General features: G+C 38.1%; 1 non-coding gene across 1 annotated transcript; it reads left to right on the forward strand.

The window, feature by feature from the left end:
• The first annotated feature begins 39,930 nt into the window (after positions 1-39,930).
• Positions 39,931-40,003, forward strand: TRNAR-CCU (transfer RNA arginine (anticodon CCU)). Its single transcript has one exon. It is a non-coding gene; the product is annotated as a tRNA-Arg (tRNA).
• The last annotated feature ends 32,086 nt before the right edge of the window (positions 40,004-72,089 follow it).

Genomic DNA, 72,089 nt, shown 5'->3' on the forward strand with positions numbered 1-72,089 from the left:
AGTTGTGGTACATATATACAATGGAATATTACTTAGCCATAAAGAGGAACAAAATTGGGTCATTTGTTGAGACGCGGATGGATCTAGAGACTGTCATATAGAGTGAAGTAAGTCAGAAAGAGAAAAACAAATATTGTATATTAACACATGTATGTGGGACCTAGAAAAATGGTACAGATGAACCAGTTTGCAGGCAGAAGTTGAGACACAGATGTATGGACACCAAGCGGGGAAAGCCATGGGGGTGGTGGTGTGCTGAATTGGGCGATTGGGATTGACATGTATACACTAATGTGTATAAAATTGATGACTAATAAGTACCTACTGTATAAAAAAGTAAATAAAATAAAATTCAAAAATTAAAACAAACAACCAAAACTAAAAAAAAAAAAAGAACTACCATACAATCCAGCAATCCCCTACTGGGCATATACCCTGAGAAAACCATAATTCAAAAAGAGTTATGTTATACTAACACATGTATATGGAATCTAAGGAAAATAAAAAAGGTCATGAAGAACCTAGGGGCAAGACGGGAATAAAGATGCAGACCTACTAGAGAATGCACTTGAGGACATGGGGAGGAGGAAGGGTGAGCTGGGACAAAATGAGAGAGTGGCATGGACATATATACACTACCAAACGTAAAATAGATAGCTAGTGGGAAGCAGCCGCATGGCACAGGGAGATCAGCTAGGTGGTTTGTGACCGCCTAGAGGGGTGCGATAGGGTGGGTGGGAGGGAGGGAGACGCAAGAGGGAAGAGATATGGGGACATATGTATATGTATAACTGATTCACTTTGTTATAAAGCAGAAACTAACACACCATTGTAAAGCAATTATACTCCAATAAAGATGTTACAAAAAAAGAATGGCTAAAGGGAGTTCTCTAAAAAGAAAGGAAATAAAGAAAGAATGAAACTTGTACATCAGGAAGGAAGGAAAAACATGGTCAGTAAAAATATGGATAAATACTTTAGAGTTTTGTTCTCCTCTTGGGTTTTCTAAAGTACGTTTGATGGTTGAAAGAAAAATTATGACTGCTGATTTGGTTCTAAATATATGTAGAGGAAATATTTAGACAAGTATATCATAAATGGGGGAGAGAACATTGACATAAAGAGACCTATAAGAAGTGGGCTTTGTACCAGGAAAGCAATCGTTTTTCCTGACCACCCCCATGCCCCCAGCAGATTTCTCATGGTATGTCACTGGTAAGGATTCTACCACCCTGGCCATAGAGGCAAAGGAATCTGGAAAGTAAGTGCTTTTAGCTGGGCACACGGATTTTATTAGAAAAGAAAAAAGGAAGAATAACTATTTCATGGGCCACAAGCAGTGTCTGATACTAACTCTGAGAGTCAATGAAAGAATTATATAAAGAATTTTAAAATGCTTAACACAGGGCTTAGCCCCTATTAACTGTTTTAATAAATGTTTCTTTCCCTTTCTCATGGAAATACACAAAAATAGCACAATATAATATTTCAGATACCTAGAGTTGTTATATAGTAGTAGATCTAGTTTTTCATTGCCAAGAATCATTTCTGATCTTTTCACAAAGACATCAACGGCTTTGATGTACTTTCTATCTTACTGGCTGCGCATGTGAAATAACAGTTGACAGTTCAACAGTAAACAGTGGGTAATGATTTAGAATCATAGGTTCAGTAAGTTTAGAAAACATACAGCAAATGGCCAATATCTATCTATCTATCTATCTATCTATCTATCTATCTATCTATCTATCTATCTACTGGACCTGGGAAAAGGCAGTGGTAGTGCAGCAGTGAATAATCCCTGATTTTTCAATTAGAAGAAAAATAAAGAGGCTTCCCTTCAATAAAGTAAAACATACCCACCTGTACCCCTCCCCTAGGTATACACTGTGGTTTCTTGTATCTACACTCTGGTCCCAAACCATACCGAAATATCTTACTTCAGGGAATGAAGGAAAATCATAACTGTTCTAAGCCTAATTCTGGAGCATGGAACCTAGGGCATTCTGTAGGTTTCTGTGTCTGTTCTCTGTCCTTCCCACATCACTTCCTAAAGGAATTCCTTCTTATAAAAACTGTGGCCAAGCCTACATTCCAGGTGTTCTGAATTACTACAGGAATACACCCCTGAAACTGTAGGGCCTCTACACTACATGGGTATTGGTTTGGAATATGCAAAACATTATTTATGTTTGTTTTGGGTGAGGTATCACGTTAAAATTCAACGAATCCTATAATATCAGACACTGTTGGATGTTCACCCAGTACACATTCCTTAATTTTTTTTCTCTTGACATAACTACAGCATTGTTCAGTTTGCCACATACTCAGTTTGGAGCCTGGTTAGTTTCAAGGTAATTCTCTGTCCCTCACCAGTTACTGGTTCAGAAACAGGTGTAGGACTCAACTTAGGCCAATGAGGCTTCAGAAGGTTTCTGTGAAAATCCTCTTGCTGCTAAGAAAGATAATCTCCCTTTGTCTTCTTGACATTGCCTTTCTGGGGATGGGCTCCCTGAAACCGCTTCAATCATCTTTTTTTTCTTTTTTTTTTTTTCTGCGGTACACGGGCCTCTCACTGTTGGGGCCTCTCCCGTGGCGGAGCACAGGCTCCGAACGCGCAGGCTCAGCGGTTGTGGCTCACGGGCCCAGCCGCTCCGCGGCAGGTGGGATCCTCCCGGACCGGGGCACGAACCCGTGTCCCCTGCATCAGCAGGCGGATTCTCAACCACTGCACCACCAGGGAAGCCCCTGCTTCAATCATCTTTTAATCAGTTAGGAGATCTAACCAACACAGGAAGATGGAAAAAAAAGAAGACTTTGATGGCAATGTTGAGTCATTCACTCCTCCAAACCTAAAGTCTGTCTTACCTTCAACTTCCAACTATATGAAAACATAACTTTTCTTATTTTTTATTCCTCTTTGAATTATCATTACAATCAGAAGATTCTTAATTGATACATCTAGAAAAACCAAAATGGTAAAAATTAAGTATTCAGGGAAAAAATAATTTGGGGTAACTGGAAATCAACCAGAAAATAAAACCAACTAAATAATTAATTTTCACCCTGGTTCTAAAAATTAGTTCCAAATTGTATTAGCTTCCTCATACTGGGAGGCACAGTGGAGTTATTATGGTTTACTCTCAATTTATCTATTTTATATATATATATAGATATATATATTTTGCCCAGATATTGCAGGGCCTTAGAGTATCATTTATAAATATGGAAATAGGTGATCCTGGTGACACTTGAGCCACCAGGGACTATATAATGTACTGTGGCTTTACCAATACCTGGGTGAACCTTTTCCTTTTAAATTATTTCCTTATATCTTTGATTTTTATTGTTATATGTTTTCTGTTCCTTAAAGCTTAAAATCCAAGGATTTCAGCTTAGTGAGAATTGTGTTGGCTGCATCTAGTTAACTCATACGTTCTCAGCGGCAAAGGAGCATAGCTAATGCTAAAAGCAAAAGCAACTATATATTTTTGCTAAGAAAGCTATTGATTAAAGGCCATTCACCTCATCACATACACAGAAACCAAGAGAAAGAGAGAGAGAAAAAAATGAAAAAATGTTTGGTATATGTACATCTGGCAGATCAAAGAGAAGAGTGGATTATTTAGCATGGCACAAGTGGAAATTAAGGTAAATTTTGACGAGAAATGAAGAAAATGCTTCCTGGTGGTAAAGTAATTGGATTATAAAATCACATCCCAAGAGAGATAGAAGGCACTTTATCTTGGATCATTTGCAAAGGTGTAAACACACAGTGAAAATATTTTGCAAAGTCCCCATTTTGGAAATCATTTCTTTCGTGGAGAATTGTTTTAATGTGGCTCAGTGATTCTGTCCTTTCTTTCTCTTTGAAATAAACTGGTGAAAACAGCAAAAGAAAAACAGTCTTAGTAAAGATATTAAGCAATAAGTATGTGCTGTGTAATTGTAGTGACCGTGCACATTTTCAAAAATGTTAAATCATTAACAGTGATCCATGGGATGAGAAATTTCTAGGGGCTGGAAAGAAGAACAAAAGTCATTCAGCCCCTCACTGGACAGATAGTAGCTATCATTTACTTAGCACCTACTCTATGCCAGACACTATACATTTTTTTTTTAAATCAATGCCACCCATACCTGTAAAGCAGGCCTTATTATCTTCCTCCAAAGAAGAGAAAATTGGACTCAGAGGGTTGAAATGTCCACCCGCAATCACACAGCTGTTGAGTCAGCATGTTAATCCAGTTGGTCTGGCTTACAGTTGGGAAGAAGCACAAAGCTTTCTTTCCACTAAAGCACATTTCTCAGGAGGCAAAGATCCTGAGGCCCAGAGGGCGAAGCATCTGGGGCCAAGCCTTGCAGCTGGTCGATGACAGGCAGTCACCCTCCTCGAGTCTCCACCCTCCTCCTTATTCCAGTGCTCTTCATTTGCACATTACCTGAACGAACCACCTTGGTTAACAGCTAGGTTCTAAGGGCTGGGTAATTAGGGGCAGGCCAAACCTGTGTCTGCTTCTCTGGTTAGTGACAATTAAATTGCTTTTCAAAAAATGTGCCTCGTTGTGAGTACCTTCTCTATACATCTTATTTTCCTCCTTCCTGTAATGTCCTTTTCTGATGGTTAAAGCCTTAGAAATAGAAAACCTTAGAAATTGTTGGTAAGGTTCTGCTCTTCCCAGCTACACATTTGGAAAAGGACAACATGTTACTTCTCCTGATAAAGTGCGATCCATTTGATTTCCTTAATCTGGCTTCTCATATTCCTCTACCTACCTCATATACGTAGCCCCCCCCCCCCAATAATCCCTTTCCCTACCTTCAAATTCCTCATATTCCTACCATTGGCATGCACTCTGCTTTCTCCCACGTTGAGTATTCCCGTCTCTGCCCAGAGCTCTGTTGGCAAAGTCTTTTATGTCACAACTAGTCTGATTTCTCTTTTGAGAAGCCGGACTTCCTTCCTGTGATCCGTGAAGTGTCAGTCCTCATACTTGCTCGGTGGGTAGGCTAGCGATATTCTTGCTTACAAATGTAAAACAGCCACTGGCTAAATACTGGGTTTAAGTGACCTGGTTTACAACTTTGACTTCCAGCCACCCAGTCATCAGCCAAGGGGTCCATGATATGCACTAAGCACAGTGTTTAAGAAACAATAGCAATCCAAGAATAATGCCACTCATAAAATCTACGCAAAGCTAAAGGGGACTCTTTCTTGAGTTTCCTTCCTTTCCAACTTTTGCCCTTTCCTTTCCCTTTCCCTGTGCTCTTTCCCGTCCCTTTAAAGACCACATTCAATGATAGAGTTGTCCCTTTCAATTGCAAATGAAACCCTGGCTCTCTAAACACAAGTTCCTTCTTGGCAGGCTTTGCAAAAGGACATTTAAAAGCCGGATTCAAAGTGGCAGAGGGTTTCAAATTCTGGAGACATCGCATAATGATTCCTTATTGGTAACAACTGGTAAAACCTGAGGCCGAAGAAGCCAGACCGCCCCCTTCCGGATGGTCCTGTGGAAAATGCTCTCTGAGCTTCTCTTTCAAAATGAAAATACCATGTGTTTACAAAGGTGGTGAAAATGGCTGCCTCTCTGAATCTTGTAATATCCTCTTGATTTTAATGGACACCCAACTTGAGGCTCTCTGGATGAAAAGAACAGAGAAGGAGAACTGGAAGGAAACCTGTCTTTAAAAGATATGGACGTTTTAAAAGCACAACAGCCTTTGACACATTTTGCCCATGAGCAATGAAACAGGTTACCCACTGAGGCTAAGTGACAAAAGTACATGAAGAACACAGCACCCCCCCCCCCCCCCCCCGCCACACACCATACATAGCAAAGTACAACCAAATACCCAGGGCAGGAATACTACACAGAAGGCTTCGTTTTACAGGGGTTGTTTTGAGAAGGAATGTTCTTCTCTTTCAGGAACTGGAATTCACTGCACAAGCACAATGATCTCTTCAAAGATTCTGGCACATAAACAGATAGCAGGAGCCGTCCAAAAATCCTTGATAAACATACACAGCCTTTCTCACAGTGGCTGGGGGCAAAGTGCTCTGCAGTATGAATGAATTTTTTTGACCTCAGAATAAATGCTTCCTTGCCCAGTGGTTAACTCCAGAAACTAGAGTCCATTATAGTCTCTGAAGTCTGACGGTATTTAGGTGGACAATATATGGTGGTTTGACAATGACCAACGTTCAATATTGATTTTTTGTCCCTTTTAAGTTACTGTTAATAACAGAATGACAAATCGAAACCAATACAACATTACAACCTCTAGAAAGTAATTCTTTGGAAGAGCTAAACTAAACCTAACTTTGGGGGGAAAAAAAGAAAAAAAGAGAGAGCCCAGATATAAACATAAAATACATGTGCCTTATTCAAGAAAATCAGGGCTCCATGCAGAAGGGCTATTCTCTTGATACAGCCACTTGAATCATTAATGTTGAAGATGTGTACATTTTTCAAAGTCACATTTCTGAGTGAAATTCAATATTGACAGTGCATCCAGAACTGTGGTGTCTTTGTCAGGCAACGATATTATAAGGGGGCTAGAGGAAATTCAGTGGCAGGTAATATAGAAGAAGTCTGTACCTATAAATCACCTCAGTACTCTGAAAATTGCTATGATCATCCTCACTTCATCTCTGTTGAAATCTATTCTCTATAGTTCCTCCTCTATCAAGTTGAAGGCTGATTTAGTAGGTATTCTGGCATTCGAAAGATGGTGAGGGCCATGTAGGAAGAAAACTAGAATTTCATGAATATTAAAACACTCCTGATACTTCCTCTTTCATTCAGCTTTGAACAAAGCTGAGAAAAGGGTTTTTTGTTTGTTTTCTTGATTACTGGTTTATTTGAAGAATTTCTGTAGAAATCCAGCCAACCGATATTTCTTCAATTACTTAAAAAGATATTTATTGAGTACAAAAACATATACCAGGCACATAGCATAGTAGAGGCTGGTAATATTAACATAAGGGTGGATAAGCTTTCAGTTATAAAATAAGCAATGAGGATGTACAGTATAGCAACTATAGTTAATACTACTGTATTCTATATTTGAAAGTTACTAAGAGAGTAAATCTTAAAAGTTCTTATCACAAGAAAAAAAATTTGTAACTGTGTATGGTGACTGACATTAACTAGACTTAATGTGGTGATCATTTCACGATACGTACAATTATTGAATCACGTTGTACACCTGAAGTTAATATGTTATATGTCAATTATACCTTGATAAAAAGAAAAAGACAGCTATAGGACCTGTCCTCATGGAGCTTGCATTCTAGTGGCAGAGACAAAAACAAGCATAAACACATGAATGAATGAGTGAATTCAAACTGTGATCACTGTTAGGAAGTCACTGATCCAGTTAGGGGCTGAGTTATAGAATGGGGAGGGGGAAAGGTGACATATGCTATAGGCAAGGAGGGGTTTTTAAAGAAGGCAATCCTTTAATGGCTATCAAAGAAAGAACATAGAGGTAGTCATGCAAAATGTTGGAGAGAATCATATACTAGACAGAGAAGAGATGTGAAAAGGTCCTAAAACAAGAAAAGAGTTCATAACAAAATACAAAAATGCAGGGAAAAAAAACCCCGAAACCCACAACCAACCAAACCAAAACCCACACAAATATGGCCAGCGCATAGCTGGCTAGGGATAAATAGCTTGAGAGGATAGAGACAAAAGTAGAGACCAGATTAGTCTATGCTGTAGGCTGTGATTCAATAGGATGGACATCTGGATGAGTATCAGCCTTGGAGTTTCAGAATGACATATGTGGGGGGCGGGGGGGGGGTTCCAATGAATCAGCAGGGCACACTCATGGGAGTAAGGGGATCAGTGACACTCTTATGGCTACACGGTCAAAATACTGGCATCTAGTCACATATATTAAGACAGTACTGAGTGGATTTGGTGACTTAAAAGCTACTGATCTTTTTATTGTACCTGTGCCTTTATAGAAAAATTTCAAAACAGCAAAGAGTAGAATGTTAGACTTGGGAGTGACCAAGACATCATCTGTTCCCTTAGGTTACAAGGGAAAAATTGAGGCTGAGTGATGTCAAACGACGGAGGCAGGACTGAAAATTAAATCAACCAGGCCTCTCCCCACCCCAGTAAAGTACTTTAGGGTGTGTGGCTAAGATATGTGGCTAAAATGGAATGTATGGAGGTGAACAGAGCAGAGGAAGTGGGAGGCTAAGGTTCAGGGTATTAGAAGAATCATTAATGGAAAGCTGATGGACAAATCTTCATGTAGCTTTGGTTACAAGAGAGTGAAAGGAAACAACCTACATTTCCATCAATAGAAGATGAATCAAGAAAAGTAGGTAAATTCTTAGGTTGGGATATTGTGTGGCCATTCAGTGTGTTATTTGTGAAGAGGTTTTGCTGATGGTTGAAACTGCTTATGATAAAAATGAGAAAAGCAGGATATAAAAATATAGATATAAATTATGAAACGTGTTGTCACCCATAACAATGAAAAAAAGACTTGGCATACATTTGTAAAATATAATATTTTACTATTCTACCTGTTTTGATACTCAATTATTATGTTCCAGCTGCTGTGTTAAGCCCTCGTATTATCTTATTAATCCCCATCAAAAACTAAGAAGAAGGCACTATGACTGAACACATGAGTAAACTGAGGCTTAAGAAGGTTTAATGAGTCACTTGAGGTCACAAGGATAGAAAGATGCTGAGCGAGGTGAAAATGTACTACTATATTCTAAATCATTTTTAAGATGAGAAATCATATAGTACTATCTTTTAACTTATCATTTTCTTTTCTGTGTTTTCCAATTTTACACTGTGGAAATAAACTGCATTGTAATTTTAAAAATAAATTGGTTATCAAGTCAACTAAAAAGATATAATTGCAACTTGTGCTTCACTGGTGGTCTGATTTTTCCCTCTCCTCTCTGGTTTTCAAATACTTCCTGATAGCTGGCTTTCTAGTCTGTTTTCACTTCATTAAGTGCTCATTTAGCACTTACTATGTTGCTAGTATTATTGATTCTATTTACCCTCAGAACCACTGGGCATGAGCTACTGAAAACACAAGTTCCCTTTCAGTACAATCACCCTTGTGCTAAGGAAATGACTTCCTCTGCTTTCACTTGCTCCTATTTGTTAAAGCTGGGTCGCCAGAGGATTTGCACAATTGGAATTCACTTTCTCCTTACTTGCCCTCAGCAAATTCCTTATATTTGTAAGAAAATAGTTCATAATTTCAATGCACTCTTACCCCATAATATTCTCATCTCTGCCCAGGAAATGAGAAGTATTTTGAGACCCAGAAGCTGCCAACCTGAGTTGTGTTAGAAACATTAAATGCCTCTTTTTTCTGCTCTTACCAACCTCTAGCTTTTCTCTAACTATCGATTGGGGAAGCAACAGTTTGCAAAGCTTTTTAATCTTTTTCCTTCTGTGTGATGGCTTTACCAATGTCTTCATAACAGTTTTCTACAAATGTTTTACTTCAATAAAATGTCTTAAAAATGTGACAATTTTTCTGAATTTATGGCACTACTTTGGCTTTGATTATTTTGTGGTGTTCTAACCTAAAAAGAAGAAACTAAAAACGACTGCTTTAATTTTATGTACTCTAAAAATCTCGTCAAACATAGAAGTTTATTAACCTAGAATATAAAAATTCTTAAATGGAAGACTTTTTAAAGACATTTTCTAAAGACATTTGCTAAGTATTTCAAAATCAGGGAATCATGTAAATAATAATAACCATAACAAAACTAACAATGCCTGAGGCATTACTACATGCCAGATAATGTGTTGATTTTTTTATTAAAAAATTTTTTTATAACATCTTTATTGGAGTATAATTGCTTTACAGTGGTGTGTTAGTTTCTGCTGTATAACAAAGTGAATCAGCTATACGTATACATATATACCCATATCCCCTCCCTCTTGCATCTCCCTTCCACCCTCCCTACCCTATCCCACCCCTCTAGGTGGTCACAAAGCACTGAGCTGATCTCCCTGTGCTATACGGCTGCTTCCCACTAGCTATCTATTCTACGTTTGGTAGTGTATATATTAGTCCATGCCACTCTCTCACTGTGTTAATTTTTTTTAATGAAAATATTATTTATTTCATTTAACCCTCCAAACAAGTTTTGAGTTAGGTGTTATTACTGACTGTTATACCGATGAGCAGGCTATAAGAGGCTATGTAACTTGTGTAGGGACACACAACCAGTAAAGAGCAAAACTAGGATTTAAGCCCAGATCATTCTCACTTGAAGGCATATCTTTCAATAACTATAATATCCTGCATGGTTAAATTATATGTGACAAATGAAGTGGTATTTATGTTCATTCATTTTTAAATAAAACCACAGCTTGGAAAGCCAGGAAAGTTTTATTAACATCCATGTCATTCAGTTCAGTTTATGCTGAGTGCCTGTGTGTTAAAGGAAAGCTGCTTCCGAATTATTGATCAAAGCCTATAAAACTAACAATGGAAGAGAAGAAACAGCGGATCTAATTTATTGACCACCGGTCCCTAAACACAAATTGACATTATCAAATCAATCGCCTAATTTTAATAAACCTTATCTCCACATCCCTAATCAATAGTATACATTTAGATTAGCTGTCGCATATTTTTACGAGAACAATCTGCAACATGTAAACCTTCGTCAGCATTATATGTGGTCACATGGGAAACACGCCTATATTGTAATAAATGCCAAAGTGAAATGTTTTAAATTAACCATCACTTGAAAACATGCAATTGAAAGATCTCCATGCAGAACTTCAAGTATTAATAAAAATGACTACTCTTAATTCAGAGACCACCACTTGCCATGCTCCATCAGCACTTCCCACACTTATTCCACTTAATCATCACCACAGTCGTATGACATAGGTATTATCTCCAGTTCAAGGCTGAAGAAACTGAGCCACATAAGAGCTAATCACTTGTTCAAAAACCCACAGATATTAAAGGGTGCACAGTCATTTAAATTAAGGTATGGGGACTGTAAGTGCTTATGTTTTTTCAACTAAATAAGACTGCCTACCTCTGCAAGCACTTGGCCTCTGTTTCATAAGGCTTCCAAATCTTATCATTCATATGCTGAGCTATCAAAAGGCAAGGTGGCCTTATTTAGAGTTAAGTGAAAGCTACAACTTAAGGTCTGTTTTTTCTATTTAAATTACTTTGATATTTTTACTAAGGCTTTAACCCTAGCCTTCATGTATTTGCTGTTTATGCAATCACTATAAAGTCCTAATGAATGTGTGGTTACCAGAAATCCAATTATAAATTTTCTTGCAAACATTTAGATAGCAATAACTCATGGGCCTTTAAAAACTTCCTCCCTGATTAAATAGTAAAGTTCTTCTCTGCACTGGGTAAGAGGAACGTTCTTAGAATCTACCCGAAAATAGGTCATGGAAAGAAATATGAATGCTTCATCAATCCTCTGTCCCCTTCTGCATAGGGTGTGATGTCGGGAATTTTTGTTTTGGCCATCAGTAGTTACTGGTCTGACCAGAGACAAGTTGGTTAAATTTGCTGAACTTCAGTTTCTCCATTTGAATAAAAGATAATGATAATAATGTGATTATTATATCACTTCTTTATATATTTTATTAATAACGAACGAGGTTATGTTAGTGAAAAGAGGGTTGTAAACACAAATGTGAATTAATGCTCCTAGGGGTTATCACAAAATTCACCTGATCCAATCTCTCGATTTTACATACACAGAGGCCCAGATAATTAAAATAATTATGCAAGGACACTAAGTGACGCTTCTAAACAACATGCTAGCTCTCTCATGCCAACTTTTATGGGACATCGCTCCCAAAGCAGCATATTTACAGGAGGCCTTATTGCACAACTCTAGAGGGCACCATTCATATTGTGAAATACAAACGAGGCATGTCCTGAAGCACAGCTTGAAACTCAAAATAAATGGGGCCCTCAGAGTTGTGTTGCCAAGTGACATTGTTTAATAGCTTCATCTCAACTGGCTTTTTCTTTCCTCTTTCACATACTTGTCAATAAGCTCATTGTCTGAGTATTTAGAAATTTCTGTTCATTTTAGTGATTACTCTTGCAACATCTTATTATTTTAAACTGAATAAAGGGGACTGTGCTACGTACCCTTTCCTCAAAACACACTGCCTTTGCATAGCTCTGCCTTGTGGGGGGAAGCGAGGGGCTTCAAAACCATAATGAAATCTACTGTTCTTCATATTAGCCTTGGCAAAAATAATGGATTTTTGACCATATATTGTCCTTCATTTTTCCCTGTTATTTGATATTGTCTATTTATGTGCTTTGGCTTTCAGAAATATTATACGACCTTGTATCATCTTGTCTTGCATTTCCTTGACATCCTGAAAAGCTGTTTGTTCTCCAACAGCTTTTCTTTACTCTTCCAACCCATCAGTGTCGGTATCTCCCAAAGTTCAGTTCTAGGCTCTCAGTTCTTGCCCATCTTAACCAATGAATATCTTCCACTGCCAAGGTGAAGTCCTTGGGAATCAGAAAGACCTATGTTTTGAATCCCAGCTCTGCTATTGATTATATATATCTTCTCTGAACAGACCTTGGACTCTCTGAGCTCTGTTCTGTCATTATCAGACAAGACTGATTATACTATCTCATAGAACTGATCTGAGGAATAAATATTATCATGTGTAAAAAGCACCATACGTCCTCACAAATTATAGTCCTATTGCAATAATTTCTATGTCATTGCCTTTTCACTGGAGTGTAAGTTCTTCGGGGCCTGGAGATTATTCCAGTCTTGATCACTATTGTATCCTCAGTGTCTAGAGTCTGCTGTCGCTATGTAGAAAGTGTCAAGTAATTGTAGACTGAATGCAAGCCGGCACCCACCTGGTACAGCTTCTGGGTAGTATTCTAATCAAACCTACCATGCTGGGAGCCAGCAGCAGTGCAAGCTATAGCATATCCATTAATTTCCATTTCTCAGAGAAGAAAAACTGTTAACTCAAAATTCAGATCAACACTTTATAAAATTCTCTTCCTCCTATTCTGTCATCATCTCATGGCTCCCATTTCTTTCTCAACACTGTACCTTAAACTTCTCTGTAAACACTCATTCTTTTTCACTGCCCCACCCCTCCTGCCTCTTTTTCTCTCATTACTCATATTGTGCAAAAGTAGAGGAACTAGCTCCAGAAGGCCAAGGGCAAGATTCTTTCTAGCTGGCAAGGGGAGAAGGGGAAGAATGACTGTGGGTGCATTAATGGATTTTGCCTCTATGTCACCTATGTTTTGAATGAATAAATGAATGAAAGCCACTGGCCTGGTCCCACCACCTCTTCTAGTCCTCTTTGCCTGTTAGTCCTCCTCACTCCCTATCCAGCAAGTCCTGGACCATGTTCATTTTGAAATGCATTCTTTCAACTTTCCTTAGTTGTAAATAACTGATTTATGACATTCACTCACATTCTGCATGTGCTAATGAAGAGAGGGTGCTACTGCAGCAGATAAAGAGAAATGAGCTGTTGCAACCCTAGGGGATGGATATTAGATGAGAAAATGTTCATGTTTATTCTCCAGATAGAGACAATGGACACGTTACAAAGCAATAGAAAGTGAGATCAGAATGAGGGACACCTCTGTCCCAAACTGAGTTTTGTGTGTTCTCCCTAATTATTTTATGAAGTGCTACTCTTTGCCTTTTGATTTATAAGCTCCTTGAGAACAGAGCTTTTTTTTTTTTTTTTTTTTTTTTTTTTTGGCGGTACGCCTCACTGTTGTGGCCTCTCCCGTTGCGGAGCACAGGCTCCGGACGCGCAGGCTCAGCGGCCACGGCTCACGGGCCCAGCCGCTCGGCAGCATGTGGGATCTTCCCCGACCGGGGCACGAACCCGTGTCCCTTGCATCGGCAGGTGGACTGTCAACAACTGCGCCACCAGGGAAGCCCGAGAACAGAGCTTTTATTTGTTCCTTTTGCAACCATCAAGGTATACGAGCAAAGAACTAAGCATATTGCAGGTTCTCAATAAATTGAAAAAGTGCCTTCAATTCATAAAATGTCACTTTCTTCAGACCTGTGCAAAACAGAATAATCCTCCTTAAAAAGCTGAAGGAGGTAACTAGATATAATATGTGCTGAGAGGATTGCTCTTAAAATATCGCATTGCCTTGCTTAATTAAATTGCTCTATTATTTTAGCCCACCTACATCTGAAAAGCATGCTGCTAAGAAGTCTCACGATGACACCTGTAACATTAAAGAGGGAGTGTTGGTTTTTGGTGAAGAGCAGAATTTAGAGAATTTGACTAAAGAGCCACTGGCAAATCTAATGGAAAGATGGTAGACCCGAAATCAACCTTAGCTTCAACAATTATGAGCTGTGTGATTTGAAGCAAATCTTTTACTATTTATTTTTCAATATCTACATCTGACTTCATTTTGTAGGATATTAGAAATGAATATAAAATATTAAGGCAGTACCTGGCATGGAGTACTTGCTAAAAATTTGGTAGTGTATCCTCCATAATAATATATCATTATCCAAGTCAAGTTGCCTGTCACTGCCATTCAGTCTCCTTTAAAATATGTTCTTAATATTTTGACTATTCACTTTGCATTCTGTCTATTCCTTGTCAGTTTTACCATTTACACCCTTCTAATTCATGCTGATGCTTTTCAAGTCTTGGCTTAGTCACCATTTGGATGCAATCTTTAGGTTACCTAATTGGGGCTCATAAATCAACTCCTCCTGGATTTCAATTTCTCAGCTTGGTTTTGGGTTACCCATTAAGGCTCATTCGGGGTCTTGGCACAAAGTCAGTCGAAGGCAACATGCCTGAGGTGGAGCAGCTCCCCAGACACAGTGTTTCACCAGGTATAGGAAGACGGCTCAGCTCCCCTGGTTATCTTGCAAAACTGGTTTGCTCCTGGCTGAGAGCAGACTGCCCTCCCCCGCCCCTTCACTTCATAACAGTGAGAACAAAGAAGCCTGCTCCTGTGAGAGATAAACTATTCAGCAGTGTTTGAGATGATTAAAAACAAGAAAAAGATTCCTTGTGGGTTTTGACAGGGCTTTCTCCTCCCCCTCCTGATGGAAGGCAAAGAGCTTCAGTCAACATTTTGCTACTAGGCAAGGGGTTTAGAACAATTCTGAACCAAGCCTAACCGAGCAAAACAAAGAATATTTTTCGTACCTTGAATAACCTGAGGTGTGTCGTGGGGGTTGGGTAATCTCTTTACCCGAAATGGAATGTAAAACTGGTGTTCGCCTTAACAAATTCACAGAATGACTTCAGGGAAATCTCATGTTTAATTTGTGTACTGATTTGTGTACATGTAAATATGTGGTTTTGAAAATGGTTCTTTGCTGCCCTATGAGCCATCGATCAAGTTGCATTTTTAAGCTTGCTTTTGGAGTATTGTTTACTTGAAATGAGTGTTTCAAAAAGAGTATTTGGGAAGAGTGTAACCTTTTGAAATGTGGCCTTTGAGACTATTTTGGAAAGGTGCATGAAACCTGTTTGCACATTTTGGGGATATTCATTTCAGTCAAAAAGAGCTTACTGAACATATACATTATCATCCGAAATGAATTATAAGGACATAAGGACATTATCAATAAGACTTTATGCTTATCTTGGGCTAATACCTTTTCCATTCTTTTTTGATTGCAAAGGAGTAAAAGAGTTGTATTTGTTTTCTAGGCTGATGTAACAAATTACCACAAACTTGATGGCTCAAAACAACACACATGTATTCTCTCACAATTCTGGAGGCCAGAAGTCTGAATTCAAGGTGTTGACAGGGCTAAACTCCCTCCAGAGGCTCTTGGGGAGAATCTATTGCAACCTATCTCCTAGCTTCTGGGAACTGCCATCAATGGACCCTCGACATTCCTTGGCTGGTAGTTGCATTTCTCCAGTTTCTGACTCCTTATTTACATGGCCTTCTTTTCTGAGTATATCTTCTTTCTGGTGTGTCTGTCTCCAACTCCCTTTTCCTTTCTTTTATGAGTATGTGTGATTGCATTTAAGTTCCACTGGGATAATCCAGGATAAGCTCCTCTTCTCGATATTTCTAACTTAATCACATCAATTACCCTATGAGGTAATATTCACTGTTTTGCCATAGAAAGTGATAAACTTAAGTTCTGCGGATTAGGATGTGGGCCTGTCACATCTTTTGGGGGGTTCATTTTTCAGCCTAGCAGAGTTATTATCTCTCTGGCCTCCGAAGATTAGTGTCCATCCACGTGCAAAATATCCTCTCCCCATCCCAACATTCCCAAAAGTCTCAGCTCATTCCAGCACCAGGTGAAGTCCAAAATGTCATCTAAACATCTAAACATATCACCCCCAAAGTTCCAAATCTCATCATTTAAATCATCTGAATCAGGTATGAATGCAACTCTGGGTTTGATTCATCCTGGGGCAAAATTCCTTTCCCTCTGTGGACCTGTGAAACCTAGGAAGAAAGTTGTCTGCCTCCAAAATACAATGGTGGGACAGGAATAGGATAACAGTCATAGATGTTCCCATTCTAGAAGGGAGAGAATGAAAGGAATAAAGGGATCATTGATCCCAAGAAAGTACAAAATCCAGCAGGCAAATTTCTTTGGGTTTCAAGGCCTGATAATAATTCTCTGTTGCTTGAAGCTATACCCTCTGGGCCTGCACCTCTGCATTCTGCACCCATTCTGCTCCCAACACTCTGTCCTTAGAATCATTACTCCTTTTTCTTGACGGGTTGTAGGTGTTTGCTCCTGTAAAATCCCAGTCTAATATTCTTCCTTCATGTTGTCTCATCTCTATCCGTTTCTTTCCAGTCAGTCTGTGTTTCTGCTTCTGCCAATATAATATTTTCAAAAACCCTGTGTGTCTTCCATGTATGTCATGGACTGTCAAACCATTAGGCAAGAATATCTTCCACAGATCTTTCTTGGATAACACTATCTCTATTCCCAGCTTCTACTGAGATGGTTGAGTGCATCCATGAATCACACACCTATAATGCCTTTATCAAATTGCTGTTCAATCACATCCCTGGCTTTCTTTCAAAATCATGATTTCCTAACAGTGAATCTCCCAATGTCAGCCTTTTTTTTTTTTTTTTTTTTTCAATTTGGATAGGCTATGAATTTCTGACATTATTAAATTCTGGTTCATTTCTACTTAACAGTTCCTTTCTCAACTTATTTCCTTCCTTTTGGATTTTTACGATCAACGGCAAGAAGAAATCAGGCTGCACCTTCAACATTTTGCTCAGAAATCTCCTCAGCTAACTATCCAAGCTTGTTGCTTGGAAGTCCTGCTTTTGACACAACTATTGGACACAATTCAGCCAAATTTTCTGTCACTACATAACAAGGCTACCCTTTCCTTCATTTTCCAATAACAAGTTCTTCATTTCCTTCTGAACCCATACCAGCAGTGCCTTTAGCATTCATGTTTCTGACAACCTGCTATTCATGACAATATATATGTAGTCTCTAAAACTATAGACGATTTCTCTACCATCCTCCTCACTTCCTTCTGAGCTCTCACAGGAATCTCCTTTAGTGTCCACAGTTCTGCGAACAGTTTGTTCAAGGAAATCCTGGCATTTGCTCTCAAGCTTCTCCAAATTCTTCTAGCCTCTATCCATTGTCCAATTTCAAAGTCATTTCCTCATTTTTAGGAATTTATTACAGCAGGTATATAAAAAAACCTGTTTTAGTTTCTTATTGCCACTGTAACAAATTACCACACATTTGGTGGCATAAAACAATAGAAATGTATTCTCTCCGAAATCCAAAATCAGTTTCACTGAGCTGAAATCAAGGTGTCAGCAGGGCTGAGCTCCTTCTGGTGGCTTTAGGGGATTATCTGTTTCTTGCCTCTTCAGCTCTGGTGGCTGCAGGGATTCCTTGGCTTGTGGACATATCACTCAAATCTCTGTCTCCACCTTCAAATCACCTTCTTTTCTTCTGTCTTTTTTTTTTGTTTTTTCTATGTGTCTGTGTCCAATCTGCCTCTCTCTTATAAGGATACATGTGATTACATTTAGACTTACCTGGATAATCTAGGGTAAATGCCTCCTTTCAAGATCCTTAATCATATCGTTTGCCCTATAAAATAATATTTACTCCTTTGCCATACAAGGTAATATTCAAAAGTTCTAGGGATTAGGGCATGGACATATCTTTTTTGGGGGGGAGCATATTTGGCATATACAACAGTTAACAATCCAATGATATCTTACTACGTGTCAGACACTGATAAACATTTTAAACTCTTATTTCATTTAGTCCTTAAAAATATGCTTTAAAGAATGTATTATTATCTCCATTTTAAAGATGAATACATTAAAATCAGACACAGTAAAATATTTCCAAAGTCTCACAGCGGATTTGTGTCACTGAAGGTGCAAAGACCTTATTCATACTGCTCTACCACCTCTGTGTGGCTACTGTGCTTCAGGAGTTTACATGTTAATGAGAAATTTTTTTAAAAAGATGTATCTACATAAAATAGTTACAGACTTCGTCACACTCCAAGCCTGCTCCCCTTTACTGTGAATCCAATACACTTTAAGAATAACCAGTAAATGGAATGACTCAACTGCTGGTGGACATATTATGGGGGTCGCAGTGATTCTTGGATTACAAATGTCCATTCATTCTCATTCTCTGCCCCACGTGAAACATTCATTGTTGCCTGATGGCTGTATTAAATTCAAGCAATGAGGAGGGTGCATACTGTGTGACTCAAAGCACTGCTTTGCTATATGTTTCCAATCTGGTGAAAGATTTAGAGCTAGGGATCTAGACAGATGAAGAAACGAGTGTGGTCAACTGTCAGCGTCCATGTCCATTAAACAAAAACAACTTGGTCTCAGTCTCTTTATGAGGGACCAGGGGGAGAGACAAAGGGCAGATGAGGCAGTCCTGTCCTAAAAGGAAACAGTGGAAGCTCACGTTCATTAAATGTACATGCTAGAAAAATTACGGTGCTGGAAAAGACACACTGGAAAGTAGAAGGTCAAGTATCAGCAATGATCTGAGATGGAAGAAGCTACTTTGAAAAGTCAACAAAGACAGAACCTTGCCTAGAAGCATGCAGCTGGGCAGACAGCAAAGAAGAAACAGATGTAGGTGATGGCAGTGCTGACAATGCTGTACATATTTGTGTGATTGGAGCAGAATCCAAGGACTGGACTGGAGAGGAAGGTAATTAGGAGATTTCCCCCAAAACTCTGAGTCATTTTTTACTTTATAAAGTAACACTGATCATTTTTAGTATTATTAAGACAAACATAATCTATGTTTATGTAAAGATTACATAAATCACACGAACACATTAGTGAACACACAGACAATAATGATCACAGGTAATGACACCTTGCATAAATAACCACTGTTAATATTTTATTCTGAGTCCCTCCTATTGTATACATTTTTCCATATCTGTATACTTTTTTCTATATTGAGATTTTGATGCACACTCTGCCCTGGTGACTGATTTCTTCACTTAGAAACCTGATATAAAGATTTTTCAGGTAATTAAATATTCCTCCAAAACATGATTTTAAGAGCTGTACATCGATCACATTGGTATATTGTTATTCATTTAATAATTCCCTAATTCTGAGTATTTAACTCATATCTTTTTTTTTTTTTTTTTTTTGCGGTATGCGGGCCTCTCACTGTTGTGGCCTCTCCCGTTGCGGAGCACAGGCTCCGGACGCGCAGGCCTAGCGGCCATGGCTCACGGGCTTAGTTGCTCCGCGGCATGTGGGATCTTCCCGGACCAGGGCACGAATAACTCATATCTTATTTTACCCTTTTATAACTACTGATCTGACCAACATATTTGTACCTATAACTTTTATGCATATCAGTAGGATTCATCAGTTTCAAATGAGAAGCAAGGGAGTCCCAGCAGTGATTCAACGTTAATATTCTCTCTCTCTCCTTTTTCCTCCCTCTTATGTATCTATCTGTGTGTGTTGTACACACTCCCCCAAACATATGTATATATCTACTATGTAGACATATACACATATACAAATATACATATTTGTTTTATAGGATTATTTTATATAGAGAATGTTATATTAATATGATACAAAGGGTTATTACATATAGCATTTTGTAAGATTATTACATATATAATAACATATACATTATATATTATATACAATGGCTTATATTATACATAGGGTTTTATATTGGTTTTGAAGGATTATTATATGTATAATACTCCATATATACATATGAAATAACCCTACAAAACAGATAACAATATACCAGCAAGGCTAGAGAGGTAGTTAAAATACATGCATGGCAAATCCAGCATTCAATCTCGGTCCTGTCTAGCATCAAGATTTAAATTCTTTCCTCTAAGACCATACTGCTACTGCTGCTACTACTAATTTACCTTAATTGAGCAATAACTATATGTTAGATAAGGTACTGAGTATTTTATATGACTCATACAACTCTTACACCGACAACTCTGTGAGGTAAACAACTGTTATAACTATTTTAGAGTTGAAGAAACAGAAATAGAGAGAATTGAGTAATTAGTGCAAGGTCACATAGCTAGTTACAATATTTGTCAAGAAGTCCCAATGTGTGGAAACATGATGTTGAAAGATGACTTTTATTTAAAGGTTTTGAGTTAGAACTCCCTGCCATTTCTCATAGTCCCACTGGCAAATATTTCAATGATGGCACTGCAGTGTATTGGGTAACAATATAAGCTCTACAACCACATGGCTCCAATTCAAATCTCAGCTCTGGCACATACTAGCTAGTTATTACCATATCTCTGCAAATTTTCTCTTCTGTAAATGTGAGATAATAATAGGTTAGTTACAAAAATTATATAAGTAAATAACAAAATTTAAATGTTTTCTTATAATAAGGCTTCAGTAACTGTTAACTAATATCCATAAAGGTAATAAAAATAATGACAAAATTATCAAATAAAAAATAACAGATAAATGGAGGCATTTTTCTCTTGGACTGAGTTGTAAGAAAGGAGGAGATTTTTGTTGAAAAATTCCAGTTAGGCCTTCTTCCATTAACATTTAGAAAACAGTGAAAATACTATAGAAACATAATAACCGTCTAACATTTGACTCTATCTAACATTTGACTCTTTTATACTTCATAAAATAATTAACTTATTTTAGTCTTCTACTCTGGTTGAAATCAACTGAGCTCTCAGCTCTGCTGGGTGAGCCTTAAAACAGAAGCTCAGGGCATGCAAAAGAACTGGAATCACTTTTCCAGCTTTTAGGAAACCAACACTAATGAGATGTAAAAAAGGCCATAGGCATGGCCCAGAGAAGGTCTGAAATGTGAATAGGGGCTAGTGAGTTGAGGGGAGCACCCTTCTCACTCCTCCAAATCAACACATATAAGTCTGCAAGCTTAATGACCTTGGCTCATCCTAAATACAATAAGACATCTGTACCACATCTGGTAAGACAGGACCTGGGGGATACAGAAGAAATAATTTTATAATTAAAAGGGCCATTGGCCCAAATACTAAGGTAATGGAGGCCCTAAAAGCAGAAGTGAATGACTCACACAAAGTGATTCCAATCCAGGTATTCAGACTCAAAGTTCAGTGCTCTTTCACTTACCTCATTTATGTATGTATGTGTGTGCAAGAATATATGCGTGTGTCTATGCATGAACATGCATATATATTCACGTATATGTATATATACATGAAAATGTATATGGATGTTTATGCAGAAATATGTATATATATGCATGGATATCTGTATATATACATCCATATACATATTTCATTCCATATATTCTTTCAAATACTGTCAGGCTCTGTTGCATAATTTAGGTCATGAATTATTGATAATATCCATAGAGAAAGTTTAGGTTAATTTACATCAAGAGGCTTCTTGAACACATTTAGCAATTTTTCACAGCTACACATAGAGCTGCATAGATATAGATTTAGTTTTTGCATTCTATGGATTTCCTTTTACGGATGTGGTGTCAAACCGCAGGGACATTTTCAAAAAAGGATATGACTAGAGCAAAATCAAATGACATTGCAACTGAAGTCCGCATTTTTGGTGAGAGCTTTCCTCTGCTTCTTTGTCACCGTGTATAAGACAAGCTGTACTGTGCTGTTTCAGACAAAGGAGCTGGCAAGGGAAAGGCTATGAGACTCTGCTCTTTCTTGTCTATCTAGTCACAACTAGTGTGCAAAACCATGTTTACTTTTGTAGTGATAGGCAGTCATAACTCACTTCTTTAATGAAAAATATGCTATGCTCTACCTTTCCCTGAAGCAAAAAGCCATTATAACTACCCCGTGTTTTGTTTTCCTTAGTAAAACTCACTCATTTCATCTACTATTGGGATAGCGTTTCATTTATCTTAACTCGTTCTTTTCCTCTAGATAGTAAACCAAGCTCAGTGGTGATAAAGATGATGAGGGTCCCCATGCTCAAATGCCATAATCTCCTAAAACTTCCCTTGTTCGGAAGTGAGATCTGCAGTTCTGGTACATTGACTGGATTCAATTTCTTTGTGTTGAAAAAACTCTGTATTTCCCCATCACACCAGGATGCAGAAAAGTGAGGAATAATTGGCACGTTCTCTCGTTTTGATCTTTATTAGCATGTGATGTTGGGAATCTTACTTACTGGCAATTTCAGCCTCATTACTAGGATGTGTGTTGTGGCAATAAAGTAAGCAGCTCAGCTTGAAGATCCAGGCAACCTCACGCCATGATGTTAAATCTCGTATGCAGTTGTGAGGTGCTAAGCATTATCATCAGGCAGGCAAGTCCTTGTTCCACAGCAATGGTACAGTGCTTAGCACATCACTGGCACTTAGGGCGATGGATGAGAGAATGAAAACAATTTACCATTACCCTGTACCACTGGAACCATTATTTCCTTAATATTTTTGTCCAGCATGACTCACCTCTTTCAGTTAATGTGTTACAAAAGAAAATTTGATAACACAGGTATCTTTTGAGAGTCATTATTCATAATATGTATGTACATAAATATGGCGCTATGAATATTTAGATTCACTGGCTGTTTCTTAACATATAAAAATGACAGCACATAGACTAGATTTTGGGAAATGCTGAAGTTTGAATATCCTCAATTAGTAGTCATAATAATAATATAAAGCAACTATCATTTAAGTACTTTGTATATACAGTTACCTCATTTAATTTGATCCTCATAATAACCTTAGGAGAACATAATTGTTTTTCTCACATTAGAGACAAGGAAATTGATACTAAGCAAAATCGAGATTCATGATACGATAAAACTTATAATAAAAATATACCAGGGCTTCCCTGGTGGCGCAGTGGTTGAGAGTCCTCCTGCCGATTCAGGGGACACGGGTTCGTGCCCCGGTCCGGGAAGATCCCACGTGCCGCGGAGCGGCTGGGCCCGTGAGCCATAGGCCTCTCGTTGTTGTGGCCTCTCCCGTTGCGGAGCGCAGGCTCCGGACGCGCAGGCTCAGCGGCCATGGCTCACGGGCCCAGCCGCTCCACGGCATGTGGGATGTTCCCGGACCACGGCACGAACCCGTGTCCCCTGAATCGGCAGGAGGACTCTCAACCACTGCGCCACCAGGGAAGCCCCAGCTGTATTTTTATGCTGAGATTTATCAATAATGTCTTACTTGATTCACACAACAATCCTGTAAGATGAGAATTTCTATCTTCATTAACAGATGAGGGAACTGAAGTTGCCCAGCCACACAGCTACTAGGTGGAAAAGTCAGGATTTGAGCTCCATTATCTTGCCTCCTAGTTGTGCAGCACATACCTCTATGTAGCACAGTTTGCTACATAATCACACCATATAAGTCAAAAGCATACCTTATTAAAGGAAGAGCTAGGAGGGCTTTAGAAATATTCTAGTTCTGCTGGCTCACATTTTACAAGTGAGGAAACTGAACCTGAAGTTGCAATGCTCATCAGTTGGGACTGTGATTTCAACTCAGTCCAAAGAACTGAGCTGTATTTTTCAAAAATTCTGTTCATTGGTGAAGGCGGCAGAGAATCATTCTGCATTAGTGAAATAACCAGGAAATTTTGTACTCATAACCACACCTTCAGAGCTTTGCGTATATAGCATGAGAGAGCTTGTATAAACACAAGAAAATCACTCAACCAAATAGCAGTAGAAGGTTAGCAGTTGACCTTTGCCTTCTTTCAGGAAGCACAGAAGAGCAAGGAACAGTTCAAGCTTGGTAGAAGATGATCCACAAAGTACTATTTTTTTTCTTTCATTTGATTTCTATATTAAGCTAAGCACTTCCTTGAAACTGATGCCCACAGCTGTCATTTAGCTACTTGCCATTATCACATCTGAATCCCGCAGGCCCACTTCAAATGCAGGGGATACACCAGAGGGTTGTGAATGGGTTTCCTCAACAATGCTGCCCAATTGACTCACATTTAAAAATACTTTGATCAACCCATCCCTTTGTCACATGAGATAGAAGCACTAGAGGAGGATGCTGGAAAAAAAAAATCTGCTGCCTCAGCCAAATATGTTGACTTTACCAAAAAGAGATATCGCCTGTCTCTATAGAAGAAGGATTATGTGCAATGGGAAGATTGATGTTCCTCTGTCAGAAAGCTACCTTGGAACAGGTGCTCCCAATTAATTTCCATGAGCCACATTCACCCTGTGGTTAGAAAATTAAAAAAATAACCTGGGTGAAACCTCTCATGTCAGTATAGCTAGCACATCTGATGTAATGAAATGCACTTAGGAATATTCCACGAAAAATGATTAATCTTTGCTCTGGAATACATTTTAATGAATAATATTACTGATATTCTAGATATTAAAATTAAATCAGAGCTATCCTATAAAACAAAAAGAATATAAGGTTATTCTGGAAAATGTACAAAATATAGAAAAGAAAGACAAATTTCAATGCACAGAGACATGAGTATGATTCACTTCCATTCTGTTTTTGCATATGTATTGATGTAAATGTAGTCAAACATTATATGGGAGACTTATTAAACAATAACACATTCATTAAAAAGTAATTAACCAAGTAATATACATAGTCATTGTAAACTAATTGGAAAACCACAATTAAGTAAAATACAAGCCTCACTTTTTTTTAGAGTAGCACAATATTTTATCTGATATGTTTTATTTGTTTGTTTTCTTAACAAACAATTCAAAGAATCATATTACTGTGGTAATTGATTTTTGTGGTTGTTAGGGAGCCCATGTGCCTTGGGGAGCTTTTAAATATCATGAAACTCAGTTCCTTGCAGTTTTCTTTCTCATTAGGAGGACTGGAGAGACCAGCCCCTTAGAAAAGATTGAACAGAGATATAAAAGAGACAATTATGTGGTCTATTACCAATTCTGATGGACCTTATGGTATTTAAATGAACAAAGCTCTCTTTGTCGTTTCATTAACATGACTCCTTTTCAGAGAATGAGCAGTTCTCATCTACTTCCTCCATTTTGGGAAAACAACCCAACTTTTCTCAAGCTCATTTGAAAGGGAAGAGTAATTGATTGAGAATGTGTATGGCCTCTGCATGTACCTAACTCTGTGGCTTCTCTCAACCTACACTAGTTCAAGAAGTGGTATGTTATATTCCAGTGGAATAAATAAAGGTTTAAAAGAACAGAACATAATAATGCTTATTTGATTTATAATTCCATGGCATTTGTTACTGTGTTGTTTTCATTCCTTCTCTTTTTCCCTCTTAGGAAAATGAGATGCATAACATCTGGCCAGAACATACTGTTCTGAAAGGGTTCAAACTTAATATGCTGGATTTCTTCATTTGAAGTTTATCCCATTACAAGGATTTTAGTATTTGCATATCATTTTTCCTTGTTCCCTTTAAAAAAGTAATTTTATACATTAGGTAGTCTACTGATTAAACTGTATGCATCCAAATTTCCCATATTTAAAAAGCCATGATGAGCGTAAATGAAAATAATGATCCATGTGAACAAAGGGCTTTTCTAATATTTCACTCTGGCCTATTTTAAGAACTACTGAGGCATAGAAATATTACTGTAGATATACTGCTGTATATTATGTACATAAATAGATCCTTTTATTACTTATCGTGGTGTTCAATATTAAAAGCTGGGGAAGATTTTTGATTCAACTGACATCTGAGGAGACACCACCTTATGATCTCTTTCTTTAAATTTCTGTGCTACTTATACAAGATACCACTTTATGTAAAACACGGAACCACATACCTTGAGCCTGTTCTTTCTGTCTGACTCTTCCAAAAGTGAAAGGAAAAAGATAAGGTGAATGAAGCATTAAATAAAGCAAGGATACAAATCTCTGTACAATTAAGTTCTTGAATAGGGATGGGAGCAACATTTAGATGTGCTATTGCAGACACATCTGCAGATTTCTTTAGGATTACCCAAGGTTCTAAGCTATTTCACCTCGGAACTTTGCCCAAGATGGTATCTCTTCCTGTAATGCTTGTTTACTAACTTTAACCCCTGGGACTCTCACCTAAACTAAACCCTATTTGTTTTTTGGGTAGAAGTAGATAGAGGTTTTGTGGTACCTGAAGCTTATATAGATTGGAGGGGCTTATTTTGTGAAAAAATATATATATAAAATTATAAATACAGGGACTTCCCTCTGGTGGCACAGTGGTTAATAATCTGTCTGTCAATGAAGGGGACACAAGTTCGATCACTGGTCCGGAAAGATCTCACATGCCATGGAGCAACTAAGCCTGCACACCACAACTACTGAGCCTGCGAGCCACAACTACTGAAGCCCGCGTGCCTAGAGCCCGTGCTCTGCAACAAGAGAAGCCAGCGCAATGAGAAGCCCACTCCCCGCAACTAGAGAAAGCCCACATGCAGCAACAAAGACCCAACACAGCCAAAAATAAATAAATAAATTTATTTAAAAATTATAAATACAAAAGGTATACTAGAAGTGACTATTGATTGAGAATAAGAAAATTCAGGAATTACTGCAGACTCGAGATTCAGGCCACTCTCCTCCAAGACCTCTTTAGACAAGTTACTAGAAATGATTAAGCACAAATGATACCTGATTGTCTCTTGGATTTTCCTCCCCAGCTGGTACACCCCCAGACCTCCTTGGGACCTTCCCAAGGGAGGAGACAAAAGCTGGTGTTTCCTTAGCATCATGGCAAATCTACCTTTAAGTCACACTCAGACAGTCCTTTCCTGTAAGTCTTCCCTAAAAGCGTGCTTTCAGCATCCCTATCCTGGGCTTCCATAGCATCCTGTATCCACCTTCATCATAGCATTTACCACCTTGTACTGTAAACGCTTCATTATAGTAGGAATCTTTAGGACAGGATATCTGAACCCCTCTCCATTTTATCCCCTGTTTCTAGCACAGTTCCTGGAACATACTATGCAGTGAGTTAATCTTTTACAATAACAGTAAATAATTGTGTACTGCTTCCTACGTGCCAGGCCCTGTTCTAAGCATTTTACATATATTCACTATGACATAGCTACGATGATTATCAACATGAAACAGATGAGAAAACTAAGAAGTAGAGTTTAAATAACTTGTCCGAAGCCAAACAACTAGTTCAAGTTGGAGCTAAGATTCAAACGCACACCGTGTGCTAATGAAGTCCACTTCCTTAACAGGAAGCTGTACTGCCTCTCAAAAGGCATGAATATACGGAGGATACTTTCTTCACTCCTCTTCTGAGTGGCATTTGAACTCTATGCCTCAAGGCATTGTTTGTACAATGACCAGCTCCTGATCCTTTAAGAATTGATAATCCAATTTGTGGATTTTTGAAGACTTTTCAACCCCCTACAGCTTCTTGCCTGCAGGGAGCATTTACAAGCTTGTTAGAACCTCCCCAGAGATGACGGCCAGAACAGGGAGGTTATTACTGCCATTATCCTGCACATTCTCCAGGTATCTATGCTACTGGGGACTGGGAAAGCTAAGGTTGCAGTAGCTTGTCAGTATGTGTGGATTCCAAATAGGACACAGCTCCTAATTATCTATACCTACCCTATTCACCCCTTCAGGGTTGATCATCCAGACCAATACTCTCGTTGGAAAGATGTGTTAAGTACACAAGTGGAAGCTCAGAATATGCACCTTAAGTAAAGTTGAAAGATTTTTAGTAGGAGAGTGACAGGATAAAAACTATATTTGAAGACGGCTAGGAGAGGGATTGCAGAAGAGGAAGAAATGGAAGACAAGGAGATCAGTCACAGGCTAGGTGGGATTCCACTGCAGCCAGCTTCCTATGTGGACACTTACACTGCAAACATGTCAACCATTCTCAGCATTTTACTTGAAATAATTATTTGCTAAAATTGATTTTATTTTAATTTTTCAGCTCCAATGAATCTCTTAACAATTTATTTTGAAAACTGTATGAAAAATTGTACTTTAGTTTTGAAGATAAAATGTGCATATGCAATTGGGTTCATCAAAATAGTAATTTATACTTATATTTCCTAGCCAGCAAACAAAGTTTACTAAAATTTCCCTATACCAAGGTTTACTTCTACTATGAAGAATTTTCTTTTTGTGAGAGTAAGAGATATCAGGCCCCAGGGAAATTTTTCTTGCGATTACAGGCATCGAAAGAGGGATGACTTTTCTATCCAAGAGACAGCTTTTGTGATTTTGTAATCCAGACCGTATATGCTTTATGCAACATTAATCTGCCTCGTTTTGCTCAGATGAGAAGTTTTATATGTCATTCCCAGGAAAAATTGGTGACCATAACTGCATAATGAGGTTGAGTTCTTAGCAGCTTATTAGGATTGGGTTTCTGAAATTTTTTAAAGCATTTGTGGAGCCTGGCAGAAATGAGCAGGAATATTCTGCAGTAAACTCTCATTCATTTGTAAGGCACTCATTGGGAGTTTACAATCATGTGGCAATAGCTGCAGTGACCTTTAACAGGGAGGGCACTGCCTACTCAATGGAGTTATATGAAACCAATTGAGGAAAGCAAACTCTTTTAAAGCATCTGTTATCACTTTAGAGGCACCATTTTAAATGCCGATAAATTAAAATACTTACTAGCTACCATTTAAGCAGGTCTTCTACAAAGTGTTATCAGTATTACTAGCTTAGTTTGAGTTAATTTATGCCTTAAAATACCATTTTGTTTTAATTCTTGTAATTCCAATCACCACCATGACTTTGTTTGATGCAATTGATTCCATATTGACTTAATAGAATAGATTTTGTCCACCTAAAAAAATAGAATGTTCTTTGGCAAATATCCACTGACATCATCAGAAATCATGCATTGGATACTTTTCAAGTATGAGACTATTTCAGAGATTTTAAGAATGGGTTTTTATATATAGTACAGGTTTTTAGTGCTCAAGGCAGGTTGTCTTTTGGAAATTTGGAAATTAACAGTTTCCTTGTCCTTTTGTCCATTTTTCCAAGTAGGAAGTGCTTTCTACTGAATGTGGGATACCCTTTGTGTAGCATGGCCTAAAACTTAATAGATGCTCATTACTTTTCTTGAAAAATGCAGTGGTTGAATAAATGAGTGGTTCAGCCTATATTTGAAGCTGGTAACAGACAACAGAGAGTCATTTAGTCAGGAAGGTCCTGGCATGGGATTCCAGCCAAGCAGAAATGAGCTAGCAAATAACAAAGGTCTAGGCAAACAGAGGTGTAGAAGATTCCAGGAGGAGAGTAGGCAGGCACCAGAGTACTACACAAGCAGAGAGGGCCCAGAGGGCCAACAAGAAAGGCACCATCAACAAAAGGTCCAACTATGGGCCCATAAATGTCAGCTACATGCAGGAATCAGTGGAAGGTAAATAGTGTATCTCCAAGTCTGAGAAACTCTGCATTCCTTCATTCAGCTTTTCATTCAGTGGTTGATCTTAACTATTTATTGTATACTACTATTCACCAGATTGTATTAGCATCTGCCTAGAACTCATAGTTTTCAGCATTGCATACTTATTCAATAGCTGTTGATTAAATAGAATTGGTTGAAGATAAATGGCATAAAGTGAATAAGACTGAAGTAGGTCTGGAGAAAGTACCCAGGAAAGGTGCTCATGTACGTAAAAATCAGCCATGGTTTGTTTACTCCACACATTTCTCTGCATCTTATTAGTGACACTGCATGTGTCTGTCCTTACTCAAACATATCTGCAATCAGGAACGATATCCAACTGTATTGTTACATCTTTTACTATATAATTCCCCCATTGTCCCTTCTCTTCCTAAAGTAGAAGAGTGAGCTTGAGTTAGGGAAGATTGCATGGCTCTTAAAGAAATGGACTCAATGTGACACAAGGTCAAGGTCCCATGTGGACTCAGTAATGATTACAGTAGAATTAGCTATGACTGGAAGAACACAAAAACACGCATTTGCTAATTTACTATCACTCTTCTTTTCATCAGCTAGTCTGTGTAAACATGTAGATGAAATCATAAGAGCAGGCTACCTCAAGAGCAGCGAAGTAAAAGGAGACTTTTTTCTTTTATTAAAGATATTTTGTTTTTTATTTTTGCATTTGACCACTCCACTGAGCAGCTGAGTCTTATGGTGAGATAATTAACTGGAAGCCATACATCTTCTAGTTTTTTTTGGTTATACCTAAGGGGCTATAGCTAAATTATGTATAGGGAAGAAAATTGTCATTGTGTATCTTCAGAGTCTAAAACTATGTTTTGCATACTGGAAATTGATCAAACATCAGTTGACTTGAACTGAGTTTGGAAAATGCATATAGATCTGAAAGGTGTCCTTTAAACCATGTAGGTAGTAGACATCACCCTAGCAGATTAGCTATAGGCACAAATGGGATAAGAAGAATATGGGATCAAGGATGAACTAATCTGAAGTGGAAGAAACATGATAAGTCAAGAATCAGGATCAGAAGAATAGAGAGAGTCGCCATGGATCAAGAAGAACCAATCAAGTTCATAACGGAAGTGTTCTGTTGATCTATTGTTTTGCATGTTATTCACATTTCTGACTTTTGGTTTTGATATTGTCAGGTAAGAAACAATCTGCCTGTATTTCCTTCAAAGAGATAGTTCATATTCCTATTGAATATGAATTAAAAGATGACCTAAACTTCTGTGCTCCTTTGGAGTATTTGTTTGAAAATCTTGTCCATTTCTAGAAACTTCTGATAGTTAAGCAATATCTCACTCAAATCCTGTCTCTCAGTAGCTTCAGTGTTCTTGTTTTGAAGCAGAAAATTCACTATTTTGGACAATGTGGAATTGAAGTGTCCTGGTTCTTTGCAGAAAATCAACTACATCAACATCTTTCAAATATAACCTGTCTGAATGCTATCAGTGTTTTGAAAGTTTTCTTTGTAAAATTTCAATGACAACGAGTTTATGGCAAACCTACTACATAACTTACTGGTATGCGGGATACAGTAAAAAAGGAAGCTAAACCTACTCCTGTTAAAAAAAAAAAAAAGAAACATAGAGAGCGAAACACAAAACAGTATATAATCTGGCTCCTTATTCTACAGGATTGATCAAAATATTGTAGGTATTCATACAATGTCATAAACAGTTTCAAAGGCCAGGAGTTTAACCTGATATGTGGTTGTTCCAGGATTTGATCTTGGGCCTCTCTGACTGCAAAGTCATTGCTCTTTTTACAATATTCTAAAACTAGCGAAAGTTAGTTTGGAAAGCTAGCTTAACCAGGAAAAAAAGGAAATTCTTTCTAAGAAAAAGGACTTGCAAGGTCTACTCTGGCATTTTTTCCAAAGAACACTAAGTGTATATTAAAGGGAGGCATAAACTGAGCCTTAAAAAAATTAGGTGAGAATGTTTCCTTTCAAGAATCTGCTGAGGTCCATTAAATATCATATTAGTGAAATGATCAATTCAAAGGCTAGCTTACACCTTTCTTTTCTCAAGAAACTCAAAGTCCTTCATGATATTACCTAAGAGCAAAACCTGTAAAATACCAAAGGAAGTAAGACTGTGAAGCAATAGAACAATTACACTGTCTTTACATACTGATGAATCACCTGTGCTCTTACTCTCATATGCTCTTAAATTTGAGTACAAATTTCACACAGTAGAAATGAAAATTAAGGGGAGTGTTGGTGGGGCTTAAAAAGGGTTCTTACACAATACAGTAAAAAGAAGTTTTATGGTGGGAAGAGAGGAAAGGCCAAATCCATAGTAGTTCCAGCCACTAGATTTCAAAGCATTTCCTGTTGAACTCAAAGATGGGAGCAAACAGCATACTGCCTTTTCTTCACACAGAGAAAGGTGCCTAACTATGAACAGGCTTCTAATGACATTGTCTAGTTCCTTATCTTTCTGTGCACAGGTACACATACACACACATATACACACAAACACACAAAAACACAGTTTGAAGTCTCCCTGCCTACCCACCAAAATGTCACAAATACACACACACATCAAGAACACACACATGTACACAAATGCACATGACATCACATACATGTGCACACATATCACACATGAACTGACCACAATGCACACCTACCTTCACACACATGAATGTAAGGAATGTGGTGCATACCACCCAATTCATGTCCATGTATGTGCACATGCAACTCACATAGTTCATACAGCCACACACTCACATATGCAACATACACATGCACACATGCAGATAACATGAAACACAACGCTAACACAGAGATGCACACACATGCCTTAGGCAAGAGGCCACACCCACATCACAAATGCACACACGAATACACTCAACACAGGTGCACAGACAATAAGAAAGAAGACTCAGAAGACTCTAGAGAAATTAAATATATCTCTATTAAAAAGTTTGGCAATTTTTAAGTCATAAAGAAAGAAATGGGGAAAAAAGGTAAATCAATACAAGAAGGATAGAATAAACAAGTTTTCAAGCCTCTGAGGCTTCCCTTTGCAGAATGGAGATTACCATTTTAATTAAAAAGAATACAGTATCAATGCCATAGCAAGTCATGGTAGGTGTGTTTAACTCCAAAATTCCAGGCGGCACTGCTTAATCCTCTAGATACACAGTTCAGTTCCCAGCTGAGCTGAGCAATTTGATCAAGGTCACTGGGGACAGTAAACAGTACAAGCTTGACTTAGTTTGAGCATGAACCACAAGTCCACTCCCTTAAGTTCACTTCAATATTTCATTTCATAAACAGGAAGGGGAAACGGATTTAACATAGAGATTTCTCCATTTAAAATTCTATTTAATTCCTCATCATAGATGAGAAGTTCGACAGTGATGAGGTGCTCATAATTTATGTATGAATCTGTTGCATTTTAAGTGTGTACAGGTGCACAGGGAAAACGGAGATATATGCTTTTATGTGGTGTCTCTGCATGAACGATGTCCAGTTAGCACCCAACACACTCTGAGGATGCAAACAATGCTATTTTAAATATGATTAATAAACGTAAGTGAGAAAGAAAACATTTTTCAACACTCCATCTTATAACACATTTTAATAATTATTTTTTTGTGTGAAGAAAAACAACGATTCTGTCGGCGTGCAGACATAAAGCATGATTCCTTACCACCCTCTTGTGGTGATTTTAAAGAACAATTTTGTCATCCCTGAATATCCTCTACCTCCTCCCCACCTCCTACCACCAACTCTAATAATGGGCCTCTAGAGGCTTTTAGGGTGAATCACAGAACACTGCTTATATTTGACAATTTTTGTTCTGCAAACATGGTAATGACATGCGTTATGGTTGTAACGAAACCCCTCCTGATTGCCAACCTGTTTTCTGAACCCCAGGACAATTCATACACTGCATCCCTAGATTTGTGGGTTTTTTTTTTTTTTTTTTTTTTTTTTTTGTGGTATGCGGGCCTCACTGTTGTGGCCTCTCCCATTGCGGAGCACAGGCTCCGGACGCGCAGGCTCAGCGGCCATGGCTCACGGGCCCAGCTGCTCCGCGGCATGTGGGATCTTCCCGGACCGGGGCACGAACCCGTGTCCCCTGCATCGGCAGGCGGATTCTCAACCACTGCGCCACCAGGGAAGCCCCCTAGATTTGTTTTAAATCATCATGCCATTAGAACTCCCTGCCTAGGGTGACCAGAATTGTATCATAGTCTTTCTAACCACATTTTTATCAGTATTTACCAACATGACATTCTGGTCCATTAGAGCTGGTTCTAGTCCAGCGCTGCACACATGACTTCTTCTTTGTTCCTCATTTCATGAGGGTCCCTTCCTGGCTCATCCAATATCTATCCATTTCTTTATTTCCCAACTCAATATAACTTTCTTGGATGTATCTGACTTCCATGATTCTGTGTCTTCTATTTTGATGGCCAAAATTTGAACCTAATAAATTAATTGCTCTATACTGCCTTAATCTCTAATGGTGTCCCACTCTTGAACCACTGCCCCCTGCCCCTGGCAGCTATGTACTGAAGGAAGAATATCTGTCTGTCACCTCTCTAACTATCTATCTATCTATCTATCTATGGTAGGCAGAATAATGGTCCCCCCCAAAATGTCCATGGCCTAATCCCCAGAACAGTGAATATGTTTGGTTATATGGCAAATGAAAATTAAGGGTACTAATCAGCTGACCTTAAAATAGAGAATACCCTCGATTATCAGATTGGTTCAGTGTAATTACAGGGGTCCTTAAAAGTATAGAAAGAGGCAGAAGAGGGAGAACAGAGAGATGGCAGCTTGAGAAATATTCAGCCCAGCCTTGCTGGCTTTGAAGGAGGAAGGAGACGAAGAGACAAGCCATGTGCACAGCCTCTAGAAGCTGGAGAAAACAACAAAAGGGATTGTCCCTTAAAGCCTTCAGAAGGAATGTGGTCTTAAGGATAACTTGATTTTAAACAGAAAGACCGATTTCGGACTCTGACCTTCAGAACTGTAAGATAAAAAATTTGTATTGTATAAGCCCCTAAATTTACAGTAATATGTTACAGTAGCACTGAGAAACTGATTGTGTATCTACAGCTCTACATTGGCTCCACTGGAGGTGATCATAGTGGTAGTGGGAGGCAATGGAGACACACAAAAAGGTGAAAGTTACCATTTGTCAAGGGTTGCTCTGATATTTGAAATTAGACAGACCTGGCTTCTACTGAGTCTACTACTCATTCAATTCTTGAAATGTTGTTCAATTCTGAGCCTCGCTAAGACTCACCTTGCTCCCTCACAAGGAGAGTAAGGAGGATTTATTAGGTTTCATCCTCATAGGCTTGTTTGAATATTAAATATATAAAGTTTTATGTTCTAAGCCTTTTGTGTCTCATTTAGTAAAATGTCTCTCTCTTTATCCAAATATACCTGTTTTGTACCATATGGACGCTGCTGCTCTTGAAGAATTTATAATGGAGGACGGAATTGTCGAGACTCAGAATAGATAACCAATGGAGTACCTCTAGCTAGATTATCAGCTCAAAGAAGATATCACTGTTACGCAAAACCCACTGATGCTGGGCTTATGTGAACTCTGCATAGGTTAATAGAAACCACACTGCAGCCTTCAGGTTCAATCGCAACTGTGTCCCTATTAACTTCAGCAAGCATCAATGGGGCACACATTTTATTCAAGGCTGTGATTGCTTGAGGAAGTCATTTTATCTCCAAGAACTTCAGTAGAATTGGAAAGACTGGAGACCGCCTTCAGCCGCTGACATCTTCTCACCCAGGGTACTCTCGGCATACGTTAGAATACTTTTACATCTTCTGGTCATAAAAAAATTCTGATTTTAAAGAAACCTTAGGCTTCTGGTTTCTGCTCCCACATGTAGAGAGCTCAGACATCAACTTGGCTTATGACAAGAGAAAGTTGAACAAGCTGAAAATTAATGACTTTTCTTGGAGTCACCTGTTGCATTCAGAGAGGAATACCTGAGATCTGTTTACCTAGAGCAGAAGCCACCGGAGTCCTCTACTGATAGGAACACTTAGATTTTAATTTTGACAAACTGTTAGAGGCTGAGTATGAACTCATGTGAGAGTGAGGAACCCTTGGGGACTGTACTCGTGGGGGCTTCACACTGTAGGGCACTATATTTAGAAACACTACCTGGTTCTTATGGAAGATCTGGAAAGGACCCCTCATGACTCTGACAGGAGGAAGGGAAGAATAACCAGCTAGAAAGAGCCCAGAGCCTTCTCCATAATAAAGGCTGCTTTGTCCAGGGGAAAAGATTTTGCTAAAAGGTTATCTCAGTATTCCTCCTACTCATATGCTCTCTTTAGCTTTCCTATCTCACCTAAGGGGGAAAACATAGTCAATAGGGATTACGACTTCAAGGAAATAGATTGGGAATGCCACAGTCAGGGAAGGGAGTACGGAGCAGTGGGGGGAAGGAAAATCTGTACCAAGAATGCCACAGTCCTAGGATACAGGCCCATTAGAACACTGAGATTTAATTGGAGGATTACATAATGCTTTCCTTCCCCTACACTTTTACTCCACATCAAGCTCCAATATGATAACAGTGCTGCAGGAAAGAGCTACAAGAGCCTTCCTCTGAACAGAAGTTCTTACGGAAGCCAAAGTCAAGAGGTGAGACAAAACCAAGGTCGTTAGAGGAATCTGAAGCTTCTGACACGTACAGCTACAGCAAATATTAAATACAGCCTCACTCCTAGTGAGATAACCATAAATCCTCACATGAAAGGCTTGTTTACCTCAGTTCCTACTACCCAGTACAACATGTTTGGCTTTCTCCAAAATACTGTAAGGCATGACAAAAGAGAGTAAGAAAACAAAATCCAAAGAGACAAAATAATCACCAGAATAAGACTCAGATATGACCCAGATATTAGAATTATCCGATAGGGAATTTAAAATAAATATGATTAATAAGTTAAGGGCTCTTATGGAAATAATATGTAAGAACAGATGGGTAATGTAAGCAGAGCAATGGAAACTCTAGGAAACAAAAGGAAATTTTAGAAATCAAAAGAACTGTTAACAGAATGAAGAATGCCTTTGATGGGCTCATCAGAAGACTGGACATAGTTGAGGAAAGAATCAGTGATCCTGAAGATACAACAATAGAAACTTCCTAAAATAAAATGCCAAGAAAAATTTTAAAAATCAGACCATTCAAGAACTGTGGGGCAATCACAAGTTTTAACACACATGATATCAAAATAACAAAAGGAAAAGTGAGAAACAGAGGAGGAGAAATATTTGAAGCAAGAAAAAAACTAAACAAAATTTACAATTCTATATATACCACCAAGCAAAGCATCTAGCAAAATTTTTCCAAAATTGACAGGTGACAATATGGGCACTGGAATTGATGGAGAAAATCCCGTAATTCCATGAGTGATGAGTCATTTTCACTGCAGCATAAGGTAACAGAAAAGGAGCCTAGGAAGATAATATTGGGGTGGCAAGTTGGGGTAAGAGCATGGAAGATCATGAATACTAGCCTATGTTGTTTGTACCTCAATCAAAAATCTGTGATAAACTTTTCCTTAGAAAGAAATAGTAATAACATGTTTTAGAGTAAGGCAAGACTGGAAAGCCTTAAGACCATTAGTTGTTACTGAAAGAATCCAGGAAATGGGTAATAAGAACAGTGTCTTTCACAAGGGCTTAATTTCCAAAATATACAAACAGCTCATACAACTCAATTAACAACAACAACAAAAGCAACACAATAAAATAATGGGCAGAAGACCTAAAGAGACATTTCTCCAAAGAAGACATACACATGTCCAACAGGCACATGAAAAGATGCTCAACATCGCTCATTATTAGAGAAATGCAAATCAAAACTGCAACGAGGTACCAGCTCACATAGGTCAGAATGGCCATCATCAAAAAGTCTACAAATAACAAATGCTGGAGAGGGTGTGGAGAAAAGGGAACCCTCCTAGGCTGTTGGTAGAAATGTAAATTGGTACAGTCACTATGGGCAACAGTATGGAGGTTCCTCAAAAAACGAAACATAGGGACTTCCCTAGTGGTCCAGTGGTAAAGAATCCACCTTCCAATGTAGGGGACATGGGTTCCATCCCTGGTCGGACAACTAAGATCCCACATGCCAGGGGGGCAACTAAGCCCACGCACCACAACTACTGAGCCCATGAGCCATAAGCTACAGAGCCCATGAGCTCTGGAGATCATGCGCCACAACTAGAGAGAAGCCCGCGCACCACAACCTGAGAGAAGCCTGCATGCCTCAACGAAGATCGCACGTACTGCAACTAAGACCTGACACAGCCAAATAAAAAAAAAAGAAAATAATAAAATAAAATAAATAAATATTAAAAAACTAAAAATAGAGTTGCCATATGATCCAGCAATCCCACTCCCAGGCATATATCCGGACAAAACTATAATTTGAAAAGATACATGCACTCCTATGTTAACAGCAGCACTATTTACAATAGACAAGATAGGGAAATGAGCGAAATGTCCATTGACTGATGAATGGATAAACAAGATGTGGTATATATATATATATATATATATATATATATATATATATATATATATATATACACACACAATGGAATGCTATTCAGTGATAAAAAAGAATGCAATAATGCCATTTGCAGCAACACGGATGGACTAGAGATTATCATACTAAGCAAAGTAAGTCAGAAAGAGAAAGACAAATACCACATGATAGCACATATATGTGGAATCTAAAATATGACACAAATGAACTTATTTATGAAACAGAAACAGACTCACAGACATAGAGAACAGACTTGTGGTTGCCAAGGGCCGGGTGGGTGGAGGAGGGTTGGATTGGGAGTTTGGGAGTAGCAGATGTAAACTATTATATATAGAATGGATAAACAGCAAGGTCCTTTTGTATAGCACAGGGAACTATATTCAATATCCTGTAATAAACCATAATGGAAAAGAATATGAGATATATGAGATATATATATGAGATATATATATACGTATATATATGAATCACTTTGCTGTACATCAGAAACTAACACAACATTGTAAATCAATTACACTTCAATAAAGAAAATTAAAAATAAATTAAAAGAAAGAACAGTGTCTATGGTAATATGTAAATGCTTTTACCAAAGATGGTTTATGGAGCTAGTCCTGCAACCAAGCAACAAAAGTGATAAAATAGATTAGTATAATGTAATCAAGTAATAAGTTCAAGTAGGGAAATCTTACTGACCAGCACCAATATTAAACTACTTTCTAGCAAAAAAGTGAGCATTTCAAATTTAGAGTTTACAGAATTGCAAGCAGCAAAAAAGTAGTTATTTAAAACTTCCTCCAGAAGGCTGCAACAATTTATAAATGCATAAGGAAATACATTCTTAACTACTCATATGACCTTGGAGATCATGGAGAATGCTATTGAAAAGGATAGTTCTGGAAAATGCTGATTTGGGTGTTTTTAAAATTTCTGTCGGACTACCATTAAGGCCTCATATCCCACAAATACAGATGCTGTGGGCAACTGATTTCAGCCTTGCTGACTTCAATACTCTAATTACCATTTTTCTTTATGGATGAATTAGTTGAGTAGCTGTATGATTTATCCTGATTGATTATCATCATGGCACAACATTTGCAGATGGAATAGTCAATGAAATGCATTTTTAGCAATAGCTATTCTAGCTTCCTTCAATATATTATACATGTAATGTCAAGGTCTTACAGTTATATCTTGCATATTTTAAGGCAGTTTTCTTGAGTATAGTATCTATGGAGCTTACCTGAGTAAAAATGCTTACATTATAGTTGCATCACTTGGATGATGTGTGGTAAAAGCAAGATGATTCTGTGGCCAAATGCTCTTTCCCTGCTTATACTATACAGAGTTGTTAACAGCCTGGCCAAAGAGGTGACAAACTGGTGACCACACGCGCCAGATCTAACCCTCAGATGTGTTTTGCACGGACCATGAAATGCTTATGAATTTTAAAATAAATACAAATATTATTTTTAAAAAGAACAGATCTGGGACTTCCCTGGCGGTTCAGTGGTTAAGACTCTGTGCTCCTAACGCAGGGGGCCCAGGTTCAATCCCTGGTCTGGGAACTAGATCCCACATGCCGCAATGAAGTTCCCACGTGCCGCAACTAGACCCAGCGCAGCCAAATAAATAAATAAATATTAAAAAAAAAAAAAAAAGAACAGATCTTACTTGAAAGCTCATTTTTTTTTTTCTTTAAAAATTAGGAAGTTGGGCAACACTGGTCCTACAATTCTGTATACCAACAATGGCTCCCCCAGTCTCCAATGTTCCCCGAATGCATGCACTTACTTTTAATTCCTCTGTCTCCCTTGCTTAAATTAAATCACTTGCCAGTTCCTCTATTAGGTCTTGGATTAGTCAGCTAGGGCTGCCGTAACAAAAGATCACAGACTGGGGGGCTTAAACAACACAAATGTACTGTCTCAGAGCACTGGAGGCTAGAAGTCCAAGATCAAGGTGTTGGCAGGTTTGGTTTCTTCTGAGGCCTCTCTCCTTGCCTTGCAAATGCCACCTTCTGACTGTGTTCTCACATGACCGTTCCGCTGCAAACACACCTCTTCCTCTTATAAGCAACCAGTCCTACTGGATTAGGGTCCCATCATTATGACCTCATTTAACCTTAATAACCTTCTTAAAGACCCTGTCTCCAAATATAGTCAAATTCTTCCCCTGCATTTGCTAAGTGTTGGTCTTGGGCAAGTTAATTATTGTCTCAGAACTCTGGTTTCCTGATCTGTAGAATGAACATCTAATAACACTAAATGTCTCTGAGTCCAGTTCTTGGTAATCGTTCATGTACTGAGGAATCACCTGGGCCTTTGTTAAAATATAGATTGATTCAACTGATCTAGGATGAGGCTAGAGATTCTGCATTTCTCACAAGCTCCAGGCGATGCTGAGGCTGTTGTTCTACAGACCACACTTTGAGTAGCAAGGTCTGAGAAGACTAAATGAGTTAATAGGTACAATGCATTTAGGATACTGCCTGCCACGTCACAAAAATCCAAAATCCTTGACTCCAACTGTCATCATTATTCCAATGGAGCTGATTGTAGATCAGTAGAATATGTCTCTGTAGGAATATTTAATGTATCCCAATTGTGGTTTTCCTTTCGCTCCTCGCACTCTGCTTTAAATTCATGCAGTTTTGTTATATTTTATATGCTTAGAAACTACTCTAAATCCCTTTTGCAAAAAGGAAGATTATACAAATTAAACACATTGATTAATGGAGAAAGAGAGAACATATTTTTATAATGAATTGAAAATAATGTGACCACAAAAACTAAACCAGAAGGCCAGTTGTAATCACCCACACTCTCTGATCAGTACTTCCAGCAGACTGCACCCCAGTGCACCTGGGAGATGATGTCACCCCCAAACAGCCTTATAATGCCTACTCTTTCATTATTTCCTAGTTTGCACAACATAGCCCACCTTTTCCAAACTTCTTTCAGGTCCTTAAAATGTATTACTTTTGCACAAGTCCTGGCCTTTGTATTAGCTGTTTCCTCTGGTACTCTCTTTATCCTCTCCCCTTCCTTCAGATCTTAGCTCATATGCCACCTTCTCCAGAAAGTTATCTGATCTCCCTCCCTTTTAGATTTGTGTTTATGGCCCCTACAAGTCCTCCCATAGCATCTTTCGACTACCTTTATCTCTCTGCATACAATAATGTATTTTAATTGCTTATCTACATATACCAATCTGTCTCTCCCACAAATCTGCAAGTTCCAGGAAGGCAAGATCCCTATGCTTATGTACTATTTTAGCCTCAGTACTTAGACCTCTGCTTGACATATGGTTGGCATAACAATGAAGACTCAACTCATGTGTGCTCTATTAATGAATGAATGGATGGATGAGTGGGTGTGTAGGTAGGTGGATGGATAGATGTCTTGGATGTATGGATAAAAAAGCAGATGCTCCTGTTTTTAAGGATTTTTGACACAGCACTTATCGGCAACAACTTGACAATTTTATTTAGCCTGGAAGGCTGACACACAACGATCATCTCAAAATCTACATACTCACTGGTAGCACCAGTCAACTCATCCTCTTTGCCCACCTGAGAAGAATGTTTATGAAAAATGAAATTACTAAATGGGTTTTAGCACGTGGCAAACATCTGTCTGTGATACCCGCCATGAAGGGGTTACAGGCTGAAGCTCATTTAACTTCAGTTCAAGTGTCAGATTTCAACTTCACCAGAGTCAGCAATCTAACACATGTACAGTTAGTTGTACACAGAAAGAAACAAGCAAATACTGAGGAGTGGATCTCAAAGAACTCACCATCATTAGAGGGAAAACACATTCAAATTATACTAGTGACTGATCATACCTGGGTCTTATCATCTTCACAATTCAAAGGAGAGACAGCTCATGATTATTATTAAGATCAAAATAATGAACTCAGTTTCAGCTTGTAAAACATGATTTCATAAGTCGTTGCTCAATTTAAAATAAAATGGATTCTTCCTTTTTGGATTGGACAAACTGAACTCTTATCAGAAATGATGTTACATTTTCAGAGAAGAGTGATAGTACCAAGCTTAATCAACCCTCTGAAAGTATGGTATGCATTCACAGAAATATCTTAAAAGTATATCCTGAGGTTTTTATCTTTGTTGGAAGTATAGCACACTTGATTATGTAGGACAGAAACCATTCAGCATGCGTCTTGAGGCTTATTAAGTTCCCCAGGACTTGTGATAATGAAGATAAACAGTCTAACCTTTCTTAGACTTGGGACCCTGGTTACCACAATGTCTCATTAGGAAGAAATACACTAGGAAATACATGGATAAATGTATCATAAAGCACCATGCCTCTAAGTGGTGCCCCAGGCCCTCTACTTTTATGCTCTAATTTTGTTTTCTCCCCACATTCTGGCTACTTTCTATAGTCAGAGAACAGTGCTTTTGTGAAAGATCTTTGCTACCAAATTCTCTGCTTAGGTTATAAGAAATAAAATCATGCACAGGTGGACAGAGTAGCTTGCAATACATTTTATAAACTGGAATTCTTTACGGACAAATGTTGGGATGCTTCCTAGCATTTACAACAGTTTCTACAATTCGATTTTCAATTATTGAGTTTTCTGAAAGAAAGAAAGAGAGAAGGGAGAGCGAGAAGAAAGATAAACTGTTTAGCAAATTCTATGACAAAAAAAGCAAAAGTAACAACTTATATTGATAATTTGAACCTGATAATAACAATATCCTAGTGCCATGAGTTAATAAGATACAGCCATTGCACTAGTAATGATTTGCCTCTGCTTCTTTTGAATAAATCTCAGGTGGAAATAAGCCACGGGAAAACCTTGCCTCTGATCTCTACTTTTCGAGAGACAGACGGTCCATTGAGGAGCAGTTCCTGCTTCTGTTGATAGGAGAAGTAGGGGAAAGATTATAAAACACAGCTATGAATGGAAAAAAATCATCCTTGCCATTTGGAAGAGCCACTGATACTCATGAACTGTACCAAGAACTTTGCTGGAGACTCAGAAAAGTTGAGTTACAGTCAGATGTTCTCAAGGTGGATCTAAGCTTTCACTCATCCCAAGAGAGAAAAGTAAGACCATCCTGCCTTCAAAATAAAAGTAGGTGGAAACTTAGCAGAGATAGATGGTGATGCCCAGTGGATTCAGTAAATAAGGCACTTTTCTAAGTAAAAGGCCTAGGTTTGAGTTTTTAATTTGATCAAGCCATATGAATGGGTATCTGAGGATTAGAATCAATAATTTTATCGTGATTCTAAATGCTCTGATTCAATCACGGATCTTAGCAGATCTTTTCACTGTATTATCTTGTATCATCTAAAATAGCTCAAGAAGTAGAGATTGGGAGAACCAGACAACCATTAATGCAATCTAACTGGGATATATTTAAAATTGAGAATGGATAGTTCCTAAGAAAGCTAAATAACGTAGAGTGCCACTAAGGCAAAAATGAAACAAGTTATTTTACATATTAAAATATAACAGAATGCCGTCTTAGCCTTTTATACCAAGCCACATTATGACTTTCTTGCGACCCAGGTACTTTTGCCTTCATGGGCTCCTTTCTCCAAAATACATTTAAAAATAAGTTTTATGACTGCATTGTCATAAAATTGAAAGTGTTAGTATTATGTATTATTTTCTTTGACCCCCAAAGTTAATTTTTTCTTCTCATTAAAAAAGTGAAAACTTTTTTCCTGGGACCCTGAAAGTATTAGGGGCCCTGGGTACAAGGCAGGTACTTCATGAACATGATGGAGAAGTTGGTCCTGCTTCTATATCCTTGTATCTAGAGATCATGCATCTCCTTTCAATCCACAGTCACAGAATTCTCATGCCTAGGAGTCACATTTTAGGAAGAACGCACCACACTCTGAGCACTAAGCATTAAGTATAACCTCAAATATTTTTCTCCTCCAAACCCATTTTATGAAGTTTGTTTCATTAGCAAATATGTCTGCTACTCAAGGCAAGTTTGCTGGCTCCCTTTGAACAAGCTGGCCTTCACCGAGTGTCCTCCTAAGGAGGCTCGAATTCTGAAAGATCCAAATGTTTTAAACTCTACTGTCTTCTGTACAACCATCATTCATCTCTACATCACAGGCCTCACTGATGCAGTTGACGTGATAAAAATCACAACCAGCAGAATGTAAGCTCCACAGGGGCAGAAATGGTTTTGTTTGCTTTGTTTTGCTTGTTCTGATGTGTTCACTGATGTATCTCAAATCCTTAGAACAGTGCTTGCACACAGTAAATGCTCCATATTTGAATAAATGAAGTACAATGGACTGGACTTCTTTAAAATCTCTTCATGTTGCTCACTCTCCATACCCGTGAGTTTATTACACCTGCCTCCTCTCTGGCCCTTCTAGTCTTCTTCCTACACGGCTCCCAGAGGGTTCTGCCTAAAGCTCAGTTATGATGGTATCATGATGTTATTTGAAATCTTTTGATGGTTCCCTATATTCTATAGAAAGAAAAAAATAGAAGCTATTGAAGTGTAAGGTATTAAAGGCTCTCCATGGTCCATTACCAGATAATATCTAGCTTTGCTCCCAAATAGGCTGCATATTTCTTTGATAGAACTGAGAAACTGCTATGCTTCCTGGTCCCCAAGTCTGTCCACATGTTGTTCTTTTGCATGGGTCACTTTTTATCTAGGCTTTATCAATCTCACCTCCCTTCACCCCACATCTTTCATGACTAACTCCTATCTATGTACCATGACTGACCTTCTCTTTCCTTTAGGAGTCCTAGGCATTTTCCTGCATCATTTACAACTTCCCTCTAAAATGGCACTCATCTGACTTTATTGTGATTGTGTGTTTACACATGTTTCTCCCCCTAGATTGTACATTCCTTCAGAGAACAGGGCCATTGTGCAACATTCGAACCCTAGAAACTGGCATAATCTCTGGAACTTGGAAGGCATTCAATAAAAAGAAGTAGAGGAATGAATGAATGAATGAGACTTTCTTACATTTAAGGGAAAATTGAGGTATCAGGATTCAGATTAAGATTATGTCTGCCACTTCATTTGTTCATTTATTAACAATATTTCAAAATAATAGAAAATATTTCCTATTCCTAATAGGAACTAATAAAAACAATGCACGTTAAAACCATAGCATTGATATATCATTTTTAGAAGTCTATCTACATTCATTATTGGGAAAGATGTGGAGAAATGGATATTCTCATACACTACTCTTTTATTTTATTTTTTATTTTATTTTTTTTTGTGTGTGTGTGGTACGCGGGCCTCTCACTGTTGTGGCCTCTCCCGTTGCAGAGCACAGGCTCTGGACGCACAGGCTCAGCGGCCATGGCTCACGGGCCCAGCCGCTCCGCAGCATGTGGGATATTCCCAGACCGGGGCACGAACCCATGTCCCCTGCATCGGCAGGCGGACTCTCAACCACTGCGCCACCAGGGAAGCCCTACTCTTTTATTTTAATATTTATTTTATTATTATTATTTTTGTCTGTGTCGGGTCGTAGTTGTAGCACGAGGGCTCTCTTGTTGAGGGGCGCAAGCTCAGTAGTTGTGGTGCGTGGGCATAGTAGCCCCTCGGCATGTGGGATCTTAGTTCCCTGACCAGGGATCGAACCCGCGTCGCCTATATTGGAAGGCGGATACTTTACCACTGGACCACCAGGGAAGTCCCCCCATACACTACTCTTGAGAGTTAAAATTTACATGTCCTATTTGGAAAGATATGTGGCAAGTAAGTAAATGGAAATTCACACATCCTTTAACGCATTCATTTTACCATTTTACTTCTCTCTCTCTCTCTCTCTCTCTCTCTCTATATATATATATATATATATATATATATATATGTATATATATATATATATATGAATCATGATCATAGATATATGAATATCTCTCTCTCTTTATATATATATATATATATATATATATATACACACACACACACACACACATATGAATCACTTAAGTGACATACTTAAGTGTGTTCACTACAGCCTTTGGTGTAACAGTAAAAATTAGAAACAGTATGAATGTATATCAAGATGAAAATGACTAAATAAAAGTTGGGTATAATCACACAACAGAATGATATATGTAACAGTTAACATCTTCAAGTAGATAGATCTTAAAAAACATAATGATGATTGGAAAAAAGCAAATCGCAAGATGATAATTACCCCATGCTACCATTTGTGTAAACAGACCTCACAAACCAATATAATATATATGGTTTATACAAATGCATTTATGTTTGAAAATCCAGAAATTGGGATGGAATTATATTAAATGACCCCTTGATAGAGGATGCCTCTGGGAAGGAGTATAAGTGATGAGATCTAGGGAGTAGTCAAAGAGACCTTCATTTTCTTTATGGCATTTTAACATCTTTACTTAAAACATAAATTGAAGTATAGCATTGGTGATGGAAATGTGTGCACTTCTTGTTCAGATTATATATTTACCTATGTCTTTTATATCTGCCCCCTAAAAGATAGGATAAACAAACCATGGGTACCAAAAAATAATCTCAGAGTTTTGGAGATGCAGCCAGGGAATGAAAAGAGAAAGGCCACAGGATCGCACAAAGGACAGAATCAAACCCTACCTGTGGGAGTAAAAGGACGTCAAGTCAGAGACGTCTATACATAGGAGTTATGCATGCCCCTCACATTAACTTTAGGGAAAGTCATGACAATCTTGAGGTATTTAGAGAGGCTTATGAGTACTATAAAATGAATGGCTTGGGAAAATAAAAGGAAAGAAATTACTATGGAAAGAAAGGAATAAAATTGGCAAAATGATGTTTGCTGTTGCTGAGACTCGAGAGTGGAGAGGCAAACAAGCTGCCTCCCTGGTCTGGTTATTACAGATAACAGCTGTCCGAATGTAAGAGTCAGTGCACTGAATATGCAAGCCATCAATCAGTAGTCTTATACTATAAAACAACAAAAAAAGCATCCATAGCACATAGCCCACAGGACAGTTACTATGCTACCCTTACTGACAAGTTTCTTAAAAGGAGATCAAAAGAAACTGTACTCTATTTTTCTTAATAGAAAATGAAAGTGACAAGGATGAGAAGCATGCAGTGTGTAGTTTAGATAAAGGAAAAGAAGTTTTTCCAACAAGTACATATTCTGCTGACAGACAGAAAGAAGCAAAGGAGAAAAGAAGTTAGGTTGTGGATTGTAAAGAACACATTAATTAAAACAGACTCTGAATCACTGTTGTGCTTGTATCAGAGTATATAGTATTAATGAGATACGAGAAGGATCCGGAGTGCTGAACGCCTCAGTGAGTTTAAACTGGGACCTTTGAACTCTGTTAATTTATACACTGGCTATTATAAAATTCAGAAAACTGTCAGTTGCTATCATAACACTATTGTTTTTACACTGACAGTCAATGACAAGCTTACCCTTCAAGAACAATAAACATGCAGAGAAGCAGAAGGCATTTTATGAAAGCCACCCAGCTGGGTTCACTTCCCGCCTGCCGTTTGCCCCCAGCCCTATCAGCTTGAGTAAGCTGCCCAGCTAGTCTGGTTCTCAGGCCCTTACCTGGAAATACAGAAACCAAAACAAAGACTCCATTAAATCTCTCTCTGTACTAATATTTTAGAATTTTATTAAACCTATCTATATATGCTGTGGAAATGAGAAGAAAGAGAAGTGTTTTGTGAAAGAAAAGGCACTCACAGTCACTGGTGGAAGATTCATGCTATTGCATTTTATAAACTATGTAAGTAATATATGCTCTTTAGATATGCAGAGGGAATCGTGGGCATTGGAAAAATACTGGATTATAGATTGAATATGGAAATTTGCTGCTTGACATCTTACTTTCCTTTCTTTCATATATCAGAAGAAAAACTACAAATAGCTGCCCTTAGTATCTGAAATGATCTGAAGATTAAAATCTCCTGGCCCTCAAAGAAATAGAAGCTAATTTTGGAGTTACTGAAAAATTTGATTTGCAGTTTAAAAGGTTATCCAAGTTTATTTTGAAAGAACAAAAAAAGAATTTTTATTTTCCTGAGAGGAAAGTAGAAAAATCTTATGAATCGGATTTGAAGAGATGTTACAACAAAAATGGTAATACTGTTGGGGAGTGGTGATAACAGAAAATGAAAGAAGAGACTAAAGGAGAAGAAAGTAAGAAGTAGAATCTCCTTGTTACTGAAATAGAATCAAATAATAGTAGTGTATGTATACGGCTGATTCATTTCATTTTGTTGTGCAGTGGAGGCTAACACAACATTGTACAGCAAACCATATTCCAATAAAAATTAATTATAAAATTAATTTTTAAAAAATGGAAAAAAAGTATAAAGTCAAAAATAAAATAGTACTGAGAGGATCCAGAAGAGAACTTAGATGAAGGATACCCCAGGGTCCTGGAACCCACTCCAGTCATGCTACTTAAGGCTGTGAGATCTCAAAATACAGTGAATTAAATCACATAGCCTTTCTCATATCACTACAGGGTTGAGTTTTCCAGGCTGGTAAGGTTGATCTATTACATCTTTTTGCTCTGTCATCCCCTAGAGGGCTGTTCTTAATCTCTATGGTCAAACCTGGGTCACGGCCACATCCATGTCTCAGCCCTCAGGAAGTTGAGAACTGAGAAAGACAGAGGCAAACAACTTATCTTTATTTAGAAGATGACTTTGAAGTAAGTTGCTTCATATCTTCTGTTCACATTCCATTGGTCCGAATTCGGTCACATGGCCATATCCAACTGCAAGGAAGGCTGGGAAATGTAGTTTCAGTGGGCAGCCATGTACCCACATAAAGCTGGGATTTTTTTTTTTTTTTTAACTAAAAAACAGAAGGATAAAATGGATACTGTCTAGTAAGGAGTTTGCTAAAGAAGGAAGTGGGTTCACTGCCCTAAAAGAGCTGAGTGTGAAATCTGACAAAGGGACCTGAAAGAAATGTTTTGGGTATGCAACAGTCCTGTGAGAGCTCAGTCATTGCATAACCACTCCCTCTGCTCACTGAGTGTTCACCTCCTGAGATGGGCTGGGACCTGGGACTCTTTGCTGCAGTGCTACAGTGCTTGCACCCTTGACACACCTCTCCTGGAGCAACAAAATACAAAGAAACTAGATGGGACTAAAAATAACTGCATGCATATGCAGTTAGGGCAAATTCTGGAAAAAAGATACAAAGACCAAAAAAATCCAACTGCTACTTTTGAAGAGCCCAGAGCAAAAGCAGGGGGTAGGGAGCAAAAGCAGGTACGGTGCACGCCCCCAGCACACACCACCAGCTAAGGGGTGGGCAAACCACCTAAGCCACCCCTCTGGCTCCACCCCTGGACACACCCTTACCCTCACTCCATATAAGGAACAAGGTTATCCCTCACTCAGGGATAACTCGGCAAGCAAGGAAGGCTGTTGTTTGTTCCCACTCCCCCCTGCTGCAGCAGAGGCCCCGATAAAGCCTTGCCTGAATTTCTTGTCTGGCCTTTGATCAATTTCTATTGATTAAGCAGGCCAAAACCCCTGGTCAGTAACACTCCTACCTCTTGTTTTGGGGCATAAGGCAAATTTACACAAGGTGTCTTGTGCAGACTATTGTATCCACAGCTAGAGTCTCCCTCACTGACTGGTAAGAGGAATGTCTAACTGGTAAGAGGAATGCCACAGACTTTGCTTGGGCTCTGATTAACTCTCCCCATGTCCAAATTACTAGAAAATCCAGGAGAAAGGTGTAGGGCTCTGGGAATTCGTGTAGTGGTCTACTTGGGAAGTCATGCTAAAATCAATAAGCTAAAAACCCGACCATAAGTTGGAACAAAAATCAATAACGCCCTTGATACCAATATTTATATAGACATGAATGAATATTAAAAAAGAAATCTATGCATATAATTTAAATGCAGAGTCTATATAGGGCAGATCAAAAACTATCATAAATAGAGCATAGTAATATTTTCAAACGTCACCATTAAATGAGGAATTCTATTAGTAGATGCTACTGTGATAGACATTATAGGAAAGAAAATTAATTTTCTTTTAAATGTTTTACTTATTAATCTCCTGCAAAATTTGTACAGTTCTAAATGTATATTTTTCTCACTGCAGTATTAAAGTTACTGTTGATGTACATGTTGAATCAGAAAGGTGTTTGTTTAGGTCAACGTTCCTATTATATTACTGGGAACAAGAAATAATTTCCTCTGACAGTATACATCTAAAATAATTGTGGTGAGGAAAATCTATTGATAGCTGTAGATAGACCCAAAGCATATTTCTAAGTAAAAAGACTGCTAAAAGGAAAGTTATACACTCTATTTTCATGAATTGTTCTAGTATGGCAGTAATCTACCAGGAAGAATACGTGTTACCATTCCCAAGATTGTTTTAATTTTCATAAAAGGCCACATACAATGTGTTTTATGAACATTATATTTTTGATCTAGGGCAGAGGAAGTGGGTTTTCAATGTCTGTTTTGCTACGTGATTTTCTTTTAGACTGCCTAGAAGCTTTAAATATCCTGCTTTTGCTTGCTAATTCCCCAACGTAGAAATCTGACCCTTCCCAACGTAGAAGCCAGAAGCTAATGTTCTCAATCTCTTTTGAAGCTAGGCTGGAGGCCTATGACCTATGCTCTACCAATTAGATACACACATGTCAATCTTTGAGTATAAAATTTTACATCGAAGGAGCAGATATCATGCCTGATCCATTTCTGCCATGATAGTACACATCCTTCTTGTTTCTGGAGATCCCACTAGCAGAAATTCTAGTCTTATGAGCCAAAAGCCAAGTATCTGAGGTCAAGGGTAGCTGAAGCAGTTGTGAAGTACAGTTTGGATGTTCTTCGTAGATAAGTAGCCTGGTTTTCTGTGCCTGACACAGAGGGTGAGTTACATAGTATCTTTCTGTTTAGACTAGTAGAATACCTCTCTAATTAGAAAAACATGGGATACCAGACCTATCTACTTACATATACATTTGGACCTGGATCTGCAAATTATAAGTGAAAACATGTTTATACTCAGATATAACTTAAAAAAAAAACATTAAATGTGTGTGTGTGTGTGTGTGCGTGCGTGTGCACGCATGCACGCACGTACTTTAAATGTGTGGACTGCTTTCATTGTCTCCAATAGAATTATACCACAGTGGGAGCCCTGAAATTCCTAGAAAAGGGAAAATAGGTCTGACTCTTTCCACCAGTACCAAGTGATATTGAGCACATCTTTTCACTTATGTGGGTCTCAATTAACCTACTTATAAAGTGGATATAGACATAAGATACCTGTCTTGGACTTCCCTGCTGGCGCAGTGGTTAAGAATTCGCCTGCCAGGCTTCCCTGGTGGCTCAGTGGTTGAGAGTCCGCCTGCCGATGCAGGGGACACAGGTTCATGCCCCGGTCCGGGAAGATCCCACATGCCGCGGAGCAACTAAGCCCGTGTGCCACAGCTACTGAGCCTGCACTCTAGAGCCAGCAAGCCACAACTACTGAGCCCTCGTGCCACAGTTACTGAAACCCTCATGCCCTAGAGCGCCTAGAGCCTGTGCTCTGCAACAAGAGAAGCCACCGCAAGGAGAAGCCCGCACACTGCAACAAAGAGTAGCCCCGCTCACTGCAACTAGAGAAAGCCTGTGCTCAGCAACGAAGACCCAACGCAGCCAAAATTAAATTTAATTAATTAATTTTTTTTTTTAAAAAAAGGAAATAACATACCTGTTGATTTATGCTATCGCCAGTTAGTTAGCTGTGTTAGCTGACAGTTGGCTCTTGGCTTCATACTTGCCCTTCTGTGCCCTCTTCTCTTTTGCTAGGAGTCTAAAAACCTCAAAACTACATTTCCTAGATTTCCTTGACAGCTAGCTTTCATTTAGATGCTGCCAATAGGAGGAAGTGACAGGAAATTGGAAGGTGGAAGAAAGGAAGATGTAGTCTCAGTAGTAGCAGCAGACAATTCTGGGCCCCTGGATTCATATTCAGGCACTGAGTTTCCATAGCAGCAGCAGCTACAGGCCCAGCAGCAGCCTTGGCAACACAGTGACCATGGCAAAGGCAGGTCCAGGAAACTCTGAACCTCAGCGCTTCAGAAGCACTGGCAGGAAAGTAGGCTCCTGACTCGCAAAATTGTGGGACAACAGTCATTCCAAAACCATAGTGGCAGCAATAGGCGATTCAGCAGCCCCAGGGACACAGTAATCTTGGGCTCTTGATTACATTCATCCCTAAGGGCAATAGCAGCTTCCCACAGTTGCTAACCTATAAGTAACCTCATTTTCCCTTTTGCTCCTTAAGCCCTCCCAACACTTTTGTAAAGGTTTCTTTACATCAAATCCCCTCCGTTTGTAATACTTGTCATGGTTCTTGTTTACCTGGCTGTACACTAGTTAAAAGCAGTCAAAAGAGCATTTTACATTTTGAAATTTCTTTTACTACTAAGACTTATCATTCCAAAATTAGAGACAACCAGTGTGCACTTGGAGTTTCCTACTAAACATGCCGTGAGGTCAACAGACTTTCACTTTTGATTATAAAGGAATATGTTCCATCAGATCAACAATCCCACCAAGATGAAATAGAAAAGCTGTGTAAAAGAAAACAGAAAAAATATGACTGAAACCACTGAGAACATTTTGATGCAGTCGGGAAATAAGGAGCCAATATTCTGGAATGAAATAAACTAACTAATTGAGGTAAGCCTCAGTTTTGCCCCTGCATCCAGGGAATCTGCCAATTCTTAAATGGCACAAAGTGAGAGATTTTCTAGTCAGTAGAAGTCTCCTGGTAGAGTTTTCAGCCATCTCATGAGAATGGGGAGAAAACTAGGAGGGGTCAAGTCCTACAGAGAAGGAAGGTGCACAGAAGGGACCCCAACATGTTTTGCCAGTGTCCCCTGAGATATTTTCTAATTCCTAAGTGGAGCATGGCAAGAAACTAGAAGCTGAGGAGAGAATGGCTGAAAAATGATCTCAGTGTGATAAGGAGAAAATAATTGGAGTTCAGGACAACCAAGTAGGTAATATTTTAGTAAACCTCTCAAGTGTTCAGCTGTAACCCATGTAGAGCTGACAAAGATTGCAGGTCATCAAGTTACCTCAGACCCTGATTGAATTTGAGGTAATCTGCTCTTACTCTGACTGCCTGCCATAGTTTTAAAATTTTTTCATTCACCAGGTCTGGCATTAAATAAAATGATTAACTGAACCAAGAAAAAAGACCAATGAAAAAGACCAACAAAAAAAAAAATTATACAATATCAACTAAATTATATACTATCCAGATACTAGAACTACAAGTTAGGGATATAAAAATTATTGATTATTATGCTGAAAAAAACAAAATGACAAGACACAGACTTTCACCAATATATTCCAGACTGAAGTACAGAGCTAAAAAATTTTAAAAAAAGGAAAAATACAGAAAGGAGCATAAAAACACATAAAAGGTGACATACATAAGTATAATTGGCATTGAAAATATCCAGTCTAAGGGAAAAGAGATAATGAAACAAACTACAATGACCAGGACTTTTTCAAATCTAAAGACATCAAGAAGCACTACAAACCACAATAGAATATATAAAAGAAATCCACACCCGCACTCATCCTAATGGATGAAAAGACAAGAGACAAAGAAAAAAATCTTAAATGAAGCCAGAGGGGGTTAAAAAAAAAAAAAGGACAGTATTTTCAGAGTGGCAACAATAAGGCTGCTAATTTTTCAACAGAAAAAGAGAAGAAGAAACGGAGAAAGCTGGAAACCAGAAGACAAAGAATGACACCATTAAAGTGCTAAAAGTAACTATGAACCTAGAATTCTATATGCAGAGAAAATACAGAAATAAGGTAAAACAGACATTTTGAGACAAAATCTGGGATATTTTGTCCTCACTGGATTCCCACTGAAAGAAATTTAAAATTTCTTTAGGCAGAAAAGAAATGATCTCAGACTGAAACACAGAAAGTCAGGAAGTTAAGAAGAGAAATGGAAAGTGTAAATGTGCAGTTAAATCCAAAATAGTATCACTTTTCCAAAATGATAACAACAATATCTTGAGCGTTTAAAATATATGCTGAATTAAAATTAAGGACCACAAACACAGAAAAGGCAGGTCATGTGTTCTTTGGTCCTATTATTGACTGGGAAGTGGTAAAAGCACTAATTTATAGTAGATTCTAATAACTCAAATGTGCATATTACAATATCTAGGACAACCCACAGAAAGAATAATAAAGAAGTGTATAACTAACAAGCTAATAGTAGGGAAAGTGGATGAATAAATCACTTGCCTAGTCTAGAAGAAGGCAGGTAAAAAGTAAAAGGACAGGGGCTTCCCTGGTGGCCGCAGTGGTTGAGAGTCCGCCTGCCGATGCAGGGGACACGGGTTCATGCCCCGGTCCGGGAAGATCCCCCATGCCGCGGAGCGGCTGGGCCCGTGAGCCATGGCTGCTGAGCCTGCGCGTCCGGAGCCTGTGCTCCGCAACGGGAGAGGCCACAACAGTGAGAGGCCCGCGTACCGCAAAAAAAAAAAAAAAAAAAAAAAGGACAGTAAGTAAGTGAGAGGAAAAGAAATGGAAACTTGACACCCAGGTATGTCAGTAATTAACTACATTAAACAAAATAAATACTCCTAATAGAGGTAAACATTGCCAGTTTGGATAATAAAGAAAACAAATTATATGCTACCTAAATATAAGAACACAGATACATTGAAACTGAGAAGATGTAAAAAGGTAAATTATGCAAACATTAATCAAAAGAAAACTGATGCAGCAATATTATTATCTATAAAGGTAGAATTTAAGTCAAAAAAATTGATGGAAAAAAAAAAGCCTCATCTCCTGTGATAAAAGCGTCAACACCAGGAGACATAACTGTTGTCTGATGTCTGTTTGCTTCAAATTGTCTCGTATTTCCTCTCCGATCTCTTATTTGATTTGGAGTTAACTGTGATGTATCAGAAATGAAATTATTTTTAAACTCCATTATTCTTTCAGAATAGAATCAAAGATTTCTATGTCAATCTTGAAAACACTGTCTCTACTGAGTACTTACTACACTTTTAAAAAATTGTTTCTTAGATGATTTTTTTTTTCCTGGAAAAAAATTAAAAGACTAAAAATTAATAACTTCTTTGGAGCATTTTGTGAGCCCTAAACTATTTAGAAAAGAATAAAATGGGAAGCAAGTTTAGAGATATAATTTTACAAAAACAGTAATTTCTTGTTCTGACTCAAAGTGGGATATTTGTTCGTTATAGAACAAATGAAAATACAGAAAGTAAAAAGTCAAATATCAAAAGTCACCTATAAGACTATCCTAAGTAGAACCCATAAACATACTTGTTTGTTTTCTTCAAGATTGTTTGAGAAAGAGGAAGTGGGAACCATACTGAATATACAATTGTTTTATTCTATTTTTCACTGTATGGAGAGGGAACATATCCACATTTACTAAGTCACTTTTTAATGTATAAATTTTAATGACTACAGTATTTCCCATTTCACCCTTCAAATTTGTGTCTCATTTTTCCTACATGGATTTCTTTCTCTGAGGCTAACCTGTGTATAGGAGATACAATAGCTCCCTTGACCTCCGGTTTCAGTGGGTAGGACAACAAAGAACAAAGCGTGAGGTCAGGGAATTTTATTCCACTTGTCTCTCCTTACTGGGTCAACTCTGATTGGCTGCTTCCCTGAGACCTTCTCTCCTTCCAAGATTCTGATTTATCGCTTACTTACCATTCCAGTGTTGGATTCCTTATGGTTTACTTTCCCACACTTTTATTAGACCCTCCTCAAACAGTTTTGATTTGTGATAACTATCCGTTTTCTTCAGGATCCCTGGCTGAAACAATATAACATTATTGGAATATATCTTTATTTATTTCACTATTTTCCTAATGCTTTACATTTAGGTTTTACTTGATTATTTTGAATCTAAACACTGGGGTAATGAAGATGCTGATGCATACAGTTCTGGTGGACATCTTTGGTTATTTTAAAACTATAATATATTTTCTAATTGATGATATGTAGAGATTCTTGCCACCAACATCCTCCAACACTGCTAAAATCTATTATTTCTGATAGTTTAACTGTAGATTCTCTTACATTTTAATGAAGATAATCGTATCAGCTGTAATTTACATTTTCTTTCTTTCTTTCCAATCTATTTGCTTCTCATTTCTGTTTCATATCTTACTGCAATGTCTAAGACATATAATAAAATATTGATTGCAAGCAGTATTAATGGGCATAAATTTCTTCCTGATTTCAAAGGGAATACCTACATTTTATCACTAAATATAAGCTATTGCTTTAGGATAAATTTCTAAATGTTGAATTATTCAAACAGTGGAACTGTTTTAAAGCTTTCTGGTATATATTATGAAATTTCTCCCCAGAAAAATTGCAGGATTTTACATTACTGTCAATATTTTCTGAAAATGCCTTTTTTCCATACAATCATGCCGACATTGGATGTGAATTAGATTTGTTTTGTTTTCTGTAACCAGATTTTTTTAATTTATGATTCATTGTCATGATAAATGTTTAAACATTACAGAAAAATAAACTCTCCCTTCCTACCTTCTGATATTTCCATTCTCATCTGTTAGAGATAACCACTACCAGACTAATTTAATAATCTATAATTATTTGTTTAAAAATAATGTGTGTATTTTATGGTAGCTGTTTTAAGAGATTAAATTAGTAAATTATTATTTAGAAGGAAAGTAGAAATTATAGCTCCTAACTTCGTGATGGTTTTATAAAAAGGCTGTAATTGATTCATGCTAAAATGTATTTCTACAATGCTAAAAGGATAGAAATTGAAAAAAAAAAAAACTTCAGGTGCACACTTGAACGTTACTCTCTCACTTTTCAAATAAAAAATGTGAGTTTCATTGACATTGGAGACATAATTCTCCATTAGACAATAAGTCATACAAATGAGAACATAGACCCAATCTCAGTAAAGACAAGTAAGCTTTCTTTGTTCCATAGTCACACCTAAACCCAAATGTACTACAGGAGGAAAAGAAAAGATAAAGTTTCTGTTGATAGTCAAAAATATTATACTTGTAGGTAGCTGACAATGAATTTCATTTACTTTAAAACAAACTTCACTATTTTCTAAACCCATGAAGCCAGATTTTCTATTTTAAAGTATTTTGGAAGCATTTTAATCATTGAGATCCATTCTTGCTTTCATGTATAAGCCCTTAAAATCACTTTAGAAATGATCTCCAAGCTTGGGTCATTTTTGTCTAACATAAATGCTAGAAACTAAAAAAAATAAAATAAAAACAAACCATTCCACTCTACCTGCTACATCTAGTTTTCCAAAGTGAGATGTTTGTTCCCTAGCTACATAAATGTAAGTCATAAAAAATACTAAATGTTGACAGCTTTACTCCACCTGAAATTTACACTAGGTAGTCACTGGTCTATGGAAGATACAATGTCTATGAGAGAACTCATCAAAAATATAGATATAAAACATACACCTGCCTTTTGTCTCAGAAGGCTGCATGACTTTCATCTCATCCCATAAATAATGCAGGCATCAGCATATTTATCTGCACACAATAACAAATCCCATCCTCCTGGTAATTGTAAAAACACTGAAGCTTGTTATTGACCTTGTGTAAAATATAGGGACGGGACAAAAACATGAAGAAACTTTTTGTCTGTCCATATCCACTTCTAAAGCCCCATCACACACTTTGAAAACCATTAAACCAAAAGTCAGTGATGTGAAAAAACGGAGGAAAAACATATTATAGAATAAAGCAAAACAGACAAGTTAAATCAAAGCATGCATTCATCCACACCATGTCGCTCAACATTCCTATTTTCTTTGCTTAAGTTATTTTTGAGATATTAGCATTAAGGGAAGGCTAAAACCTTCAGATCTCAAAGCTATGACTTACAATGTTACTTTTCACATTCTTTTACTTTGCTAGCTCATTCTGCAAATGAATAGTTTCTATGGATGTACTTTCAAAGTATAAAACTTTTCCTATATTGTTAGAGGACACATATTCTGGTTGCGTTACATTGAGAATGATCAACAAATACTTATTGATCACCATTTGCAAGTAATTATTGTATCCTCATTCCAAACTCTGCCAGTTTCCCTGGGCAGAGCTCTAGAACTACAACACTGTCCACTGCCCTGGGGAGTATAATATGCATACATTATGGATAGATGATGCGTAAATAAGTCATTAAGTCCTCCAATGAGCAATGCACAATAATTACCATAATACTCTGGAGAAGGGAGAGAGAAATACAAATTATAGCAGGGAAAAGAGGCCCTTTAAAGGGAGTTGACCTCTCTTTAAAGAGAGGTCAAGGGCTTCCCTGGTAGCGCAGTGGTTGAGAATCCGCCTGCGGATGCAGGGGACACGGGTTCATGCCCCGTCCGGGAAGATCCCACATGCCGCGGAGTGGCTGAGCCCGTGAGCCATGGCCGCTGGGCCTGTGCATCCGGAGCCTGTGCTCCGCAACGGGAGAGGCCACAGCAGTGAAAGGCCCGCGTACCACCAAAAAAAAAAAAAAAAAAAAAAAAGAGAGAGGTGGTCAAATTCGAGTTGGCTCTTCAAGATTGGAGTTGGATGGATGGGGAAGACAACAAAGACTATTCCACCCACAACAGACAAGTGGAAGGAACACAGTATAAGTGTGGAAATGTACATGAACTTAACATGCACTCCAACAACAAGATGATGTATTTACCTGGGGGACAAAAGAGGTGAAATAAATCTGAATTTGGATAAGGATTATAGTGGTCAACTATTACAGGTCTTCAAAAATAGGGTAAATAGTTTGAATTTGATCTGAAAGGTGAGGGTGCACAAATATTCAGAATGTGAGCCTCAACTTGCCCTTCCACACTAGACATCAATTTTTTAAGGAATTTGTTTAGAGCAGTTTGAGGTTCTTAGCAAAACGGATGGATTAGTACAGAAATTTCCCATATACACCCTCTACTCACATGAGCAGAACCTCCTCCATTATCAACATCACCCACCAGAGTGGTACATTTGTTATAACTGAGGAACTTACACTGCTGCATCATTTCACCCAAAGTCCATCATAACCTTTGGGTTTGTTCTCGGTGTCATACATCATACCTGACAACTTGATCAAAGCGCTCCATCTCCCTGAGGCCAGGAAGAAATTTAGACTCTTTAATTCTTGGTACTAATACATTATCAAAATTTTCTTGTAAGGTCAAATGACTTTTGCCATCCTGGGTACTGACAGCGATGTGAATCATAAAGCGAACAGGTGAAAATGATTGTGAAGGATGGGCTGGGATGTAGGAGGTAGAGTCACTCAATTAAAATATTGCTAAAATTATCCAGACAATGGATTCTGAAAATATTTAAAGGTGAAGGATTTAATGGAAGGTGTGCTGGAGGATGAGAAGAGAAAATAGTGCAAAAGAGCTGAAAAGGGAAACAGCATAAGGCGGGGACAGAAGGGTTCACTTAAAGCAGGTAGAAGAAAAATTCTTTCCTTTAGCTAAAATAAATAATTCCATAAATATTTACTAGAAATCTAACATTTACGAGCACAGGGCTAGAATATTTATAAACCTTATCTGAACTAATTCTTTTAAAATCAGTCTTAATTTTCTTTTCCAATGAAAAATGAGGAAAGACGCGGAGAAATTTTAAAAACTTGTTCCGGGTCCCATGCTCTTTCAGCTCTATCATGCATCTTCTTTCAGATGAGATGAAGTATAACAGAAACAAGGGGGAAATACTCCCTTGCTTAAGTTGAATTTATATTTAAAATATTGATTAGGAGTTACTACCTAGTAAACTAGTACTAAACCTAGTAGTTTAGTACTATGAAGAATTTAGCTTGAAACAAATATTTTAACTACTCTCATTTTGAACATTAAAACTGCTTTTGAACTCTAAGTATTAAAAGATCTATTAATCTTGATAGCATTAAACCTGATACAATTAAACTTGACTTTCAAGATTAAGGAAGGTTTGACAAAAAGTAATTTCACCTTATGTGTAGGAGTAGGACCTTATCAAAGGGAATGAAATACATTGTATGTGGAGTCCTCTAAACTGTGTTTATAGTGATACTTATTTGGATCTTTCAGAAAATAGAAATACTGAGAATTTTTTCTTTGGGTATTCTTGTTTCTCTTTGTGGTGTTTCAGAAGATTGAGCCAATAGTGTGTATTTTATCAAACAATTGTCAGTTCCCCACCTCACAGTGTCTGGAACTATGCCCAGTAAATATTTGTTGGCTGAATGACAGACTGACTGACAGGCTGTTGGGCCAGAGATAATATTTATTGTTCTAGAAGACATAATCAGCTAAATAGCTTAGAATAATGTCATTCTTTTGTTCGGGACTCTGCAGGCTCACCATTTCACTGAGTAATTTCTCACATTCTTTCAATGAAAGGACTTCAAGATCTACCCTCACGACTACCCACACCCTCTTCTCTGACTTCATCTCCACCATCTCTCTCTCTCTCAGTCTCTCCAGTCCAGTCACACTGGCCTTCTTGCCATCCTCAAAAGCCCAGACATGGGTACTATTTATGGTGAAGTTTGCTGTACCATTTTCTCTGCCTGGAATGCACTTCCCATTTTCTTTCCTCCTTCATGTCTTTGCTCAAATCTCATCTTCTCAAAGAGACCTATAAGGAGCACGCTATTTAATTTTGTTACCAGCTCTACCCCTTAGCATTTCAATTCCTTTTCTCTGTTCTCCTCTTAGTTTTCCTACAGCACTTATCACATTTTAACAGTATATGTAGTTCATTTAAATATTAAATTTGTTTATTCTTTTTCTATTATATCTATAAGCTCAATGAAAGCAGCAATCTATGTCTTTCTCATTCTCTGATGTATTCTGAGCATCTAAAAGAAGCCATATGTTCAAAAATATTTTTCAAATGAACGAATGAATAAATGATGGTAAATAATAATGGTAATGCTTTCCAAGAGCATCTACTTTCTAAGAGAATTAAGTGTTAAAGTGCCTACTAAGCATGACTGCAATTTCCTTTTTCACTTAAGGAAAAAGCGAGGAAACTGAGATTTAGGTTGAATAATATGCCCAGATTTTCACAGCTAGTAACTAGATGTCTAACTCCAAGTCTGTAAACCCTCTCTACAGACTACTGAGGCTAGAACATACTAAAAATCATGGTAACTGTTTGCTCTTAGTGAAGACATATCAACATTCAAAGGTAAGGTTGTAGAACATGGAAGTGATTTGCTACAGAAGGAATGACCTCTGGGGAATGATGTTGTAATATGATCAAATTTATAAATTTTTATTCAAGACTGAATGATGTACTATAATAATACTTCTAGGAGAAGAAAGGAAATTTTTCTTAAATTGTGTGACTATGTACTCCATCTTTCTTTTTGATGCTAATTATGATTGGATTCATAAACTAAAAAATCATTCAAAACACATAAGTAAGCTTATTCAATTCTTTCACACTCAGACTTCACAATGATTTCATGCAATATCTTTATTATAATAAGGTAAATTATCATATTAAAATATTTCAATGATTTTATATTTTCATTTTTGAGACATATATAGCTTTTTTGTCATACTTCTAATTTATTATAACCCTCTTCTGCCTCTCTCAAATTGGGTGTAAGAGGTCAGTTAAGAAGGTTTTAAACATCTCAACAAAATCCATTAAGCTCCAGTGGCTTAAAAATCTCATAATTATTCAATCATTTGATAGCAATAAAATATTTTAAAATGCAATCTTATTTTCAACACAATCTTAAAATGAGGTTTTGGCAAAAAAGAAAAATCTCCAGCTTATAAAAATCTCTAAACTACAAAAGTTTCTATTAAAAAGCAACAAGAAAAAAGTACATTTTTTTTTTTTTTAACATGAAGCCAGTCAAAGCGTTCTCAGAGATATTTGCCACCTTACATATTACTATAGCCTAAATCCTTTACACATTTAAGTCTTTGGTTAATATTATTGAAATAATGTTCTCTTTCATGGTAAAACATTTCAGAGTAATTCCAGGTGGTTCATGAACACAAAATTTGCCGTTACATTAAACTGTCCCTATCTTTGGTCTTCTAGCCGTTTTTATAGCTTTTCTTGCTCACCATTAATTTTTAGCTGTTTTTTTTTTAAAAAAGTACATTTTAATTTGGTGCAACAGCAGCATATGACAAAACGGAAAATGGTTCTCCTATGAAAGGCAATCTTCCCTTTGTCAGAGCTCTGACAAGCCAAAGATGACTTACTTATTGATCTTTCTCTGTGTAAAATAAAAGAATTGTCTCAAGGAAGAAAAGAGAAGGTAAAGAGTTAAACTTCATTATATAAAACCAGTGAAGGCAAAGATAATTTACCAAAAAATTAAGTTATATGATGTGCATTGAAGAAAAACACTAAGTTTCCAGTTTTGATAAGTGGAGACATTTATTACTGCATTTTGGAATGCTGTTTCTTTACTTCTACAGGGAGACTGCACCATCTTGAAAATACTATTTTGGAGTGACTGCCACCAAAAACTATTTTCTCTTCTCCCTCCCTCCCTCCCTCCCTCCCTCCCTCTCTCCCTCTCTCTCTCTCTCTCTCTCTTTCTTTCTTTCTCTTTCTTTCTTTCTTTCTTCCTTCCTTCCTTTAATTCTTTCCTTCCTTCCTTCTTTCTTTCTTCCCACCCTCCCTCCCTCCTTCCTTCCTTCCTTTCTTTCTCTCTTTCTCTTCATTTTAAAAATTGTGAAAAAAATACATAAAATAAAATTGATCATTTTAACCACTTTTAAGTGTACCGTTCTGTGGCATTAAGTACATTCACATTGTTGTGTAACAATCACTTTTTAAATATTTATAAATAAAATATTTTATTATCATCCCACCTGCTTATCATATCTTTTTCACCTGAGCCACACACTAGGAAACAGATTATGAACAGGGAGAAGGTTTTCAGGGAGTTCTATAACCACAATTTCAATTTCCCAACTGAAGTATGTGATATAAGAATATTGATGGGCTTGAAATTAACACCGCGTTGCTTGCCTTTACTTTTTTTTTTTTTTTTTTTACCTTTTTTGGTAAATTTTTCCACCACCCTATTCCGAAGCATGTTCCTTGGATTATCAGTTCTGAGGATGTTTTAAGTGTTACCCAGAAAAGGAATATAGGATCAGATAAATTTGAACCCACTAAGTTAAACAGGTTTCCCTTCTGCAGGAGTTTCTTAGAACATCTCATTTGCTGGTGTGCATTGTAACTCTAAGTCAGAGAGGTGGCCTACAAGTTTTATAAAACTATTTAACCAATGAACTCTGATATTACTTGAGAGTATTTTAGGACTATTTTGCAATGGAGTACATTCTGAAAAACATGAGAACTTAGTTCTACAGTTCTGTCATTCTGATTTTTACAGTATCATTTGGTACCAAAAAATAAATAAATAAACATAAAAAACATTTATTTTGATGTTTCTTCATCCTAAACCTGCCATTACTTTTCACATCCACCCTCTGTCCTGAACTGCCCACCTGGTTCCCTCAAAACTCTATTATATCTTTCTGCCATTTGTTCACCCAATAGTTTTACTCTTGAAATTGTACTTCCCTTCAAAAGAGGCTATGACACGAAATACACAAAAAAAGTGAGAGGAAGAAAAGAAATTCATTATCTAAGACTTAAGAAAACAGAAAACCCAAAGCATACTGAAGGAAAGCCTTACAAGAGACGTGGCTCAGGAGCTTTGTGTTGTGGCCAGGCAACAGGAGGTTCTAATGAGGCCATCTCAGCAAGCCCTCTGCAGACTTTCCTCCCTGGGGTCAGCACTGGACACGCATTAGCAGGGAGGGATCGATCACTCTTCTATTCTATCCATTGCTGTGTTCATGTGGTCCCCCACACCCACCCCAAACCACCACTACTTTAAAGAAAAAGTTGCCTTTCCAGACCGTAGGAGGAGGAGATGGGAGTGTTCAGTGCACACTCTAACTAAAGAGGAGGATGAGGCCCAGACCCCACCCAGTGCCAACTGATAAAAACATCGGCTACCACAAAAAATCATATTGAGCTGCTTTAAGATCGCTGGCTTTTCTCTTAAATTTTGGTCTTCTGCAAAGTCAACACAGAACCACCAACACATGATAAGAATAACAAGATTTTGTGCATTTTTACCGATCTTTATTTACAGCATACTCTGTGGTAGACAATAAGCCATTTAAACTCATTGGCATTGGGAAGACTTCAGAATTATAAAGAAAATTCAAAGGTATTTTGACATGGGATCAGCAATCTCTTTAGCTAGAACTTCCAAAGCACAGTGCCTGCAAATGTCAAACGAGGCTTTCAGCAGTCCTGGACAATGGGGAAATTTCCTTCCTTAGACCATTATGGTGGTGGATGGTCAATATCTTAATTGTCTAAGACCACTGCAAGGCTCTGTGAAAGGCAGCACACGCGCGTAAGGGGCTGTTTGCCAAAAATGGGAACTCCCTGAGTTTAATGTTTTCCTCAGGTCTTCCAACCTCCCTGACTACAGCTAAAGAGTGATCATTCGTTCCTACAGGGCTTTCAGATCTCTACCCATTCCAGTCTGGGATCTCTCTCTCTCCGTCTCTCTCTCCATCAATCTCTCCATCAATCTCTCTCTCTTCCTCAACCTTTCTCTTTCTGCCTCTCTCTCCTTGACTTAGTCCCTCTTTCCTATCCACTAACCACCTTCCCAGCATAATCTCAACAAGAAGCATTCCAGTTTAGAGGGTAGAAGAAAAGGCATCTCTGTCCATATAGCCATCTATAAAGTCTGAAAAGCATTGTGATTAACTCTGTTGGGCACCTCCTCCATTTCTGAGCCAATCACTATGGCTATGTAAGGGGGAGAGATTGGTTAATGACCCCCATCAAACTACTCCCAGAGGAAGTAGAGGCACCATAAAAGAAGAACGATATTACCAAAGGGGAGGTGGAGTGCTGGGCTGGCGGGGGTGGGTGGAAAGCAAAGAAAGGCTTTATCAGTGCTCTGAATCCCAGCTGGAGACAAGTCTGAGAAAAGGTAGAAATTTCTCCTAGCACAGTAAAATCACAAGGAATACAGGAGAACCAACAAGGGAGCTTTCCACCCATTGCTGGGAAAATAGAGACTAGATACAATTCTTCCTCCCGGCCAAAAGTGTCTAACAGAGAAATTAACCTGAGCTGACCAAGTCTGTTTTTCATCCAAGCTAAAATGTGTGGTGCATGTACACACCCCCACACAGTTATCTTCAACGTAGCCATTAGAGTCACGGGATAAATGTTTTCTCCAGCATTTTGTGGGTTCAGGATTCTTTATCCTAACAGTTTTGTTTTATCTCTTAGGAAATACTGTCACTCTCTTACTCTATTCTACATCTAGTAAAAAAATAGACAAAAGGACAAATTTATTAGTCTCTGCTTCTTCTGGCAGATCTTCCCAGTGCCAAAAAAGATATTCCTGGCCTCCAAATCTCTAGAATACTAACTCCATACCATTCATAAGATACTTGGCATATTTTGTATTGAATTCTAGCTAAATATTACATTTTTACATATCCTGTTTACAAAATTTTTGAAGAACATCTGCTAACAGGACACAGCAGTAATAGCTAATTTTGAGCAACCACTATGAGTCAAATCATATGCTAATTCTGGGTGTGTAAACATATATTTATATATTTGTGTCCATGTGTATGTATGTATGTATATGTGTGTGTATTGCTTGAAATATACCTAAGAGACAGAAATGTCCCATTTTTAGATGAAAAAATTGTGGGTCCAAAGGTAGATTAACTTGTCCATGATCAACTACTGATAAGAGGCAGAGCTGAGATTTGAACCCCTCTATGTGTTGCCCCAAACTCCTAGAATAGTTTGGAGGGGACACGATTAGAGAGAGACCAGTTAATGGCTATGGCTGTAATCCAGGTGACAGAAGATAATGGCTTGGACTATGGTGATGCAGGGAACACGGAGAAAACTCAAGTGGATTTAAGGATATTATAAGTTAGCATCGACAGATCTTGATGTAAAAGTTGAGCTCTGCTCCATTCACCAGTGTTCCAACCTTTTGGAAGTGCTTAGAAAACACACCTTGGGTGAGAGGGTGAAAGCTGGGGAGGATGATGCTGTAAGGCTGCTCTGACTATTTAAACCTCTTCTGCTGAGGATCCCCTCCCAAATCAGATAGGCTGGGAAAAGAAAATACTAGGTCAATGTCTTGGGCAGTCACTCTCTTAAAAAGCACAAGAATATTTATGAGAGAGAGAAAACTCTGGTAGTGCCATTCCTTCAGGGCTTAAATTGAAAGGCAGGGTATTGGGGAAGGAATCTTTGAGATTAAGCAATTAGTCACTTTGGGGTAATTAACCTGAGACAGAATAGAAGTTTCCCATCTCCACTAACTGTAACCCTAAGAATTATGAGTCACTGGCCTGGACCGCCATGAATCTGGTGCTCTCTTTCATATTTACCTGTTACTTTTGCATCCAGGTTGCCTATGAATATGTAGATAGTCTCAGTAAACTTCTAACCTTTCAAATGATGAATGCAAATTTAAACACAGATTTTACTTATTGCAAGGCATTAATCATTTTAAACTGTATTAATGAATAACTAATTAAGGTTGCGGAAATCTTGTTAAATTTTCAAAATCAAATTTAACTTTTATATGACATTGATACTCAGTCACCCATTAAAGTGACATTAGTCTAGTGACATTCAGTACCACAGAAAGGTTGTAGGTTAACTGGCTTCTATTCTGGGGACCATTTCCAGATTAGAATTGGAAAAACAAAATAAAAGAATTTGAGTCATATATAAACAGACTGGATTCAAGATTTACAGCAGCGATGTAAAATGAAATGTAGTTCCTTCCATAAGTATTTTCCTCCTCCTTCTCTCTAGAACTTACTGTTCTCCCTACCCTCCTCTCTCAGTCCTTCCTTTCTGTTTCTTCCTTTTTCTTTCTCTGTCTCTCTGTCCTTCTATTCTTCCATCCTCTTTTTTTTTTTTTTCTTTTTAACATTTCCTTATGTTCTTTCCAAAATAATCCAGCAGAGGGCGAATGTTCTTTGTTTAAATTTTATAAACCTGGATGAAAGTGAGTTTAAGTAAACCCTGCCTTCCTCCTTCTTTGTGTAACAAATACAGGATTTTCACACTTTCCTGGGTCCCTAAATGTCCCCTCTTCTCTTGCAGTTCTCTGCAGTTAACAAACTCACGGGGCTTCCCTGGTGGCGCAGTGGTTGAGAGTCTGCCTGCCGATGTAGGGGACGCGGGTTCGTGCCCTGGTCCGGGAAGATCCCACATGCCGCAGAGTGACTGGGCCCGTGAGCCATGGCCGCTGAGCCTGCGCGTCCGGAGCCTGTGCTCCGCAACGGGAGAGGCCACGACAGTGAGAGGCCCGCGTACCGCAAAAAAAAAAAAAAAAAAAGAAAAACACCTCACATAAACACACCAAGAAATGGTGACCTCTTTTTTTTTCATTAACAACCTCTTTATTGTTTCTAAATAAAAATATGCTCCATGAGACATACTTTAAAAATAAGTTAAAGATGAAGTAATCCCCGTGTCTCATTTTGTGTCACCATAAAATGACTCCTTCCTCTAAATGTGTAAGTAAGCATCAAATAGTAAAGTTGGAAAATGGGGCCATAAATTAATAGGAAACAAGGAGAGACAACGCAGCACTAAAAAAGTAGTTGCATTAAAGCTTATAAAAGTTATGGCTCGATTTTAATCAGGATAATGTGGTTGCTTTGTATTTATGTCTGTGAGCAGTAGTTTTACCCTATGCAGAGAATGCTTCTGGGAGATAACACTGTGGAATTAGGTGTGAAGTTGCCAGAAGCTTTGGTTCAACAAAATTCTCTTTCACTAATCCTCACATTAGAGAAGATATAGCATACCTTTATGTTTCTTATTTTAAAAAAGAATTAAATTTTTAAACTAATTTTAAGAGAAATCACCTTTAAGATTCAGTATTTCGTTTGATAATATCTTGGAAGACTTTCTTCAATCCAACAATGCTTGTTCCTAGAATTTTAGGAGTACTTTTTTCTGTTATTTGTTGGGTGGCTGGTTGGTTTCTCAGTTGATTTTAATTTAATGAGTGGTACACAAATACAATGTCTTAAATTTTTAACTAAAGAGAAGTAGGGAATGTAAGGTGAAAGTCATTCATTCATTGATTCATTCATTCCAACAACCACTACTGAGGTCCTACCTCCTTGCCAAGGACAGCACCTGCTAAGAAATGGAGACATGGACCCTCCCCTCATAGAGCTTTCAGTTTGGATGTTTTTCAGTCTCCTCCCCAATTATCAATTTGATATAAACCCTTTCATGCCATTTGATATCCACTCTTTTGCATATACATTTTGTTCAGCTTTACTGAGGTAACATCAACAAATAAAATTGTGACATATTTAAAGTATACATTGTGATGATTTATATGTATATTCCCTTTTGACTGTGTGTGTGTTTTCACACAAATGGGATTCAATTATTTATGTTGTCCTCTCCCTTGCTTTTTCCCTGTTACCACTCTATTAATAAACTTTAGTATATAGAGCCTGACTGCATAATTATTAACCACTTCTTTGTATTATAAATTATGGATATGACACAACTTATCTTACTGTCCCCGTATGGATAACCTATGAGTATTCTCATATTTTTACTATTGAGAAGAACGTGGTAAAGAACATTTTCCCTCCCAGTATGTCTTCTACCTTCCAGCTCACTCCGTGCAGAGTAGACCCCAACATCAACACTTCCGTACCCCATGGGGACTTATCATCCTTCCATTTGGTGACCTGAAATCCACTCCTTCCCCCATAGTCACCTATTAAAATCACTCTTCTGTGTAAATCCTCACCCTTACCTCTTTACTCACTCGCCAAACCTGGGTAACTCCAAATCTCTACCTACCCTCTGCCTGTGTCTGTGTAGCTGAACATGTTTGGAGAAAAATCACAACCAGCTGATCAGTCTCACTTGAAATTCACTAAGTCAAACCTCAAGCAAGGCTTTCAGGCTCCCTGGCTGTGACACTGTGTTTCCTAGTCATTTCCCTCTCCGGGTCTCCTAGATGACTATTTCACACTTCCTTCTCCCTTTTCAAATCCTCAACATGCCTTGCCCTAACTGAGATATTAAAGCAGTCAGAAAAACACTAGAAACCCTCCAGCCTCTGTATCAACCCACCTCAGAAGGTCTATCCCCATATATTCTTTCTTACTTGCAGTTTCTACTGTTCTCTCTTCTTCCACCAAAATCCAGTCCCTAATGTACCGTTCGCTATTTCTCAAACACTCCACACTTGTTCCTGCCTCACAGCCTTGGTGTCACATATTACCTTACCAAGAAATCTCTTTTTTTCCAGATTACCATATTGTCCCCTGATCACCTTGTTCACAGGCATAACCTCACTACCCACTTCATATTTTGCTGTCCCCACAAAAGCAAACCTCATGCCCATCAGCTTGCATGACGTTTGCCATTAACACTATCCTCCTACAAAGTAGCATTTCATTCCCTTTTCTTAACTATACATATTGTACATCACCCTACCCTAGAAAGTAAGCTCATTGATGACAAGAGTTATTTGTTTTGTCTTTTATTCTCTGATCTATATTGCCAGTTTCTAACACAGATCATGGACACTCTTGATGCTCTATAATATTGGCTGAATGAATAAATTAATATACATAGGTACTCGTGTTTAAAAATTTGTTTAAAAGGGATTATACCAGTGGAATTGCTGGATCTGCTGGCATAGCCACATAAAATCTGATAGTTTCTATGAAATTCTCCTCTAAAATGGTTAGGCCAATTTACAGTCCTATAAATAGCATGAAACTATGTGTTGCTCCACAATTTAATAAACAGTTTACATAACTAAATTTGAATAACTTTTGCCAATCTAATAACCCAAACAAATCTTAATTCGTTTTGAGTTGCGTTTCATATATTACGTGTTGGGTTGAGCATATTTTCCTTTCTTTGCTGGTGACCTGTATTTCTTAATGAGTAGCCTGATTTTCTAGGCAGTCTTTAAGAATTCCAGATTTACCCTTCTGTCTGTTGTATATGCTATAAATGTAACGAGTATTTAAATAAACAGGACTCTAAGAGTTAATTCTGAAGCAACCATTTTTACCTGCTTTCTCTTTACATTTATTTAAATGAAACTTGTTCTTCCCCAGCTGCTGGGTGAAAAACTGGGTAACTTCATTTCTAGTCACTTTTAGGTAATACAAACAGCATAGGCTTAGAGAGTAAAGTATACAAATAGTATGCAAATAGTGCAGATTTAGAAAATACAAACAGTATATACATAATATGGAAATAGTACAGATTTAGAAAGTGCACTTTTTCATCTGATAATCAAATCTCCAAAATTCGATTAAAATTGGAGCCTATCTGCTCTCAGTTTGAGCTCTAGAGGGAAGTCTCCAGCTAGGAAAGGGGATGTGGCTGGATTTTTCATTCTTTTTTTTTTTTTTTTTTGTGGTACGCGGGCCTCTCACTGTTGTGGCCTCTCCCATTGCGGAGCACAGGCTCCGGACGCGCAGGCCCAGCGGCCATGGCTCACGGGCTCAGTCGCTCCGCGGCATGTGGGATCTTCCCGGACCGGGGCACGAACCCGTGTCTCCTGCATCGGCAGGCGGATTCTCAACCGCTGCGCCACCAGGGGAGCCCCATTCTTTCTTATATTCTCCCAGCCTTACTAACTTTAGTTTCTGGCCCTTGTGGGTTGGGATACTGGAGAGAGGAGGAAGGGAGTTAAGGGGGGGCAAGGATTTGCAAAAAGCCCTTAATTGATAGATACTACCATAAGATGAGATGGAGTTTTCTCAGCTTGGCAGATAATTAAAACAGACTCTCACGTGGGGCTTGCACCGTTCTGTTGAGCTCTGTCATCATTTGACCTGTGTGAATGCCTGAGAATCCTTCAGTAACTCAGCTCCAGTTACTCTCCACTAAGGTTTGATGGACCTTTGTGGACATGTTGTAAAATGACATCACTAAATCTATTTCCAGAATATGACCCACATCCTGATCACTCGTGGGTTGGACACATTCTGGGAGAACAGCGACTTCTGAGACAGCTCACAAGCCCACCTCTCAACTTTGACATTTCTCAGGTGAGAATCAGGCACAATTGTCACTTCTAAATGCAGTGGATACTTTGCAGGTTCTCCTCGTGAGCCACTAGTCTTCTCAGTGGTCTTGAAATGTGCATTTCTCACCGAGGAGAACAGAGTAGGATCTCTCAGTACTGCATCAGTTCACTTCAGACATCGTCTGTTCACATACTTCTGTCCCATCCCCATGGCCACCCCCAGATCCTTATATGAAACAGGTGAGGAGATTAAGAGTTGTGTAACTGGCATTCAGATATAGCCATTAAAAATGTACATCCTGGGCTTCCTTGGTGGCACAGTGGTTAAGAATCAGCCTGCCAAGGCAGGGGAAATGGGTTTGAGCCCTGGTCCGGGAAGATCCCACATGCCACGGAGCAACTAAGCCAGTGCACCACAACTACTGAGCCTGCGCTCTAGAGCCTGTGATCCACAACTACTGAGCCTGCATGCCACAACTATTGGAGCCTATGTGCCACAACTACTGAAGCCCG

This window comes from Kogia breviceps, chromosome 10 (assembly GCF_026419965.1).
Source record: "Kogia breviceps isolate mKogBre1 chromosome 10, mKogBre1 haplotype 1, whole genome shotgun sequence".
Classification (NCBI taxonomy): Eukaryota; Metazoa; Chordata; class Mammalia; order Artiodactyla; family Physeteridae; genus Kogia; species Kogia breviceps.